The sequence below is a fragment of the Castanea sativa genome, chromosome 7 (genome assembly GCF_040712315.1).
Source record: "Castanea sativa cultivar Marrone di Chiusa Pesio chromosome 7, ASM4071231v1".
NCBI classification, from domain to species: domain Eukaryota; kingdom Viridiplantae; phylum Streptophyta; class Magnoliopsida; order Fagales; family Fagaceae; genus Castanea; species Castanea sativa.
Genome location: NC_134019.1, coordinates 21,246,083 through 21,318,171, shown reverse-complemented (window position 1 = coordinate 21,318,171; position 72,089 = coordinate 21,246,083). Strand labels below are relative to the sequence as shown.

Below are 72,089 nucleotides of genomic sequence, written 5' to 3'. Positions count from 1 at the left end.
TTGCACTGTCTTTGGTTGTGTGATCAAGCTTAGTTTGTATGGAAATCTGACCCGGCCTTTGCACCTCTCTACCAAAAACCGTATAGGACTTTATTTATTTATTTATTTGTTTAAGGAGGTGTTGCATCGGTGCTCTCAGTTTCAGGTGGCTTTGTTCTCTACCATAGCGTGGAGTTTGTGGCAATGACGAAATTGGCTTAGAGAGAAGCAACCATCTTGGGGTCTACACGAGCTGGGCAATTGGGCAAAGGATTATTTTATGGAGTATCTCGACGTAGATGCTCAGCAATCTTAAGCTGTTCCTAAACATACTCTAACTCGCTGGTCTCCACCATTTAAGCAGAATTACAAGGGCAATTTTGATATGGCTGTTTTTATGCTTCGGGTTCTGCTAGAATTGGAGTGGTGCTTCGTGACCATATGGGTCAAATTATTGCTGCTCTGAGTCAACATATTCCCCTTGTTTATTCTGCGGAGTTGGCTAAAGCCATGGCAGCTCGATGTGCTGTTTTATTTGCTAAGGAATTGAGCTTGTTTAATGTAGAGATAGAGGGGGATTGTTCAAGGGTCATCACTGTCTTGAATAAGATGGGGAGAAGCAGTACATTATTTGGCCATATCACTGATGAATCTAAGAGGTTAGGTGCTACCCTTCGGTTTTGCGAGTTCAGACGTACTCTCGGAAGGAAATCAGTTAGTTCACTCTTTAGCTAGGAGAGCAGTTTTATCTGTAGACACGAATGTATGGGTAGAATCTCTACCTAGTGATTTAGATGTTGTATTTCAATCGGATTTAGTTCAATAAAATTGAATTTCTTCTTTCTCAAAAAAGAAAAAGAAAAAGCTACTACGTATGTCAATATGATATCATATAAAAAACCATTGTTATTACTTTATTATATATTTTTTATTTAATTAGTTTGACTTTTCCCGTTTGTTATATCACTTTTCCCTTTTTCTTTTATTAGCCCACAGATATTTTCTTTTGGTTTAATATTAATATGGAAAATGTTAACCAATGCCCTTAGGATATTGATTTAAGAGCTATTTTTAGAAATATTTTACTGGGAGAATGATATAAAATAATAATATTTTTGACAACTTTTTAAATTTTTCATGAAAATATGATAGGCCAAAAACATAATGACCCCTTGTGATAAATTGATTGATTAATTAGCCAAGTTTATTAATTAATCAAATTAACATGCAAACGCGTGGTAGCACAAACAAGTCACTAATAAACTAAATGCAGCATAAAATAAATTTGACATGGTGATTTGTTTACGAATGGGAAAAACTTCTAAGGCAAAAATCTCATCGGGTGATTTTAAGCTCACTACTCTCGAGAATCTACTATTATCAAAACAAGCGGTTACAAGTAAAGGAATCTCAATACCTTATACCAACCTACAGTTGAACTCTTACCCCAATACCCAATTGGACTTGTTCTGTAGTGACAATCTCTCCCTTGTATTGTACGGTTCCCAGTACATGACTAACCAATTGCATGGATCCCAGTACGCGACTTCAATCACCAACTTGATGAAGATGTTGGCTGCAAAGTTCTTCTTCTTTTGAACAGATGAAGATCGTGAAGTTACTTGGTCACAAAATCCTACGGTGTATAAACATAGCAGCTTCTTCAAGAACTAGGGCAAAACTAGGTTTCTTGTCACCTTTGTGGAATTATGCTCTTGTGCAATTGTGCTCTTAGCTGTGTAACCTGAAACGGCCCTTAAAATAATCATTATATATGTTTAGGGTTGTGAGAAAAGAAAACCCAAACACATAATCATGGATTGGATGAAAAACAGTCTAGAAAAACTGAGTTTCATAAACCTCGACAGATACCCTAGCTGTCGAAATGCTGTTGAGCCACAGGCTAGAACAACTCTTTAAATCTCGATAGTTGCTAGCTATCGAGGTTTAATGAACAACACTTTTCACACTTGAATCTTAGACAGACTTGCATGGCTTCAATATTTGGACTTGAACTCTTGTTCCTTGAAGTATTAGACACATCTTAGATGTACCCAATTACAAGTAAAATGCGTTTTGTTAAAGGATTAGCCAATTACATAAAATGTTGACATATATTCCTATCAACTAATCACATATGTCCTAACAAAATTGTGTCAAAATTTTCCTATTATAGTTACTAATAATTACCCTAGGGACATCCGTTAACATAACCTTATTAATATGTTCTTTTTAAGTTGTTTATCTTTTAGATATGTTTTTATAAGTTTTTCTACTTTTATTGTATTAAATATTTCAATCAACATATAGATAAAGCAAATATAAGTATAATGTATGTCAAATGGTTAGAAGACCTAAGGTACAAGAACAATGTATCTAAGAAAGAAAGAAAAGAAAATAAAGATACATCAAAATCCTCACTACATTTCTCAATATCAACACTCTCCCTAACAAAAATCTCCTATACTAACTCTCTTCTTAACAATGACTACTCTCATGAACAAAACTACTTCCCCTTTTTGTCACGAATAATAAAGGGTAAGAGTGTTAAGTAGACATCTCGTCAGCACGGGAAGAGCTAGCATCATCCTTATCACCACCAGATGCATCAGCATTAGCATCATCATCCTCATCCTTAGAAGCCTCTAGAATAGGAAGAGGTGAAGAAACGAAGTCACCCATGACCGCCTGCTGTCGTGCAATACGACCAACATGGGTGTTCACCTGTCACAACTCATCACTGAGTGCGTCAAGGCGAGCATTCATGCACACAAGCTGTGCCATGATGTTCTCGAGAGTCATACCACTCATAGAAAAAGATGGAGCAGATGTAGATGGTGCAGTAGGTGTTGGAGAAGCCATCGATCCAGACTGTCTCGAACGTAGCTGCGCCTTTCTCCGTTTAACAGTAGCGGCGTCTATGGCACAAGAGACATGGAAGTGGTCCGAAACAGGAGAGGAAATGGAGAAGTGGTGTAAGATTCTCATGATAGTAGAAGGGAAAATGAGCTTATCACGGGTCACTGTGTCCTTATACACATCTATGATGGAAAGGATAAAATGAGAGGGAAAGTCAATAGTGAGATGCTCAATAAGGGACAACAAAAATTGAGTACGAGGCTCTGTAATAGAGTTATAGTGAGAAAGAGGATGCAAAATAAAAGTCATAACCATGTTAATAAATCGAGGACCTTTAACAAAATGAGAGCAGGAAGTGAACTGATGATCACCCCACTCGGAAGGTCGCTCACAAAAAGTAGAAATAAGCTCGTCTTTAGACACAGTCTTAAAACGCTCATAACTAGGGTAGTCAGGATGCGCTACCCTAGGGACATGGAGCACATCATCTACAAAAGCTGAAGTGACCACGATGCGCGTACCTTGAACATGAGTAGAAAACTGAGGTATTGAAGAATCTAATCCATGCATGTTAGAGTAGAATTCCTAGATCAGCACGGATAGACATGTGACTAGGTCGTCACATAGTGACTCCCAACCCATACGGTAGATGACAGTGGGCAGGTCAGTGTCAAAGAAGTCCGACAAAATGACTTAGCAGTCTGAATGAATGCCTCGTCTAGAAAAGTTCTCCGAAAAGTTCTTGCGGGCTTTATCATCACAGAACCGGACATGAGAAGGAGTAGGATCTAAAGAAGTAGATGCCCCGGAATGAAGAGGATTCCGGGACGGAATAGACTTACATTTAGGTGCCATAGAAACTAACTAACGTAAACAGAAGAGAGAGAGAGAGAGAGAGAGAGAGAGAGAGAGAGAAACAATTAGAAGAGCCCTAAGCAGGTCAAATATATCAAAATATATTGAAATGAAAGGACTTATGCATGGGAATGCATGAACATGTGACATGCAATAGAAAAAAAATCATCATGGACTCAGCCCAATCTAATCCTATCAGCACACAATCAGTTAACACAAATAACACACATCTAAAATGCATGATAATGTAGTTATAATGCAAATGAGATGCAATGCATGAAGTTTTAAGATCATAACTACAAAACTCATCCCAAAAATTTGCAAAAACCTCTTTGATTTTGAAAAACCCCCAAATTTTCAAAAATCCCAAAAACTTAGGTTAAAAAGAATGAAATGCATGAATACGAGGGATTAGGACACTTACCAAGTGTAGAAAAACTTGATTAAGGTTAAAAAAAAGCTTTGGGAAAGAGGTTTGAAGTGAGTAAGAGAGGTCTGGGAGGTGAAAAAGTTGAGACAGATCAAGAGACATCAAAAGAAGTGAGGTTTGAATTGCGATAGCCCCTTATATAGCCCTTCAGTAATTCTCGACAGATCGAGAGGTGTCGAGCTTTAAAGGATTCGATAGATGCAGCTATTGAGCAGGTGTCCACAGTAAAGATAAGCTTGATCGATTGAGGAGCTATTGAGAAGGTGTCGAGGAGGCAAGAACTTTCTCGATGGATTGAAGAGCTATTGAAAAGGTGTCAAGATTCTGATAAGAAAAAGATGAAGCTCGATAGATAAGCCAGATGTAAAGAGGTGTCAAGATTGCTTTAAAAACATTTTTTTCAAGAAGAGAAAAACACAGACATGAATGCAATCAAGAATGTAACTCAACCAAAGATCCAAACAACATTTTGATCTCTCAAAAACATCTCTCAACAAGAAAAATGTCATGCATTTTGATCCAAAACACACACACACACTAAATAAGTCTAACCAATTTTATATTTCAAAAACAAGTCATGACAGTTTACTAAGCATACATTAACGCATGAAACCTTGTAATGGCCAAATCACATTGTACCTACACATGTATCAAAAATAGCAAAGAATTTTGCGTGTTGTGTGTGAAAATATCGCAAGATTGCATAAGTGTCTCTATGTTATGACGATTTAAGATATGAGTAAATCAATATTAACTCACACATGATCATAACTGTTTGATGGGGACTATCACCTTTAAGATACATCTTATAACTCCCATATCTCCTAGAATATGCGCTTGCAATCATGTTTTAAAGCATTTTGTTCCTTTTGTTTTTATTTTACTTTTATTAAGAAAATCATGCTTGGGTATATAAAAGAGAGAAAAGAAATACCCAGTTATGTTAAGTTTTTTGACATTACACTTTTGTTATGCCGAAGTATACAATTGTCATTTCATGATTGGCGGGTAACAGTGGTGAGATGGTTATTTATGCCTTTCTCTTAGGATTTTCTAGTCCTTTTCGTCAAAAAGAGTGATACAAGTGTTAAGTACAAGAGATCACTTAACCTTACTCATCACAAACAAAGAGCCACAAAGCTCACTTGTTTAGTTGTGCATAGAGATGCTTATCTAAGCTACAAGAGATACAAAATTTCAAGAACTCTATTTCAATGGCCATTTTAAGGTTCACAAGAACCAATGTACACAAGTACACACTGTTTTTGTAATTTTTGATTTTTCAATTTGATTTTCGAAAGAAAAACAAAAGAAAGCAAAAACTGAAAAAAATAATCAAACAAAAACATGCTAAACAGAACAAAGCAATGCATAAAACTAGACTGTATCAAAACTTAAAAGCACAAAAAAAATGCACACAAAAGAAAAGTGATAGAATCACTTGGAGCCCTTTTCCTTCCACACTTTGGAAGAACCCTTCTTTTGAGCAAACCATTGAACCGGCGGTAAGAGGGAAGAATTGAAACCGCTCAAGTTCGAAAGGAACATGAGGGCTTTGATGAGATCTCCAAGAAGAGCAAAAGAGGATGGAAGTTGATTCAGGTTTCCCGATGCGACCATACCATTGCTTTGTTGAGTGGCTAGCCACTTATAGCAATTTGGTCGAGTATGACCAGCTGCTCCACAGTAATGACAGAGATGCTACTTCTTTTGTTTAGGCTTTTGAGATTTAACCTTCTTAGCCTTAGGATTTTTATCTTCTTTCTTATCCTGTCTAGGGGGTGCTCCTAAGATGGATTTATTCTTGTCTATGTTCTCACTAGCTAGATCAGTTTTGACATTAGTATTCTCAATTTCAACATTATTACTAGGAGGAACAAGAACAGTAGTACTAACAGAAGCAATATTAGAGGTAGAGAAATCATACCCTAAACCGATTTGATCTGAAGTAGATTTCTGAAGACTGAGTATCTCATCGAGCTTAGCGCTTGAAGTCCTTTCTAATTGAGCTCTAACTTGGAATAGTTCTGCCTCAAGCTTCTTGGTCTTCTCAGCCAGGAAGTTGTTTTCAAACCTCAGTGCTCTAATAGTCTGATTTGCTTCATCAAACTTTGTGGAAAGCTCTTCATGCTCAAGCTCTACATCACTTAGCTTCTTGGAGGTCAACCTATACAATTTCTTATGCTTTTCTGAGACCTTATACAACTTTGTATAGGCAATGTGGATGTCATCTTGCTCATCCATCTTCTCAAATGTGGACTCTACCAATTCATCTTCTTCATCCACATCTTCAACAATCCTTTCAGTAGGATTAACAGTAACAGTGAAAGCATTCAGAATTCCGTCATCCTCATTATAGGAATCATCATCGGGTTCGGTGTCACTCAAGGTAGCAGTAAGTGCCTTACTTTTCCAATTGACTTGAGATAAGTGGGGCATTCTTGTTTCATGTGACTGAAGCCTCGACACCCAAAGCGCTTTGGTCCTGAAGGAACAGTAAATTGACTGTCATCCTTAGCATCCTTCTTTGCTTTGTCTTGGCTTTTAGACTGTGAAGAATTTGATTACCTACGGTCCTTGTCGAAGCCCCTTGTATTGGCATTCTTCATGAACTTCTTGAACTACCGGGTGATATAGGACTTCATTTTTGAATCTTCATCATTGGAAGACTCATCAGTATCGCTGTTCTTGGCCTTCAGTGCCATGCTCTTACTCTTGCTTGACTTCCCAGTCTTGACAAACTCAACTCATAGGTCTGCAGATTTCCAACAAGCTCTGTCAAAAGAATTTTATCAATGTTCTTTGATTCCTCAATCGTTGTGATCTCAGCATGGAATATCTCAAGTAGAGATCTAAGCACTTTTCTCACAATCTTGGGTTTGGGAATGATTTCTCCAAGATTGAAAGCTGAGTTTACTATGTCCTTGAGTCTGGTATAAAACTCATCAAATGACTCATCCTCTTCCATCTTGATTTCTTCGAAGCTAGTAGTGAGCCTCTGAAGTTTCGAATCTTTGACAGCCTTGGTTCCTTCATAGGTTGCCTGGAGAATGGTTCATGCCTCCTTTACAGTTTCAGTAAAGGAAATCTTCTTGAACTCCTCATTTGTGACCACATTGAATAAGGCATTCAATGCTCTGCTGTTGAAGTTAGCTGCCTTGATCTTTGCATAATCCCAATTAGCTGGCGCTTCCTTTAGCTTGGTCCAACCTATCTCCATAGCTTGCCACACTTTTTCATCTAAGGACTGCAAAAAAGCTCTCATGTGTACTTTCCAGTATGCATAGTTAGTTCCATCAAATAAAGGAGGTACAATAAGAGATTGTCCTCTATCCATGACAAACAGGGGTCAATAGATCTCACAACAAAGATTAAACCCTAATCAGAGTGTGCATGCTCTGATACCACTTGATAGGCCAAAAACGTAATGACCTCTTGTGATAAATTGATTAATTAATTAGCTAAGTTTATTAATTAATCAAATTAACATGCAAACGCGTGGTAGTACAAACAAATCACCAATAAACTAAATGCAGTGAAAAATAAATTTGATATGGTGATTTGTTTACGAATGGGAAAAACCTCCAAGGCAAAAACCCCACCGTGTGATTTTAAGGTCACCACTCTTGAAAATCCACTATTATCAAAACAAGCGGTTACAAGTAAAGGAATCCCAGTACCTTATACCAACCTACGGTTGAACCCTTACCCCAATACCTAATTGGACTTATTCTGTAGTGACAATCTCTCCCTTGTATTGCACAGCTCTCAGTATGTGACTAACCAATTGGGCGGATCCTAGTACGCGACTTCAATGACCAACTTGAGGAAGATGTTGGCTAAAAAGTTCTTCTTCTTTTAAACAAATAAAGATCGTGAAATTGCTTGGTCACAAAACCCTACGGTGTACAAATACAACAGCTTCCTCAAAAACTAGGGCAAAACTAGGTTTCTGGTCACCCTTGTGGAATTATGCTCTTGTGTAATTGTGCTCTCAAATATGTAACCTGAAACGGCCCTTAAAATAATCCTTATATATGTTTAGGATTGTAAGAAAAGAAAGCTCAAACACATAATCATAGATTGGGTGAAAAACAGTCCAGAAAAACTGAGTTTCATAAACCTCGACAGATACCTTAGCTGTCAAGCCACGGGCTAGAACAACTCTTTAAATCTTGATAGATGCTAGCTGTCGAGTTTTAATGAATGACACTTTTCACACTTAAATCTTGGACAGGCTTGCATAGTTTCAATACTTGGACTTGAACTCTTGTTCCTTGAAGTAGTAGACATATCCTATATCTACCCAATTACGTGTAAAATGCGTTTTGTTAAAAGATTAGCTAATTACATAAAATGTTGACATATGTTCTTAACAACCAATCACATATGTCCCAAAAAAATAGTGTCGAAATTTTCCTATTATAGTTACTAACAATTATCCTAGGGACATCCGTTAACATAACCTTATTAATATGTTCTTTTTAAGTAGTTTATCTTTTAGATATGTTTTTATAAGTTATTCTACTTTTATAGTATTAAATATTTCAATCAAATCTAAATATTTGTGTATCACAGTAAAGGTTAAAATAATGAAAATATGAATCTAGGATTTACTTTGTATCAATATTAATTTATTGAGTTATGTGATAAATAAATTTTTTAGATATGTTCATTTAGTAAAGTTGCAATATTGCTTATGATAAGGCAAGTTCTATTTTTCAATAGTTTAAATTTTATATTAATTAAATTATAAAATTTTATTATAAATCATGTTTCATTTATTCATATATATATATATATAATTTTTTTAATTATAAATGCCTACTAGATAATATTTATCTAGATATAAAAAACCAAAATTAAAAAAAAAAAAATCTCAAAAAGGCTCTATGAATAAATTTGTTACTAGTATTGAGTAAAACACAATAAATAAATAAATGAGCAAGAAAAATGGAAGTTTTCTTTTTAAGATCCAAAATTTAGCTCATGTTTGGTACACTAAATAATTAAGGATTGTGATATGAATGATGATCTTTATTGTTGTGAATAAAATGTGTTGTAACAAAATAACTAAACATATTCATAAGTTTGGTTGTGGGTTGTAAGTTGTAACATTAAAATATATAAAACTTAAGATTTATTTTAGGAAATGTTACTCATATAATTATATTTCCTTAAAAATAAAATTCTTTAAATTTGAGAAGGAGATAAGTTATTTTTATGACTTTTTATTTTTATAATCGTTATGTGTATATGGAAAGTTTGTTTATTTAAAAATATATTAAGTTTAAAAATTATTACACTTACTAAGGAATAGCTATCTATTACAATTCTTTTACAGAGAAATAGTTATTTCTTATTTTAAAAATATCTATTTATAAAGAATGACTATTCCCTATAATAAAAATATAACCAAATTAAAGAATAGTTAAACCAAGGAATAACTTTTATACTACAACACTTATTATAGTCTACTAAACATATCCTTATTAAGCTAACCCTCATATTAAGCATGGAAACCCATAACCCAAAGAATTTTTTTTTAGAAGAACCTATGCATAGACTTAACTGATCAACGTGCACATGATGAAAAAAAGAGTAAAGTTGTAGACACAATACAATAACTTTCGTAATAGTTAAATTGGTAGGTTTTATTGGTTCTCATTTAAGTCAATTACTAACATTTTTAAGGCCTTTTGGATATATACCATTGTCAATTTTTTAAAATTCTTCTCCCATCTCCTCGTGTGTGTGTTAAAATACTTAGTATTTTTTAAAAAGATTTTACCATTTACTAAGAACAACTTACTACCTCAACAATTATAAATTATTTTGTGAAAAGTTTTGTGGTGGTGGACTTACTGGGTCAAAGTCATTACCCCAGCTACTATGCATTGTAGATAGTGCATTAAATATTGCCTTGTCGAGCATGATTCATGGGAAAATAGTATTCCACTTTGATTTCATTTTCTTCTTCCTGTTTTCTTTTCTTTTTTAATGATAAGATATAATTTGAATGAAAAACAATTCTAGCATTTTTCTTGAATCAATGACATTCATTTTATAATAATTACTTTTTAAAGTCAAAGTTATCTGTGAGGACCACAATTTAACTCCTTACAACCACTTTAAAAACAGACCTACAAAGTGTGATGTCAAATATCATAAAGGTGTGTTTAGTAGAAAGAAAACATTTTAGAGGGTGTTTGGTTGGGAGGGGGAAAGGAAAAGAAAGGGTGAGGCTTGTGTATTTTCTTCCCGGACCCACTAGAAAGTTTTCTCCCCAAAATAGGAAGAAAATTGTGGGGAGGGAGTTTGATATGTTTATTGACCAAAATGCCTATGTGCACTTGCACTTGGGCTTTTGTCCAATATGTTGGCTTTTTCCCCTTCTTCTTTCAGCTCCAATTTCAAGTATTTTTTTTTTGTGCTCATTTTTTTTTTCTTTTGCTTTCTTGGACCTAGACGTTGTCTCTTCCTTTTTTTATTTATTTTTTTGTCACCTTTTTTGTTTTAATTAGGCGTCATTTTTTAATAAGGGTATATAAGTAAATTTATATAAACTCATTTTTTCCATCCCGCCACTTTTTCACTCCCAACCAAACAAAAAGAAGGGAAATTAAAATATTTTCTATCCTTCCACTTTTCCATCCTCGCACCATTTTCTATCATTCCACTTTTCCACCTCTCCAACCAAACGGACCCTAAAAGATTTAAGTGTACTTCCCTCGTTACCAATTAGTTTTGAGGCAAAATGGCACACCTTATGGTCCAAAAAATGGTATCAAAGCTATTATCATGGGAATGAGTTGTGGGAGTTTCATTGTGAGAGAGAGATTGTTGGGAGAGTTACAATTCAATTTTCTATAACCACTCTAAAAACAGGCTCACAAAACATGATGTCAAATGACATATAAATTTGAGTGTGTCATCTCCATTACCAATTAATTTTTAGGTAGAGTGGCACAATTTACGATCCAACATTATTAAATGATTTTCTATTTATGTGTGATTTGAACGTATGCTTTTTATTTGATAACAATTTTTTCTATTAATTGAGCAAATTAAAACTTAAGTTGAATCCTTTCTCAAAAAAAAAAAAAAATAAATAAAGAAAAAAAAAACTTAAGTTGAATCACGTTGCTTAATTACGTATATCTCATTATCTCTTTCACATTTGATATATCACCTTTTTTTTTTTTTTTTGAGAGAATTTATAGTATCAAATGTAACGAGTCTTGTTTTACACAATATCACCCAAGTCTTAGCTTATTTATTTATTTATTTTTAAAAGAAGAACCTAAGTCCTAGCTTAAATTGAGATTTATAGTATAGATTATTAAGCCCATAGACCGATATCACCTAGGTTTTTTCAAAAACGTAAAAATATGATATCACTTGTGAATAAATTAGGACAAAAACCACTTCTTGCGCACTGTGTTTGAGGACCAGCCTACACATCCACGTCCGCGTCTTTTAATATAAAAGATTTAGTGCCATTTTTATGAACCCAGCTTTGTGATTGGCTAAACCCACGTGATCAAGATTCTCAATATCAAAGAAAACATGATGTTTCCATAAATACCAATAGAAACCAGTGTGGCTGATACCGTACCGGCCAGTGCACTGGTACCGGTACTCTTTTATATTGTACCGAAAAAAATACCGGCTGTACCGGTCGCGTACCGGCCATACCGGCCAATTTCGGTCAATATTGGCTGGTACCGGATGCATCGGTCGGTACAAAAAAAAGCTTTTTTTTTTTAGTTTTGTAATTTTTGAATTTTTGTAAAGGCATAATGGTAACTTATTTACATTAACTTCTTAGTATTATTTGTTTTTTTAGTGTGCAATGAACAACTAAACTTTCTATTTTTATATTGTGTTTTTTTTTATTTTATTTGATACTAAAGTCTAAAATTATAAATAATTTATTCTAAATTGAGGTAATGTTTTATAATAAACTTTTATATTTTCTATAATATAAATGAAATATTATATATTTATAAATATGGTTCTAGAGATTTTGGTGGGTGGGTGTATGTGTATATAAAATAGCGGTAAACCCGAAACAGTACACCGGTATTGACCGGTATTCGAAATATATCGTATCGGTGGTCAAACCGGTACAGCCTCCGGTACGATATTGACTTCCTTCATAGAAACCTAGGATTACCGAAACCTATGCACAAGGGATAACATATAAAATTACATCCTTTAAAAAAAAAACATATAAAATTGCATGCCTTCCGTGCTTCAAAAATCAAATTAAAATCTTGGCCAAGTGTCAATCATCAAGAAATCATAGACAGTACTTTTTTTTTTTTAGATACTTGCCTTTGACTAGTAATATGTGAAGGAAACACTCATTCTCGTGCCCAAATTTAGATCCTACTTGTTTGTCAACATTTGATTAGATTTCAACCTCTTCAAGTATATGTGGTGAATTTATGAAAAATTGCTAAAATCCAATAAAACAATTGACACATAAATAGAGTATAGATTTTGATGTGAGAAAGGGTGTATTCCAAGCATTACTATGTATAAACAATACATTTTTGTTTTTGTTTTTCGAGATACATGCCTTGACAGTACATTATACGAGTATAAAATTACTTTTAAAAAACAAAGAAACATGTATTTTTATTCTATCTCATTATTAATTCCAACATCATAGAAGCGAATTCAGATCTTCTAAATTTCCTAAGGTACTTTACCAAATAAATTTCCTTACATCTCAACTATTTTTTAATGATTTAATGGTCAGGATTTTTTCATGTTAGCATCCCATTAACAATAATCTTAATTATTTTGTTTGTAATATTATTTTATTATTTTAAGACTACTATTAGTGAAATGCTGAAATAGGAAAATCTAGACTCTTGAATCATAATAAAAATGGTTAGGATTTAAGGAAATCTATTGATAGAGTACCCTAAGAAATCTAGAAGCTCTGAATCTCACAGAAACCAGCTTGTAGTGTCATGCGTTTTTTATTATATGTTTTTTTTTTTCAAACCAAACAAAAATAAAGAAATAATAAAAATTTTATGTAAGAGAATATAATATTAAGTCCTCAAATAATTTTTTAGTGCATTGAAATTAAAAAAAAAAAGAAGAGAAAATACCAAATCTCAATACTTATATAATTTTAAAATATTGGATTAGAGGCATCTTCTACTCAATATGTATTGAGGCATAAGACGATAGATTTAAGTCAATTTTTTCATTTTTTTATAAACAATATTTTTATATTTGATTATTAAGTAAATAATACTTAACTTTTTATATTGGGTTTTTGGCCAAAATGAGCAAATGCCCTTTTCGCGCAAAAAAAAAAAAAAAAAAAAAAAGCATTATGCCCCATTTCCCAAACTAATTAGGAAAATGCCACACTTTTGAAACTCAATTTTCTCAAAATTGAGTTAAGTCTTATAACGGCGTTTTAAGGAGCCTATAACGGCGTTTTCGAACTTGAGTTTCATGAAATCGAGTTATAAGTAAAAAAGAAAAGATAGAAAAACTTGCATGAAACTCGAGTTCATGGAGCTTAAGTTACAAAACGCCGCTATAGGTCCTTAAAATGTCGCTATAGGCTCCTTAAAACGTCGCTATAGGGCTCCATTTTTTTTTAACTCGATTTTGAGAAAATCGAGTTTCAAAAGAGGGACATTTTTCTAATTAGTTTGAGAAAGGGGGCATCTGCCCTTTTTTTTTTTGCGCAAAATGAGCATTTGCCCATTTTTGCCTTCGGTTTTTAAACCATTATTCTTGTTTTTTGCACTGTCGCTCCCGTTTGGATTGAGGGATGAGGGAGAGGAAGTAGAGTAGAGTAAGTTGAAAATAGACTAATTTTGGGTTAATTAATTCTACTCTACTCTACTTGCCCTCTCTCCCCTTCAATCCAAATGGATAAAAAATGCCTAGTCTTAAGGCTCCCATTACGAATTCATAATTTATACTAGTCTCGTCACACGTGCTTTGCTTGTACAATAATGCTCTTTTTAAATTTTTTTTTTTGGTTTAGTGTCATAATTTTTTATTCAATTATAGCCACATCAAAATCCTATATACAATTCATCTACTTGATAGTTGACACCATACTTCTTTAGTTGTTTTGGTTTGTCAAAAATCCATAGCTTGGGATCTTAATAACTTGGAAAAAAAAATTAAGATTAGTACCTTAAAATGTATAAAAAGAAAAAGAAATAGAAAGAAATCAAAATATCGACCGTAAACATAACTGTCGGGTACTAGAATTCCAAGTAAGGTAATTATGTCACGTGTCATAGCATGGCCCAGAAGAGTAGTTACTGCGCCGAGAAGCCTACATTCTTGAATTCTATGATCACGTCATCAATACGTCATCAAAGAAGGCCTTACAATACAGAAAGAGCTTTGGGAAGGGAATCAGCACTGATATGATTGAAGAGCTGGTGGCACCACATTTAATGCATCCCACCAAACCTCCTGACCGCATTTATATGGAAAAGACCCTTGAACAATACTGCCTTGGTTGCTATATCTCACAGGGGTTCAGGAAAGGTGCCTGATGGGACTAGCATTTGAGGGGAGGCCTGCATGATCAACAGATGAAAGACCAGGATCATCTAAAAGGGTCTATATAAGATAGAAGGTCCCCGGAGAGAGGGGATCAGAAAAATAGCAGAGAAAAACACAGCAGCACAAAGAAAGGAAACTGTGAACAAATCTCATAGTAATATATTCAAGAACAAACCTCCTTAGACTGGATCAAGGAGAATTATCCTTCTCAATACTTTAGTGGCCTTCTATTTTTCCTTGTCTCCTTGCTATTTTTGACCCATAGTAAGCATTATCTCACCCATAAAAGCCTAGTCTTAGAGTCTACTCTCTAACAAATTCATTATTTGGGGGCTATTTGGGTCTGGGTCCTCCAATCGTTTGGGCTCAGGAGCCAAATCCAGTTCCTACAATAACCCAAAGTAAATTACTAATTAAATTTAACCGAGCAAAGGAAGAAAGGAACAATATAATAAAAAAAAACATTTATATTGGGTAATATTTATGTAAATGAGAAAAATTACCTCGTGACATTTGCTTTGAACGTAATACCTAAACAAAATGATTGTTGCAATTTCATTTCATCACCAGGTATATAAGGAAAAAAAAATTCATAAAGTGTTAAAGACAATGAGATTCATAGAAAAATTTATTTATTTTAATTATTTTTTTATGTTTACCTTAAGAGTTGAGTTGAGATGCAATTCTCTGATGGAAAGCAAGTGGCACTGGTGTACAAATGATAAGAAAAAAACTAATTGATCATTTTCTTATACAACTTCTCTTAGTAAGTTTTGAATTTGAGTAATTGTAATAGTGGATTTGGAGGTAGAGTTTTGAGTTTGATTAACTACTTGGTAATTATCCTTTAAATTGAGAAAAAGAGGGAGTGGAAAAAAAAAGAAAGAAAGAGAAGCCGTTTTATTTATATATATAAAAAAGATGACTAATGTGAGAGGGAGGAAAAAAAACTATTTGAAAAAAAAAAGCTTTTTTATCCCTTCACATTAGAAAAAAGAGGGAGTGAAAAAAAAAAAAAAAAGTAGAAGAATTTGCAAAGAGACTTGAGGGAGAAATGTGGTTATTTTCAAATTGTTTTTTTTTTTTTAAATTTTTAAATTTAGCAAAAATTTATGAGTTTTTTAATTAGCAATTTTATAAGTTTAAATGTTTAACCTTATTGTTTAAACTTTCTACACATGCAAATTTAATGGTATTTTAGATATCTAAAATGAGGATCCCAAACCAGCAAAGCCCCTTTTATATATAAATAGACACACACACAAAAGTTATATACAAACAAAATTATCTTCCTTCTCAAAAAAAAAAAAAAAAAAAAAATTATCTTATATGACAACTTTACATCTTTCTAACCCTCTATTGAGAATGCAAGAGTTTTTTTAATTTGTTATAGAGACATCTAACAAATATTCAAAAAATGATTTTAGCATTTTCCATTAAAGTTATGATTAACTACTGACTGAGCATCTTAAGACCATTCTTTTGAACAACCATGAGTCCATAACATTTATAGATATTAAATATAAGTATATAACAAGAAATTAATATAACAAAACCACTAAAAGCAACCATAATTAAATTGAATTTAAATTCAACCAAACTAGACAATTATGGACAAAAAATAAATTCAAGATCACTTTTGTATTTGAAAGTATTGTCAAACTTTGCAATGGTAACATGTGGGTGCACTCACTATCCTAATGAATTTTCATACGCTAGTTTCAAGATGTGCTCCAAAAAATGTCAAAGGCAATAGCAATTTTGTTAGTTTTGAAATGTGTACGAGGTTAAAGTTAGTGGTATCAATTGGTTTAATAAATTAAATGAAATAAGTAAAAGAAAATCATAAACCAATAGATAAATATAAATAAAAATTAAATTAAAATAAAATTGAAAACGAATAAGAAAAAAATTGGTATCTATCCAGAAATGACCTCTTGATGGTTGTGCTGTGCTTTTCATATGAACTTAATGACAAGTTTTGGGGGGAGGGGGGGGGGGGGGGGCAAATATTTTGTCCTTAATTGGTGGGCCAACTCTTGCAAAAGGGGATTGGGTGCTAATTGTTACATACTATAATACATTTTAAAAAATTTTGTCCTTGGTGGGCCAACTCTTGCAAAAGGGGATTGGGTGCTCATTTTTACATACTATAATACATTTTTTAAAATTTTGGGGGCCATGTTCCCTTAACACTGAAGGTGGTTCCGTCCATAAGTAAGTGGTTTGAAAAAAAATTAAAAAAAATGTTGTGCACTATTTTCTCAAACCATCGATAATTAATTTTCCTTAATGGTTAAAGGTTTTAATTTTTGTAAATTAATATTGTATGTAGTTAGTTGTCAACATTAGCCACCTAATATCCTACGTGGGTTGATGGAAACTCATCAAACAAGTTTTATCTCTTGCTTATTACCAAAATCAAAATTGACAATTAGATAAAAATTTTATAATCTATATATCTATATAAAACTGAAAATTTTGAAACTTTCACAATTTTTCACGTTAGCACAATATTTAAATAAATTATTATTTTATTTAAATAAAATTATTTTTGTTTAATTCAAACTTAATAAAGAGTGAAACTCTATCTTTATAACAAGTCCAACATAAATTCAAACCCGTTTTTTTTTTAAACAAAATTATTTGTGTTTAATCCAAACTTATCAAGGAGTAAAACTTTATCTTTTTAACAAGTCTAACTTAAACTCAAACTCAAATGTTAATATTATTATTATTATTATTATTATTATTATTATGCAAACTTATAGCCATGAATTATTCTTTTGAATGTAACCCAATATTTTTCTTATATTTTTCTATTTTTAATCATATATATTTTGTTTTATTTCAATAATTTCTAAGCAGTAAATCATTTGATTACTTGAAATTATTTGACAAATTTTTTGTAAGTCATTGCACGTTCAAGCAATGACTTTTTCATCAAATTGTAATACAAATTAAAGTCATATAAGAGCAAATCATATAATGATATAGTTTCTTAATCAATTTAAGATTTTATAAAATTATTTTAATCTATCTCACAAATAGGTAGGTTTCTGTGCATAACACGAGTTAGCGACTAGTTTTACTAAATAAAGTTAACATTTTTTTTAAAAATAATTTTTTTGGTTAAATCTAGGGTCAAACTATGTTATAGATATCCATTGCAGTCACCTCATCACTTTTACTGTTAAAAACAGAAAAATTATAACAAAATTAGAGAAATTAAGATCAAAAGTTTTAGGGTTTTGTAAAATCAATTTAAACACTTTCACCATGCACAGCCCCACAATTACCAATCCAAAATCCACATCCAAACACGCTCGAACCCATCAAATGACCACACTGTGAGACACCCATCACCGTTGGCCAGTCGCCTGTTTTTTACTAACCAAAAATTCCCTATTTCAAAGCCAAACAACAAACCCACAAAGGAATATATATATATATATTCCCAGCACATTGAAGAATGAACAGCAACGTGTTCCTCAATTCCTTCATCATCCCTACTATTCCCATCACGAATAAGAATATCTTCCAAAAATCAAACTCAAAACCACTTTTTTTCTTAATCGTGGAAACGTCTCAAACAATATTCATCGGAACTAGGAGATACTTCTTCCTCACCATATTCGGAAAACAATAGCAAACTGAAAATTGAGAGAAAGTACCCAATATACATAGGATTGAAGGAGAAAAAAAAAAATTATTTCGTAGGATATTTCATATACCACCACACTAGGCCAGACTAACAGAACGATACCACATTATTTTGGTTTACATGGCAGCCAACAGGCCTGGGTGAGTTAAAGCAGCTCTTTCTCCCTACACAAGAGAGAGAGAGAGAGAGAGAGAGAGAGAGAGAGAGAGATTTTCATTTCCACTACACACTTTGCTTTGCTCTAACTATACTCGTGTGTGTCCGTGTCCTTTCCATGAAGTTTATGGTCACCATGGCTTTTTGATCTTGATTACAGGAGGTGTTGAATATATATGTCAGATGGATTGCTGAACAAAGTCGCTCTTAATTATTACAAAACCCTAACTTTTGGATCTTGATTTCTATGATTTTATTTTGTTTTGTTTGTTTGTTTGTTTTTTTAACGGTTTAATCATGAGGTAGTTAACGGAGATTTAAGTTAAATGTGGGTAAAATGACATTTTTAAACCACATATGGCAAAGTGATTATGGGTTTGACCATAAGTGGATAAATTGTAACAAATCTTTAATTTTTGTATATTTAGGTTTTGTTATTTTCTCTTTATCAATTGAGCATATAGTCAATCAATGTAATCCAGTTTTCACAACAAAAAAAAAAAAAATTCAATTTAATCCTCTTATTACATAAGACTTTATCAATTTTAATTTACTAATAACATTAAATACTGCATGAAAGACTGATTTACAAAAATAAAAACTTTCTGTTGTTAGGAACAATAATTGTTAATGTTATTCAGTACACTCATAACATTTGTTTTTTAGGGTTTCCATTAGGCTGGACTTCTATTGTCTTAATATTTAAGCTTTCTTAAAGGTGGGGAAAAGAATGTGAAATCTACTTATATTTTTTATTTAAAAGAAAAAAAAAATTATGATCGTATAGGGATTTTTTAAACAATTTTGGTAGGAGCTTCCCTCCCCCCCCCAAACCCCCCTCTTATGGGGGCCTTATGTCCAGGTCCTGTTTGGAGGGATTTTTCTTTCTTAAACATCTATTATATGTAGCATTTACAATTACTTTAAATTAAAAAAATCTAAGCTATTATTAGGTACTTATTATCCAACTAATAAATATGAGGATTTTTTTTTTTTTGGATACAAGATAGAATTCTACTCTAACTTAATCTAAGTGTATATATGTGTGAAGCTCCCTCTTGGAGACTTGAACCCCGGCCTTTACCCCCCACACCTCATAAGCACTTTTACTTGTGGAGTGACTATCGCACCAAGGGTGTGCGGTGGTATATGAGGAAATTTTAATATAATCATAATAAGGCAACCTAATGAAAGAGTTTTTTTTTTTTTTTTTAAAAGAATGAAAGAGATAATTGGTACATTGGAAGAGCAAAGTATTACTTATTGGAAGAGCAAAGTATTACTTATTTAATAAAATGTTAATGATATTAATTAATAATATACTAATATAATAATTGTTAAAGATTGATTATAATATTAGTTTATTTTTTAGATTAAATTTAAAGAAAAAAAAAACGTAAAGAACATCAGTCAATAGCCTCACCTAATCTTAACATACAATTTTATTGTTTAACTTTATATTATAAGTGTCTTTATTTTGATGATAAAAACAATCATTAGGAGCGGATCAATGGTGGCTCTAGGAATTTTTGTTAGGGGGTCACTAAGAAACTTAAATTATACAAAATTTAAAAAAGAGACAACTTAAATATCAACATCATAAATAAAAAATAAAAAAAAACTCGCAAATATATGAAATATTACGATTTCTTTCTACTAACAAAGAGAAAAAAAATGATTGATAAGAAATATAGTGGGAATTGAAAGCATTGAGAGAGAGAGAGAGAGAGGGATGATATTTGATACAACTGTGAGCCGAGTTATTAAGAAGAACAAAATTATTGCAATTGCAAACTCAAATAGAGCAAAATTGTTGATATCGCCAATGAGAACTCATGACTATAATAACTCTCTTAGAACACGAAAAATCATATAAGCTTTTTTTTTAATAGTTAAAGATTATATTTGAGGGGACAAAATTATTTTTGAAGTAATGCTACATTTACAATATCTTCACAAAAAATCTTATCTGACAATCTATTATTGGTGAATTAAAAAGAAATATCAATAATGGGCTGCAATTAGATTTATTAAAAATTGCTTATTATGTAAGATTTGTAATAAAATTATTGTGAAAATATTGTGAATGTAACATTACTCTTATTTTTTGAACCTAAATTCATGTGATTATTAAGTTAGGGTAGTCAACATTTATACTAGGGTGGTTAGAATAGGATAGTTTAGTATAATCCTTTTTTGCAAGTTTGTGTGTGTGTGTGTGTGTGTCACACACACACACACACACACACACACACACACAGTTTTGCATGTCAGGGTGATCCTGTGACCACCCTAACTTACACATGCATGAAGTCACCCCTAGAATCGATGTCATAGGTTAAAAGTCTATAAAAAAAAATCTATTATGAGTTTTAACAACACGTGTGGTATTATTGGTTTATGAATATTCTTTTTTTTATATATATAATTTTATAATTGGAGGAGATGATATTTAAACCATAAACATCTCAATAGATAGTGTCACCAAGTTTTTTATTTATTTTTATATAAGTTATAAGGCTCTTGTAATGTGCATTAATAAAAATTAATAAAATACACCTGTCAATTACTTGATGTGTGTGCATAATAATTTCAATATCATTATATATATATATATATATATATATATATATATATATATATATATATTCTTTTCTTGGTATTTGTATATAGTTCCAACCTGTAGGTTTCAGTTAGCTCAGCTGGTAAAGTTTCTGATAGTTGTATAAGAGATTTGAGGTTCAATCCCTGTTTACACCAAAAACTGATTGGTGTCTTGGTCTGATAATAAAAAAGTTATTATCAGGAGCGAACGCTATTGGTTGAAATACTCTAAAAAAAAAAAAAAAACACAAAAGTTCAACCTTGTGTTTTAATTTTTGAAAAATATAAAAAATTAAACAGTAGAATGTTAAATACATCCCTTAACGCACTTTCTAAAAAATTATCCTTATTTCTTATATCTCCATCCTTAAGGCAGTGGAATATATCAAATTTGTGTTTTTTAAGGTATCGAGGTCCTCTTCTTTCTTTCTTTTTTTCTTTTTTTTTTTGAGAGAAAAGATGATGAGTATTTTATTAATGATAGATTGGAAAAAGACAATTACACTAGCTCTTTCCATAATCCTAGCATCCTAGTACTTTGCTCTCCTAGGCCACTTTTTGTCATGTTAATGGAGCTTTGTACACTTAAACCTAGGCCACTTAGAGTTTTCTAAACCTAGGCCACTTTTTGTCATGTTAATGGAGCTTTGTACACTTAAACCTAGGCCACTTAGAGCCATTCTTCTATTAACCATTTGGAGTTTGCTAAATCTAATGTGCTTTGGTTAGCCAATCATCTGCTTTCTTGTCACAATGGCATGATATCACCAGATCTTTTCGACTATGGTGCTTTCTTGGTAAGTAGTTATTATTTTGATGATCAATTCAACTGAAACTTTAACCTTATAGATTTATATAATAACTACTTACCAGTTACCAATGATCATCAAAATAGGGCATATATGGGATTCTGTTCACACTTCAGATTACAAAATTAAAATGTCAAAGGATTAATTTAATAGCTCAATGATACGAGGTACTTCAAAATTAAAAGTGATTAATTTAATAACATTTGCAAGCTGTAAAGGTATAAGGTTGTTTTCTTTTTAATTCTGAAGATGCCAAATTAGTTAGGATTCTGTTCACACTTCAAAGTACATGACTACAATGTACAATTAGTCATCCTTTGGACACCCTTGAGCGCCATTGAGAGAATTTGAAGTTAAAGAAAAGGGACAAATGTTGGGTTTGGTGCTTCAATGCATTGGACCCGACATGATATTGACATAAAACAAACTTTGAACAAATTTTCACATTGTATCGAATTCAATACATTGGATCACTGAACCTAAGCTGTCTAAGAAAAAAAAAAAAGACAAATAGCATACATGTGAATGAACGCCTGGAAACAGTATTCTTTAAAGTCTTTTCGATCAAGAAAAAAAAGCTGGCATACAACATACATGTGAATGCATGTCTGGAAACAGTATTCTTTAATGTTTTTTCTCAAGAAAAAAAGCTAGCATACAGCATACATGTGAATGCACGTCTGAAAACTGTATTCTCAATATTCACCCCCTCAAGCCCTAAACTTGTAGTCATTAGTAGCCCTAAACTTGTAATCATTAGTATGAGACTATGTATCCGTTTGGATACGGATTATTCAGCGTTGCGTTTTTTCTGTTGCGTTTTTCTCTTCTTCTTTTTTCTTTTTTCTGGGCACGTGTTTCGGGATGCAGAGGCTACTGTTCATACACTGCGCATGAACAGTAGCTGCAATAGTGGACCAATTTAACTGTGAACAGTGCATTGTGTACTGTTCATGGACCCACAAAATTCACTTTTCAGCAATTTTTTCATTAAAAATGGGTCTCACGGCACTATTCACATATTTAAAAATTATTTTATTACAGTTTTCAGTTTTCAGTTTCAGCAAAATAAGTTTTATCCAAATGAACCCTAAGAGTAGAGCGACCGCAAAACCTGCAACTTTAAGATGATAATAGAAAGTTTTGAGAGGATTCTGACCCCCAAAAAAAAAAATTTCAGCAAAAGGGAAAAAAAAGAAAAAGAAAAAGAAAAAGAAAAAAAGATTTGAGATTGAAAGCAAATCCGGAGGTTCTAGTTTCTAAGTATAATGCTTAATTTACCGCACATTATGGACAGCAAAAAAGTGATCACAACTACGACATTTTTGATAACCTCTTTTCTTTTATTTATTTATTTAGTTAAAAAAATAAATAAAGTGTGACTTTAGTAAATTCTAGTTTTGGTGGCTAATTAAGAATTAACAAGCATTACTTGGTCATGTTATCGGCTAACATGGGAGAATTCGAATCCCGTTAATTTTATTCGCAAGTTTAGTGGTCCAATCTCACCATCTTTGAAAATATTCCCAAAATTTTCAAAGTGGGTACGAACCTAAGATACAACAAAATAATGGCATGGAATCTTACTTTCCCAATTTTAAATTTTGTGTTTAGGTTTGAACCTTTTTGTAGAATTGTTTAGAGTTAATTAATTACGATAACTCTAGGTTATATCCTGAAATTATTTTCTTCTCTAATAAGCAATGGCTGTATTGGATCCCCCACAAATTAAAAATAAAAATAAAAACCTATAAAGAAAATGAGCTTAAGACAAAAAGAAATAGGCCCATGTTAATGAAGAACAGAACATATTACACACTAAAAACATTAAAGCCGACATATCGTTTAGAAAGTTTATGCGGCAAAGAAGCAAAACATAGGTTCCAGTAATTTAAAAATAAGACAAAAATTTTCAAGGAAAATATTGTAAGAAAAGAAAGAGAATAAATCTGAAAGGTTGTAATAAAATCTTATTAATTTTTCTTTTTCTGAGAAAATCTTATTAATTATAATTTTTTTTTTTAAAATTGAATGGATCCTAGGAATTAATTCAGCATGCTTATAGAATCATTGCGCATGCATATGCATGCGTATGTGTGTACGGAGGTAGAGAATATACCTTAATTTTTTTTTTTACTTAAAAACAATTAATGAAGGGTAGAAGGTGTACTTGATGAATTATTAAACCTAAGGAAAAATAAAAATGGGAATAATAAGTAGTATCAGATATATTAACATAACCTTCATAAAAAAAAAGAAGATATATTAACATAATTTGAGACCCTTTTATAGTGGTACTTTGAGACAAGTAATGTGTTTGAGCTTGGTGAGAGAGTGTAATTAAGTGTGTAGGTTTGTTTAAAAGTTAGTTTGTTTCTATTAAAAAAAAAAAAACACAACCCACCAAAAGACATAAGGTACGTTTACTGCTCACACTTATTTATATACATTTTAAATGGTGATTCACTTCATATCTCACCACAAACAAACCAAAGTTAGAGATGGAGATGGTATCTTCTGCACTAGCTGCTGCATTTAGCGATCTCACAAGATAATTATTGATAGAGATAGAGATAAAGATCCAGGCAATCAAAAATGGAACTGGGATTTGTATTTGAGAGGTCAAAGCATAAAAACATTTTTTTCCCACCAGTCAAGAATAAGAAATATACAACGATTCAGAAATAAATTAATACATAAAAATCCAAACTAGCATATATTCAATATTAAACATATATAAAATGATCCTTTGTATATTAAATAAAAATAAAGTCATAAAATCATAAATGATTTATTATATATTAAATAAAAATAAAGTCATAAAATGATTATAAGTTAGCTTTAAGGACCAAATTGGTCAGTTTTGAAAAGTTTTGGACATGATTGACATTAGCCCAAATCCTAGGTATGTCAATAGATTTTACCCAATTTTTTTATAATTATATGTGTGGTAGTCAAAGTAATCTAGGTAAGCAAAAAAAAAAAATTGTTGACCTCTATCTAGCGCAGCACTATAAAGTTGAAATAGTGTTTTTCACTCAATAACACCCTATAGGATTCTTCCTCAGTAGTTGTAGAACCATCTAGACTAGCCTAATAGCCTTGTTAAGTGAGATGCTAAATATATTACTACATAAGGCATTGATGAGCTTTGTGATTGTGGAACATAATGATAATTGAATTGGAAACCTCATTAGAGATTAGAAATCATCCAAAGAGGGCTTACAAAGGAAAACAGAGAGACAATGAGAGAAGTGAGAGAGAAAAAAAAAGATCAAGGAGAGAGAGAGAGAGAGAGAGAGAGAGAGAGAGAGATTGTTTTCCATTAAACAAAGGCAATTTTCCTTTGACCTATTTTTTTATACTACCAAACATCAGAAAATACGAAAAACTATATTTACATAAGATTTTCTATCAAAACAAACAAAGCATTCTTTTTTACAATTTCGCTTGATTGCACGTCCATTGAAGTTACTGCCTCAAATGATTTTTAAATGTTGTAACGTGCTATTTCTTCCAACACTCCTCTGATTTTGCTCAATCAAAATTGCTTCCTTGTACAATTCAAATTCTAGCACTTGGAACCTCAACCTAATTACAAAATAAACCCACAAATTACAAAATACAATATATTTACATGATAATTACAAGAAAATTTGGCATGAAATATGCCAACACAATAGAAACCTAACAATTAAATACAGTCATTTGAATTGAAAATTAAAAAACAAAAGGCTATTTTAGTAGCACTTAGGTGATTGTTATGTAAGTGGGAGGGTTTATTTATGTTTTGTTTTGTTTTGTTTTTTTGGTTTTTGTTTTTGTTTTTGTTTTTTTTTTTTTTTTTGTGGGAGGGTGTAAAGAATATTCATGAAATTCCTAGATTTGTGAGATGCAAAAATAGAGAAAAAATATGCGCCAAAGAAAACAATCATACAAGACTATATTTACTTTGTTTGGCAATTTGCTTACATCAATAGGGTAATAGTGATTTCACTATTCACAAGGAAAAAAAATACAAGAGGCGGCAATATAGTTTTCTCTCTCTCAAAAGAATACCACAAACCCTAATTTGAAACAATAGTATTTTCTATCTTTCATAGAGGATTCACAATGGGCTAAAAAATAGTACAATTTTTTCTATCTCAAAAGAACACCACATACGAGCGCTTTGGCTTGGGCCTATCGCCCCAAGCCTCCGCTCCATGGATTAAGCCTAGCTTAGAAAATCTTCCATTAAAAATTGTAACATTTTTATATCGGATTGGGTTAAAATCTGGACCAAACACAATTAGTTTCCAAATGGTAATAGAGGAGAGGTGGGGAGGGACCACTCCATTTTAAATTTTATATATTATACACACTACTTTAACAAAAAGTTAGGGGGCTATGGCCTTCGTTAATCGCTTCATTGGTCTAACTCTGTCTATGTAGCTAACAATCATGCTAAAAAAATTATATGTGTTTATAATAACCAAAAAGGAAGGGATATATATACACACACATGGGATATAGACTAACTATTAACTCATTTTGAGCTTTTACTTCCTAGAAATTAGAGCTATTATTTTCACCATCAATGTATAAATAGGAAAACAGGAGCGGAGTCAAGAATTTATTTGGGGATTGAATTGTTTTATTTTGTTAAGTTATGGTTTTTCACATAACTTTTATGTTGGTTTTATTCCATGACAAAAAGTGTTGTAATTGCATTAATTTATTTCCTTATAATTTGTGGGATTTATTTGTAATGGGTTTAGTCTTAAGTGATGAATATTTGATCAAGACAGCTAAAAGTCAAGTGAGGAGCACGTGTCGGAAGTTGAAAAGTTAGTGCATCACGCGAATATCTCGCAACTTGGCCAACCTCTAAGGTAATCTTTAACATCTTTCATTGATTTTAATCATTAGATTATGTTTTTGGGGGGTTTTATGTTCATAGTTGGGTTTTTTTCAAATGGGGGTTAGAAAGCTTAATTTTTGTCAATTTTTTTGTATGAGATTTGTTTTTTGTTGATTTCCTTTGGATGTTGGCCCCTTGTAGCATTTAGATCATATATTGAGGGTAGATTTCACCATGTTCATGCATTTCATCATATATAGGGTGTTAGTGTGCACGCTAGGTGTTTGATGAATTGCCTCTTAGGCATTTTCTTACTCGTTTGGACTTTGATGAGTTTAATACATTGGGGTTTTTCATGTTTTCTCATTAGGAACATGTTTGGTTTATTGGTTGTGTATTTTACACACCTTGCCCACATGTGAATTTCTCATGCCTTGTTCATGCATTGCACATAGTCACCTCATGCACACACTTTTACTACCCTTGTCATGCCTTAGTCTACATCTTGTTTCCTCATTCTTAGAATGTCATGTTTACCTTATACTTTTTAGCATTATGTTTTTAAGGTGTTTTATCTATTGTTTGAACTTCATTTCTCATTAATCTTGTACTCCTTATGCATCATTTTCTTTGTTCATATCTTCATAACTTTCCCTTATTCTTCTTGACCCCTTTGTCTATTCGTGTAAAAATGGACGAGAGTATACTAGAGAGTCTATTGGACTTGTGGAAATTCGTAGGAGGAGAAATTCCATAGAGGAGATGCATATACCAAGGGGGAGAAGACATCTTTTATGAGAAAACTTTTTTTCACTTTGTTTTACATTATGTTTGTTTTCTTATTTTTCTTTATGGTTCCTTGAGTTATTTTTAGTATCTATGCTTTGTTGTTCTCATCGCATTATGTTTATGTGTTGAATATGCATACATTCTTTATACCTTGTGCTTTATTGATTGCATGTTTAGATGATCATTGTGGCCATTTCGATATGACTGTCATGTGTTTGATCAAATTGCTCATATGTTTCACATCATGTTTACTTCATCACATTTTACTTGTTACATTATACTTGTCATTTTATTACTTGCATTACCTTGAGTGTTGTAGATGCTCATTTTTTGTAAGCCCAGTAGGAAGGAAGGCCCAAAGTCATGAGTAAAAGAGAGTAGTATGGAAATGTCATTAAGCTAAGTGGTAGGAATGATGGATAATGGGTCTATAAAGCAAATAAATGGACCCTTTGGAAGTAAGTGGGCCTAAAAGGGCCCAGAAGAAAGAATGACAACCCATGGGTTGTATGGATGTAGAAAAGTGAGAATGGGCCACGGCTATCACAGCAAGCCCAAGGCAATGTAAAGTAAATAAAGTAAGGGGTAATGGAGAACCCATGATCCCCAAGGAAAAAGTGAGAAGTACTTGGGCCAAGGAAGCCTAAAAAGTTAGTAGAAGCCCATGGGAAACACAGAATTGGAAAGGGCCAAGGATGCTCTAAGAAAGTAAGAGGGTCAATGATGTCCAAACAAAAGTAGGTGGGACAAGGGAGCCCGCGAGTGGCAAAGGGTCCAATGAGATTATTGGGCATTCTGAGAGAGAGTGAACAGAAAAGCCCAAAGAGGCCCAATAGGCCTGGGTTAAGCAAACCTCACAACAGGCATAATAGAATGATGCGGCAGGAAACAAGGGGCTGGAAACATAAGAACAGCCCACAATCCGGCAAGGCCTGCCCCCCTGAGAAAAGCAAACCATTAATACAAATTCAGGGAAAGCATCCCACGCCAAAACAAGCCAAAAACGAGCGGCAATGGTTTGACTTTCAGACTGCGGCAGACAGATGAGCAGCAGACATAATTTGAATAAGCATAGATGCAAAGCACGCGCAAGGCCCAAGCACCACCAGCCTGTACCCAGCCAATACAAGAAATGGTGAGGTCATGGGTCAGAGGTAAGGGGGTATGGTCTGGCGGTGGGGAGGGGGAAAAATCCATTTTCGTGTTTACTACTCAAGCTCTTTTGGAGGCAATGTCCTGTTAGGATGACATACTACCCAAAAGAGGCAAAGCTTAGTTGGAACCACCAAGTGCATGCCATGAGGGATAGAGAAAAGAGAGTATTTACACCATGGTAGGTAAGAGTGCCACGACGAGTAAGCAAACAAGAAAAAAAAAAAAAAAAAGCCTTCTTTGTCTGGTAAGACGGAGTGGCATTGGTTGGGTGACTGACCAGTCAGTGATGGTTGGCAAGGAAACCCACACTAGACAAAAACAGTTAAAAGCTAAAATGGTAAAAACCAAGCACGGCTGGCTCTATATAAGGAACCCTACTGTGCACGGCTAAAAGGGGGATGACAACCTCTGTGAGATAATCACTAGAATCGCTGAAACAGGGGAGTAAAAAAAAAAACAAGAAGAAAAAGAGAGAAAGAATAAAAGGAGAGTAAAAACAAAAAGAAAGAAAGGAAAGGATTAAAGGAACAGATAGGAGAAGTAAGAGAGAGCGGAGAGGACAGAATGATTGGCATGCACCAAATGAGTTAATCTCCCTCTCCCCCTCCAACTCATGCTCTCTGGTAATGAAAAATGACTTCACCCAACCCAAGTCACTTAGGCCCGCTCCTTTAAAGTAGCAAATTTCTCTCTCAAAGAGATTAGTAGCATTGAAGATGTGGTTCGCCTTCTTGATGTAGACTCTGCAGAACAGTTTAACTCGGTAGACTAACATTTATTTATTTAATATGCTTGTTGTTCTCCATTCAATACTTATTCTTTTGTTACTATTGTGTAAAAAGGGTACTCCTCATCAAGGCTCACTATTTATTTTATCTAAATTCCTATTATTGTCTTTATTATATCTGTCTGCTGTACTTAACGTAACAGTTCTGCCTACCATAAGCGTATGGTCAAGACCTGATTAACAGGGGCATTGTTTGCGCACAAACCGGACTAGGAAAGTTTGCTCTTGGACCGGTCCTAACTCCTCGATCCAAAAACCTTTGGGCCTAGTGTAGTGGCAGGCAGCCCAGCCCAACACTTGTAAAAAAAAAAAAAAGGCCCACACAAGTGTCTAATGTGTTTTGTGCAAGTGTTTCAAGAAATGGGCATTTGTGTTCCAAGTTCATCACATGTTTTAGATTTAGGGGTGAGGGAATTTTGCCATTATTCCCAAACTTAGATTTAAGTCTAGAGTCTATTATAGGGTGTTTTTGTCATGGAATAGCCAAATGGAGAGATTGTTAAGTTATGGTTTTTTACATAACATTAATGTTGGCTTTATTTTATGACAAAAGTGTTGTAAATGCATTAATTTATTTCCTTATATTTTGTAGGATTTATTTGTAATAGGTTTAGTCTTAAGTGGTGAATATTTGATCAAGGTAGCTAAAGATCACATGAGGAGATCATGCCGGAAGCTAAAGAGTTAGTGCATCTCACAAGTATTTCACGACTTGGCTAACCTGCAAGATGATTTGATAGCTGGGATTTTAAGTGTGATTTATATACCCTTCACCTATACTATATATACCCTTATTATCCTCAAAATTGTAAGGAGGCTATTTAGAAAAAAACCCTAGAAAAAGGTTTCTACAACACCCACCTTGTTAGAGAGAGCCACACATCCTCAAGAAAGAAATTCTTGTAGTCTCTTCTCCTCCCTTCTCCTATTGTTATACATTGAGAGGAGATTTGTATCTAAATACAACCCACACATATTCAGAGTACAGAGAGTGTTTTGGAGCTTGGAAGCATTAGGTATTTGCCAAAATAAATTGGTGAGACTTAGCGGATGTAATCGGACGGTATAGCGGGATCCGAGAAGTTAGTGAAGATAAGACTTCGAGTAACTAGAGCTTGGAGGGTTCAAGTACTTTGAGTAGATTAGAGTTGGAGGGTCTTTTTGTTATTCTTGTGGTCCAACTTATTCACTAGTAGATTATTTCAATTTGGAGGGTTGCAGAGAGGTTTTTTGCTAAGTTCTTCAGTTTCTTCTTCGATAACACATTACCGTGTTATCTTGGGTTTACTATTCTTTTACCCACTGCCCTTTCTATTTTAGCATTGCACTTATTTGTTGATCCATGCAATTGTTGAATGCTTCGATTGTTTAATTTGTTAATCACGTATATTTTGCATTAAGTGTGTTAAGCATAAAATTAATCAAGCTATAATTAAAATTGGGAGTCTAAACAAGCAATAATAGTTTTACACTATTTGAACTTTCATATTCATATATTTCTAGTCAAGAATAACTAAAACCACATATATTTGTGTAAAAAAAAAAAAAAAAATTCTAATACCAACGAAACTCATAATTTGTAAACATAAATTATTAACTCTAATATAGATATCTATACAAGATAATTTTTTTGATAGAACTAACCAACTTCCTAAACGCTAATGAGTATACTAAATTATCTAATTTTCTATAGACATATACAAAATAAATACATAAATTAAGAACTTAGCACATCTTCAATCAAAGTTTTTTATTTTTTTATTTTTATTTAGAGAGTTTAAAATTATGACGTTCACTCTTGATGATAGCTATTTATTATCAGACCAAGTCACCAATCATTTTTTAGTGTAGGCAGAGATTGAACCTCAGATCTTTTATTCAATTTTTAGAGACTTTACTAGTTGAGTTAACTGGAACTCACTTTTCAATCAAAGTTATGTTCAATGAATTATGTTCAATGATGATTTTTAATATAATAAGCTTTATCATATTATTTCCATGGTGAAACTCTTAACAAATTTCTTTTCAATATAAATTATCAAATTGCTAAAAAAAAAATTAAAAAAAAAAAAAAAAACTCTATATCTATGGGAGAGTGTCATTAATTTAGTCCATAATTAAGGTTGGAATATCTTTATTAAAAATGGATATTTTGTTAAGAAAGTCATATATAAATTTATTTGTCACAATTATATATAGAAACTTTAAGGAGGAAGTGTCATTTATAGTTTTATTCAAATTTTTGGAAGGAGTTTTATTTCAATAAATCTAGAGGTTAATATAATTTACAATTTAATCAAATATTGTTGCACTGTCTATAAATGAGTAAAGCTTAGTAGGTAGAAATTTTAATTAAATTTGGAGGAATGGAAGGTATAAATAAGGACTATTCAAACTCGTACCAAGTCCTTGTCTCCTTGATATTTAAAAAAGTTTAATGATGGCAATTGGAGTATGAATAAGACTACTATGAAATCAAAGTCTTTTTTTCTATTATTTAATATATTCAATGATGTTTTTGGAACATGCGAATTAAGACATGGACACACAAATCCTAATGTAAAGAATGACCATCTCATGGTCTTTATGTTTCTCCATATTTCATCGGAAATTGCAAGTGTCAACTTTCAACCCCATGAAAGAAAAAGAAAAAGAAAAAGGAAAAGGAAAGAAAGAAAGTGACTGAGAATAATATGATGTATATTTAATTTGTATTATTAGCAAGGGAGTCAATTTCGTACCGAAGATTGTATCAGTTTGACTAGTGGAACGACATATTTCAGTATCAGTCAATACAAGTGTACTGTTTTGGATTTACCGCTATTTTTTATATTTATAAATATATCTATTATAATAAAAATAAAAGTTTACCATAAAATATTACCTCAATTTAGAACAAATTATTCATAACTTTAGATTTTAGACTTTATATAGCATACTAAGAAAATAAATAATCCTAATAAGTTAATTAAATAAGTTACCATTCTGCCCTTACCAAAATTAAAAATTACAAAAAAAAAAAAAGCTTATATCTATACTAGTCGGTACACCTGGTACCGGCCAAAATGTCCGAATTCGGCCGGTATTTAAATTGGTAAGAAACGTTAATATTTTGGTATCAATGCACGTATTGGTATAATACATATTGACAGGTACGGTACTGTATCAACCACTTTGATTATCAGGACGGTAACATGGTAGTTGTTTCCCGCTTGTTTTTATTTTAATATATGTTTTATATTCTCTAAGAAGAAAAATTATATGTTCTATATATTAAAAAAAAAATTCAGCCTTTTTTTTTTAATCTTTTAATTTTTAATTTTTATGATAAGAGGTCATAATTTAAAGAAAGCGATTTGTTCATCCGGCAAGTTTCCACAACTTACTGAAATTAGAGTATTATATTAGACAACACCAATACATATGAAAAATTAAGAAAGCTTTTATTGATAAATTGTGAAAAATGGAAGCAAATAAGAGAAAGGATGATACAGATTTCTAATCTGATTGAAACCCTTTATCCTTAATTTTTTCAAAAGAAAATGCTAGAATTTTGAATTATTTTACAAATTGTTGATGTGATGAGTAATTATTGCAAGATAAAAAAGCGATGATAGTGGTAAGTCTAAATGAAAACTAATAAGAACTTGTCACATTAATGGTTTGTAAAATTGTTGTAAAAAAAAGCTTAGGTTAGATTGACCATGTAGTAAAGGTGAAGGGATAGTGTTTGTCAACAAGATCTCGAATGGCATATCTTAAGTTGATGCATTTATCAGTGTTGTGACCAGTCATCTAATCATACTGACATATTGATTAACATCATGGTTTCTTGGCAAAGGGTTTGGCGTGAGTCTTGATTCCAATAGGCTCAATAACCCTTTGACTTCGAGTTGTTTAAAAACCTTGTCCAAAGGCATATATAGCTTATCAAACTTCCTTTATGGCTTAGGACATCTATGCAGACAGACGTGATCGAATGAACCGTATTGGCTTTGTTGCTTTGTTGGATGCCATGGTTTTCTTCTTTCTCATTTAGGCCCACATGCTAATGCTGGGGCATTTCTTCAAATCTAGGTGAATCATGCAGTCTTTTAGAAGGTAGAGATCATTGTCTGATTAACCAGGTTGATTAGCAAAGCTATATGTTGGGCTTGATGATGAAGTCAAGGTTGAGCTTGTAGTATATTTGGTCTTAGTGAAAGGGTGACTGTTTAAGGGTATGGACAGTGGGCTTACGGAGTGGGTTATGGAATTAACATTTTGTGGGTTAGTTGAGGCTAGACTAAGCTAGGAGAGAGAGGGAATGGACTTAGATGTTGGGTTTGGAGAGTTTGGGCTAAGGTGTGGACTTTACTCTTGGGCAAATCCTCTGACTAGTGAATACGAGGTTTGAATTTTGAATTTTTGATGGGGTATGCGCACCTACGAACTATATGTAAAGTTGAAGGAAAAATGACAGTAAATATTTTGTGACTTTGACAAAGCGTGATCCTACACCATTTTGTCTCTTTCGAATTCTTTGATTACAAGGGCCTCAAGAGTTAGATTTAGGCTATTACCCTATTTGCTGGTTTCAGGTCTTAAGATATCTTTCAAGCATGCTCATAAGAATTGAACTTGGGCCTTCACCCTATTCAATTTTAGACTCTATAAACCAGTGTTCAAACATGTGCCGAGTGTTCGACTTTGGCCTTAAGCAAGCAAGGGTTAAAACAACCGCACACAACGGCCTAACACAAGTAAATATGAATGAGAAATGCTTTCACAACATGTTATTAGTTGTTATTGGGTATTACTAGTGGACAAAAAATAATTTTAATGGTGAATTCAAATTAAAATTTGTAACAATCTACTATTTATGATTTTTTTTTTATAAGTATTAAAAAAATATTGTAAATATAATACTTCTTAACGTGAATACATTGATAAGCTATGATTATGGAATGATCTAAATAAGCCATTATATAAAGGTGAAGAGTAGGCTAAACATTAATTCCAGCTACATAAAGACATAATATACCTCCCAAACCGTGTGTGATGGGCTGATGAGCACCTGTTGGTCAAATGGTACTGCTAGTCCCGTCATATACACACTCGAAGGACCAAGGGTATTGTCCATGAGTTGGTAGGCTCACTAAGGATACATTGGTTTAAGGGAGACCACGATATCAGGCTAGCTACTATTACGGTTTTCGAGCTAATCATGCAATAGCTAGTTGCAATTGACACGTAAGCCATAGATGCTCATGCAAATAACAGTTATCAAAGCAAACAAAGACTGAATCTATTTGCTGCTTTCTGATAATGTAGTACTTTTTCTAAACCGTATAGGATTGTATACTTGTATGATATTAGTTAGTTCAACAGCTACAAGGAAGCATATAAGAATCCATTTAAATATCGAAATCCACAAATATATTTATATCATTCAACAATGGAAAGCGTTGCATCATAGTAACATAAATAAGGTAAAAAAAAACAAAACAAAACAAAATTACATCCTTAAAATGAGACCGCGGACTAGCTTACCGGCCAATATTAATAGATGAAAAAGACACAAGGGGCGCAGCTATACTACTAGCTGGAGGGACAGCAGGTACATGAACATCATAGTTGGCAACTGGCATCTTCTTCGCAAGATTTGGCAATGGAGCTTCAAAATTGAGAACCTGTATGGCTTCCCTTATGGATGGCCTCATGCTTTGATCTGGATGAGCACACCACAGTCCAGTAATCAATAAACACTCCATCTGTTTCATGTCAAACTCCATACTTAATCTCCTGTTAGCCATATCATGAGGCCTTTCATTTCCGTATGACTCCCAAACCAAAGCAACCAATGGAACATGAGGACCCTCGAATTCGGGTTCTGTTGATCTTTTTCCACATGCTATTTCTAGTGCTACCACACCAAAGCTAAAGACATCTAACCCTTTTGTGGCCTTGCGCGAGCTTATGTATTCAGGTGCCATGTAACCAAAAGTTCCAGCTAACCCGGTTGTCTTGATGCCTAGCTTTTCATCCATAAGCCTCGCTAGACCAAAGTCCCCAAGCTTTGCATTGAAATCTGAATCCAACATTATGTTGCTTGATTTAATATCTCTATGCACCACATATTGTCCTGAGTCTTCATGTAGATAAAGCAATGCAGAGGCAAGATTAAGGGTTATTTTATACCTTGTTGCCCAGTCAAGCATTGTTCTATCTCCAAAAAGGTGAAAATCAAGGCTACCATGAGGCATGAACTCATAGACAAGAAGGAGATCACCAAATTCATGGCACCAACCAATTAATTGTACCAGATTTTTATGTGTCAGCCTACTTATGATTTTTACCTCTGATATGTATTCTTTTTTTCCTTGATTGGAGCGTTTAGAAACCTTTTTAACTGCAACAAATTCATGCAGATCACTCAAAAAGCCTTTATAAACCCCTCCAAACCCTCCTTCCCCAAGTTTGCCATCTTCAGCAAAGTTGTTTGTGGCCCGAACTAGTTCATCATAAGAAAACCTCTTAGGTCCCGTACCATGTTCGATTTCACGTTCCATGGAAGAGTCACCATTATTTACACCGTCCTTCGCTTTTTCTCTGCTCCTCCTCCAAACAAATACCAAAATTAAAACTATCCCACAAGCTGAAAAAATTCCACCAATTACACTACCAATTATTAATCCTCTTCGGGAACCTTCTGATGAAAAATTTGTTTCAAACTCCCATGAAAGAATGTCATGCATCTCAAAATAGAAAGCAGATCCAGCTGAAAAGCCAATGGATACCCATTCAGGCAGAAATGCTGTTAGATTAATAGTGTGTGAAAGATTAGCATTCCCACCAAGAAATGGGCTGTCAGGGAAAGTCCATGATACACTCAAATTGTTTTTTTTAGAATCATAACTGATCCTTACATCAATTCTAGATGCATTTTTCATACTTCGGCTCAAATCCGTGCTTACAGCTGACTTGATGGAGTTGATGTTGATACCAACATGTTCACTATCAGTTTCATCCCATGTATTATTATAGGTGTCAAACTCAACAGCAACTAATTGTTTCGTGTGTATAGTGAAATCATCACATTTGCTAACAAGTGCAAGGCATCCTCCTCCAGCATCATTTGGAAGATGAGAACCATTTGGTGCAAGGAAAAATGTAAGCCCATCTTGGCCTGGTGAAGTAATTGTTGATATTTTGAATGAAAAATGAGTAGTGAAGTCTGTGGATTTACCTGTAATCGGATCGAAAAGCTGCATATCTTCAAAATATGTAGCTCGGCCCGCTGCGGTATTGTTAGTGGAGTAACTTGTGAGTGCAAGAATTCCATTCTGGATGGAGGCAGTACCATTTAATTTTAACCTGCCATCTTGTTTAAAATCAGGGAACTTGAATGATAGAGCATGATTTAAAGGAAGATGGAATAGCAAGTAACAAACAAAGAGCCAGTGATAGAAAGAAAGAGTTCTAAGGTTGATGAGATCCATATTAGGTAGGAAATGCACTGGCAGTATTCGAAGTATAAAGGAAGTTAAAACAGTGTATAAAATATGAGACGCGAGACTATTTTTAAGTAGTTGCTAGCTTCATGTTATATAGGGAAAGTTATTGTCAGCTTCCTTTTTTCTTTTCAGCTTATAAATCGGTAAAAGGATTGTCCAGACTCTATGTGTTTTCTCAACTTTGAACTTGTCCAAGTTCAAGTTAGATGGTGCCCTGTTATGCTGGAAATTGATATTTGCTTAATGATAAACGGCTTTGCAGAATAGTCTGAGAAGACTTATTCATTAGTTCCATTCTTTGCATTATGGACATTGAAGTTGAGGGGATTAAAAGTAATTGAAAATAAATTTTAGTTAAAGCTTTGTCATAAATTTTAAGTAAAGCCTACGTAGAAATCAAACAAATAATCATGTATATTTAAGATAGAGATATAGCTGGGTACCATGCTATAGACTTTCCCAAATGCTGAAATGCATGCTAAATTTTTCCTAGTTTGACAATATGCACACTATAATTTGGACATAAGCTGCCTCTTGAGTCTTGAGTCTTGACTGGGTACTAGATATATAGAAGAATAGAAGTCTTTTCATAGTGTGAGATGGCCCATCCTTAATTGAGACTGTACGAACACGTTTTTTAAACCACCCCTTGACCATTTTATGGCTATTTATTTTTTGGGGTCAGTGTATCTGTTATGGCCTTGCTGCCCTGTCGTTTGATTTGGTTTATTTTGATGAAGTAGCCAAGAAAAAAAAAACACTAACATGAAAAATGAAAATCAGAGTTTTCAAAACGTTTAAATTTAAACGTTTTGTTCAATGTCAGAATGTGACTTTTCAAAACGTTTAAATTTAAATGTCAGAATGTGACTTTTCAACAATGGAGCAAGGCGAGAATGTAACTTTTGGATATTCAGGCAATTGATTATGAATCTTTGATTCTACAAAGAAAAATTCAAATGCTGCAATAAGTGAATTTCTGCAATATTAGTCTCCACGAATATTATACAAGAGAAGGAAAAAATAAAAAGACTTGTTCATTAGAAGTTTATAGACAGTGTTCTTTTAATTTCAAGGGCTGATTCTGTTGGCCTCATTAAACAGGAATAAAATGTACAGAAGTGAGCTGGAAGAGGAAGTGATTTTCTTTTATAAACGAGTGGAAGATGTTATGAGAGAGAGAGAGAGAGTGCGAGAATGTCAAGAATTTAATTAAAATGGACTGACATAACAAATAATAATTTGAGATATATAATTATAATTTTCTCTCTTGAAATTTGAAAAAATGATACTTTCATCATTTTTATATTCGGTTGACTTAACTTTGTTAAATTAATATTAAAAAAGTTTATAAAAAAAAAATTAAAATGTTATGTACTATTTCGTCCTTTGCTTAATAGTGGGCTTCAAAAATTATCCTCCATTTCGTAATTAAAATTCATTATTTTAAATTTTTAATTAAAGTGTATTTTAAAATTTGAAGTATGAATTTTACTTATTATTATTATTTATTACTTTTTTTTTCAATTGGTTATGGAAACATTTACTATTGTAAGTGTTTTGGTGCTTGATAAATTTTACATTTTTATTTTAAATTTATTCGTTTTATTTTTACTAACCATGGTTAAACTTATGTAAGGAAATTCACGTAAAAATTAAAAATATTTCGTTACTTTGAAAATAATCTAAAGGCCATGTCATTAATGTGTGCAAATATTATAAATTTTTTAGAAATTGATGGATTCTTCAGCATCAATAAACGAGCCTCTCCTTTCTATATATGCCAATAGGCTCATGAATAATATTATGAACAGTATTTTTAGTTTAGTGAGTTGCCTTTTTTTTTTTTAATTTATTTTTAAGGATCTTTATATGTTTACTTTGTACTTGTCATGTGAGCTTACATTGTATACAAAAAAAAAGTGGTAAATATTATAAACATTTGCAAAAAAAAAAAAAAAAAAAAAAAAAAAAATTTTAAAAATTTTGAAAATGTGTACAACATTTGCCAATTTTTATGTGTTTACAATATAAATTTACATTGTAAGTATACTGTATATTTCTATATATAAAAAGAGTGAATAAGAAAAACTACAGTAGTTTTAGTTTGTTCAATTTTCACTGTTTTGCTGGCTTTTTTTTTTTTTTTTTTTTTTGTGAATGTAGTAGATTTGCTATATTATTTTTAGTTTGTCCAATTTACGTTGTTTCACATTATAGTAAAATATTAACACCACAAATTGGCACAATATATTCACAATTGTTGAGATGTTAATTCATTATAGGTCAAAATAAAATAATAAAATATCATATTAGAATCAACCACAACTAAAAATAAAAGTATTGTTAAAAAGAACTGCTACATCTACAATTATTTTCACAACATTTTCATAACAAATCAAATGTGGTAAATTGTTATTGGTTCTAATTTAAACTTATCAATGAAACTACTTTTTTGTCCACCAATAACAACCTGTAGTAACCTACTATTTATGATTTATTGCGAAAATGTCATGGACATAACATTTTTTTTGTTTGAAAAATGTTAAGACATCTTGATATCGTCACAATATTTTCAAAACTGCTAAACTGTCAATTCTTTACAAGTTAAAATAAAATATAACAAAATTATAAAGATATTATAAAAATGTTGCGTCATTCTGTTGTGTTTTTAGAGATTTTTTATTGGTTTAATTAACTTTGTTGAGCCAAAATTCACTATTCCATAGAAGAGTGGTTCGAGCGATAGTCCCAACAAGGCTTATGTGCTTAGGCTTAGCTTCGGATGAGGTTTGGACTTGTTTTCCTTTGTCCTTTGCCATTGGTGGAGGAGCATTTAACTCGGTATCCTTGCTTAGGTGCTTCTTGGCTTCATCACCTTGCTCCTTCTCTTTATCGGAACCAGCAGGTTCTTTAGGAGTTGGAGTAGGTTCTTGAATGGTGGATGGCTGTGTTGAAGGCACTATCTCGGGGGTAGTTGAGACAGGAGGAAGTTCTTCAAACACTTGGATGTCCTGCGGAATCCAAACATTCTCAGGTTTCCTCAATTCAGAAGTTGTGGGGATTCCTGCCACGTTTAGGGCTTCTGCCCAAACTTGTTGGCAATACTCCCTACACAACTCTACCAACTCCTCTGTCAGTCGGGTTTCTGTCGCCTCTACCCCTTCATTGTAAGAAGCCTTCTTGATAGCCTCTATGGTCTCCCTGAGGGTACGGACCTCTTCTTTTGCTCGAGCAAGCTCTTCCCTTAACTCTGAATTTTCTTGTTGAGCTTTGGATAGGTCTTTGTCCTTTTGGCGCAGCAATTTACGTTGCCCCTCCACTTGAGTCTTGGTCGTTTTGAGGCTGACCTCGGCACCATTTCTTTCTCTCTTCTCATCTGCCAACTTCTTGGTCAGATCCTCGTTGTTCGCTATGGCACGGCCTAAAGCATTCTCGGTCTCAACCCTAATTTGGAGCTCGGTCACGGCCTGTTTCCGAGAATCCTCCACCCATTTCATAGCAACAAAAACTTCTTGGATGACCTACGTTGAAATGTCGAACAAGCGCATTATCACTGAAACAAGTTAGAGATATATGAAAGACGTTATACAGGAAGATAATAAAACAGTGAGATAGAAGTAATTGGAGGATACATACCAAACCTAAGTCTCTTTTTAAAGAGAGGAAAATGTGGGGTTGGGTCAACTTCCCCAAAGCCTCCATGTCTTTTGGTAAAAGAAGGGGTTGTTCCAGAGCCTCGACGAGGTGGTGAGCGTGTCCTTACTGGAACGCACTGATGCTGGAGTGGCTGGGAATTGGAGCCTCATCTAGTTGCAACGCAGGAGACCAATTGGCATGCGCACGGCGCACCTCGGCCTGGTCATGGCTTTCCCCACTTTCTACAGAAGGAGCGCGTGTTCTTCCTTTCACAACTTCTTGTTGTTGTTGTTGTTGCTTCAGCTTTTTCTGTCGTGCCATTTCTGCCTCCTCGGCCTCGTTTTTCCTTTTCTTTTTGGGGTCGGAGGTTGGAATCTTGGGATCGGAAGGAGGAGGAGGTGGTGGAAGTTGGGGAGGTGGTTGAGATTCAACTACGCCCTTTTTGGGAGCTTGTGAACCCCTCTTGGACATCAGTGCTCTCAAACTGGACATCTCTTCTTCCTCATCACTAGTATCAGCTCGCGCTGTTACTAAGCCTTTTATACCAGAACCCTCCGAAGGTTCATTTTCTTCGTCCGAGATGGTGACGATGTGGCTCTCTACGGGTCTCTTAGCTTCCTCAAGTCGAAACCGATCTATTTCCTCTTCGAGAGACCGTTGCGAGGATGTTGACTCTTCTCGGATGGCTGTTGATTGGGAGTGTGCCGAAAGAGGAACTGCTGCGATTGGGCGCGCGTAGAGGATAACTGAGGGATCGTCCAATAGTTCGTGTGTATCGAGAAATCCTAATCTCGCAATGTTTATCCTCCTGCGTCTCTTGTCACCCACAATGATCGCGTTGCCGATGTCTTGAAAGTCCTCTGACAGAGGATCGTAGCCCAGTATGAGGTGGGCTGCCCTCACTTGTAGGTCTGCGCTCACAAACACCTTGGATCGTAGAACACGATTGAGGTCCGCGACGCTGCAATGACTTAGACGAGGTCGTATGTGTTGTTTGTCTATAAAAATATCTGAGAATATAAGCATGGTTAGATCAACGAAGAATACCAAATAAAGAAGTAATAACAGGCTATGTAAGTAGAAATGATAAAGTTAATGGAATCAAAGTCACAGGTTAGGGAATCTAACTCCTATGGAGTCACACCTGGGTCTCCCCATTCGATTGGGCAATGAGGACCGTCGTACCACATTCCAGAAGCAATAAGGTAGTCGTCCTTCATGCCTTTATTGGATTTGGGAAGGCAAGATATGAGCCTCACAAAGCTAGACCTAGATTTGAGGTAATATCCTACATCTTTAAGTTTATGACACTCGTACATATAGACGACGTCGTACCATGTGAGATTCAGACCCATTTGCCCATTTAGAGTATCGACACAGCCTAAAACTCTAAATACGTTGGGTGTGCATTGATCTGGGCATAGTCTATGGTTACGAAGGTATTCACTGGTTACGTTTTTCATGGGAAGTGTCATCCCACTCTCCAAAAAGGCGATGATGGGAATGACAAGTTCTCTTTCTTTCCTATCGTTGGCTATGGCTTCAGGGGAAGAATATCTCAAACCTACATCTTGGGGAATACGATATTTGGCCCTAAAACCCTCCATATCGGCATCAGTATCTACCAGACACTTGAATCTACCCATTTGGTGAAGGAAAAAGTGAAAATTTGGTGAGGGGAAGGATATAATTAGTGGCCGAGGACAACAGCCGAGGAGAAATGAATTAAAACAATTGAGAACTTACGGTAGAGAGGCAGATACTTCTTCACGAGCTTTTTGAGAGGAAAGAGATTAGTAAATTTTGAGATTTGATTGATTTCTGAAGTGAGAGGTTGAATTTCGGTTTCCTAGGTGTTTTAGCGTGTGGGAGGCGGCATTGAATGGGAGTTATCCCGCCCAAATTTGAGAAAGAATCTGGATCGTTAGATGCGCATCTCACCGTTGAATGTGGAGGACAAAGTGTGACTTACGGCCATAAATGCGGGTGTTATGGATTTCAAAGCGTCAGGAGCGGTTTAAAAGAAATGAAGTGACCCTTTCACGCGTGAGGATTCACAAAGCATGTGGAGATTGGCGTTGATTCAAAACTCCAATTTTCTCTTCGGATGGGGAGAAAAATGGAGTTTTAAGGGGCTATTGTGGGAGTAGAATGGTTAAAACACGCACTTGGGTTTTGGGCTTGACTTGGTGGTGTGAGCTAGTCTGAGCAGAACCTTTGAGGCCTATAAGCCAGCTTTTACTAGAAAAGTTGATGAGTTTGTCCGAGGAGGGGCACCTCCTCGGCTAAATCAGGTGAGGCTTCTAGGACACGTCATGGTGTTGGGAGAGGGAATCCTAAAAGATCTGTTGGGTAAAGATATGTTTCACAGTTATGAAAAGGAGGAGCGTATGAGAAATATCAAGGGAAAAGGCTGCTACCACCGCATTAAGGACCCTGCACCTACCTCTCTGGCCGCATTAATGGAAAAATGACCTCTGAACAGTAATGTTCAGCCTTCCAGCTATTGTTTGAAGATATCAAGAAGGTGATGGATGTGACACTAATAGGGTAATTTGTGCTACACGTGGAGGATAAAGGGAAGAAGAAGAATGATATAAAAGGGAAAGAAAGGGCATCGGAATAAGAGAAAAAAAGAAGAAAGAAAGGAGAGAAAGAGAGTACTGTATACTTGACCTTCAATTTTAGCTTATTATTCAAAGAAAGAATAGCAATATAAGACTTCCTCGGCTTACGTCCGAGGAGGATTTCTCACTATTTTCATCCTTTGATTGTGTGTGAAGTGGTAATCTAGCCTTCCATCGGTAGTCCAATATCCATAAGACCTAGATTTCAAGCCCACACTCTACAAATTTGATTGTATAAGGCCATTTCGGCCTGAGCCCATCAAGCGTTAGGGTCTGGATATAAATTGTGCGCTTACAATATTTATCTAGATATAAAAAACCAAAATTAAAAAAAAGTCTCAAAAAGGCTCTATGGATAAATTTGTTACTAGTATTGAGTAAAATACAATAAATAAATAAATAAGCAAGAAAAATAGAAGTTTTCTTTTTAAGATCCAAAATTTAGGTCATGTTTGGTACACTAAATAATTAAGGATTGTGATATGAATGATGATCTTTATTGTTGTGAAAAAAATGTGTTGTAATGGAATAACTAAACATATTCATAAGTTTGGTTGTGGGTTGTAAGTTGTAACATTAAAATATATAAAACTTAAGATTTATTTTAGGAAATGTCACTCATATAATTATATTTCCTTAAAAATAAAATTCTTTAAATTTGAGAAGGAGATAAGTTATTTTTATGACTTTTTATTTTTATAATTGTTATGTGTATATGGAAAGTTTGTTTATTTGAAAATATATTAAGTTTAGAAATTATTACACTTACTAAGGAATAGTTATCTATTACAATTCTTTTACAGAGAAATAGTTATTTCTTATTTTAAAAATATCTATATATAAATAATGACTATTCCCTATAATAAAAATATAACCAAATTAAAGAATAGTTAAACTATAGGAATAACTATTATACTACATCACTTATTATAGTGTACTAAACATATCCTTATTTAGCTAACCTCATATTAAGCATGGAAACCCGTAACCCAAAGAATTTTTTTTTAGAAGAACCTATGCATAGACTTAACTGATCAATGTGCACATGATGAAAAAAGAGTAAAGTTGTAGGCACGATACAATAACTTTCATAGTAGTTAAATTGGTAGGTTTTATTGGTTCTCATTTATGTCAATTACTAACATTTTTAAGACCTTTTGGATATATACCACTGTTAGTTTCTTTAAGTTCTTCTCCCATTTTCCCGTGTGTGTGTTAAAATACGTAGTATTTTTTTAAAAGATTTTACTATTTACTAAGAACAACTTACTACCTCAACAATTATAAATTATTTTGTGAAAAGTTTTGTGGTGGTGGACTTATTGGGTCAAAGTCATTACCCCAGCTACTATGTATTGTAGATAGTGCATTAAATATTGCATTGTTGAGCATGATTCATGGAAAAATAGTATTCCACTTTGATTTCATTTTCTTCTTCCTGTTTTCTTTTCTCTTTTAATGATAAGATATAATTTGAATGAAAAACAATTCTAGCATTTTTCTTGAATCAATGACATTCATTTTATAATAATTACTTTTTAAAGTCAAAGTTATTTGTGGGGACCACAATTCTACTCCTTACAACCATTTTAAAAATAGACCTACAAAGTGTGATGTCAAATATCATAACGGTGTGTTTGGTAGAAAGAAAATATTTTAGAGGGTGTTTGGTTGGGAGGGGAAAGGAAAAGAAAGGGTGGGGCTCACGTATTTTCTTCCAGGATCCACTAGAAAGTTTTCTTCCCAAAATAGAGAGAAAACTGCGGGGAGGGAGTTTGATTTGTTTATTGACCAAAATGCCTATGTGCACTTGCACATGGGCTTTTGTCCAATATGTTGGCTTTTTTTCCCTTCTTCTTTCGGCTCCAATTTCAAGTTTTTTTTTTTTTTTTCTTGGACTTGGACGTTGTCTCTTCCTTCTTCATTTTTTATCATTTTTTTTTTTTAATTAGGAATCATTTTTTAACAAAGGGTAATAAGTAAATTTATATACACTCATTTTTTTCATCCCACCACTTTTTCACTCCCAACCAAACAAAAATGAGGGAAATTAAAATATTTTCTATTCTCCCACTTTTCCATCCTCGCACTATTTTCTATCATCCCACTTTTCCACCCCTCCAACCAAACAGACTCTAAAAGATTTTAGTATACTTCTCTCGTTACCAATTGGTTTTGAGGTAAAATGACACACCTTACAGTCTGAAAAATGGTATCAAAGCTATTGTCATGGGAATGAGTTGTGGGAGTTTCATTGTGAGAGAGGGATTGTTGGGGGAACTACAATTCGACTTTCTATAACCACTCTAAAAACAAGCTTACAAAGTATGATGTCAAATAACATATAGATTTGAGTGTGTCATCATCATTACCAATTAATTTTTAGGTGGAGTGGCACAACTTACAATCCAACATTTTTAAATGATTTTCTATTTATGTGTGATTTGGACGTATGTTTTTTATTTGATAAATTTTTTTTTTTACTAATTGAGCCAATTAAAATTTAAGTTGATTTCTTTCTAAAAAAAAAAAAAAAAAACTTAAGTTGAATCACGTTGCTTAATCACGTATATCTCATTATCTCTTTCAGATTTGATATATCACCTTCTTCTACTTTTTTTTTTTTTTTTTTTTTTGGGGGGGGGGGGGGGGAATTTATAGTATCAAATGTAACGAGTCTTATTTTACACAATATCACCCGAGTCTTAGCTTTTTTATTTATTTATTTTTTTTAAAGAAGAACCTAAGTCCTAGCTTAAATTGAGATTTATAGTATAGATTAGGCCCCTAGACCGATATCACCTAGGTTTTTTCAAAAACGTAAAAATATGATATCACTTGTGAATAAATTAGGACAAAAACCACTTCTTGCGCACTGTGTTTGAGGACCAGCTCTGTGATTGGCTAAACCCACGTGATCAAGATTCTCAATATCAAAGAAAACATGATGTTTCCATAAATACCAATAGAAACCTAGGATTACCGAAACCTATGCACAAGGGATAACATATAAAATTACATCCTTAAAAAAAAAAAAAAAAAATTGCACGCATTCCGTGCTTCAAAAATCAAATTAAAATCTTGGCCAAGTGTCAATCATCAAGAAATCATGACAGTACTTTTTTTTTTAAAGATACTTGCCTTTGACTGGTAATATGTGAAGGAAACACTCATTCTCGTGCACAAAATTAGATCCTACTTGTTTGTCAACATTTGATTAGATTTCAACCTCTTCAAGTATATGTGGTGAATTTATGTAAAATTGCTAAAATCCAATAAAACAATTGACACATAAATAGAGTATAGATTTTGACGTGAGAAAGGGTGTATTCCAAGCATTACTATGCATAAACAATACATTTTTGTTTTTGTTTTTGGAGATACATGCCTCGACAGTACATTATACGAGTATAAAATTACTTTTAAAAAACAAAGAAATATGTATTTTTATTCTATCTCATTATTAATTCCAACATCATAGAAGCGAATTCAAATCCTCTAAATTTTTTAAGGTACTCTATCAAATAGATTTTTTTACATCTCAACTATTTTTTAATGATTTAACGGTCAAAATTTTTTCATGTTAGCATTCCATTAACAATAATCTTAATTATTTTATTTGTAATATTATTTTATTATTTTAAGACTACTGTTAGTGGAATGCTATTATGAAAAAATCTAGATTCTTAAATCATAAAAAAATGGTTAAAATTTTAAAAAATTTATTGATAGAATACCTTAAAAAATCTAAAAGCTCAGAATCTCACATAAACTAACTTGTAGGGTCATGCGTTTTTATTATATGTTTTTTCTTTTGTCCTGAATTGATGGGCCAACTCTTGCAAAAGGGTGATTGGGTGCTAATTGTTACATACTATAATATATTTTAAATTTTTTTGTCCTTGGTGGGCCAACTCTTGCAAAACTGTATTGGGTGCTCATTTTTACATACTTTAATACATTTTTTAAAATTTTGGGGGCCATGTTCCCTTAACACTGAAGGTGGTTCCGTCCGTGAGTAAGTGGTTTGAAAAAAAATTAAAAAAATGTTGTGCACTATTTTCTCGAACCATGGATAATTAATTTTCCTTAATGGTTAAAGGTTTTAATTTTTGTAAATTAATATTGTATACAGTTTGTTGTCAACATTAGCCACCTAATATCTTACGTGGCTTGATGGAAACTCATCAAACAAGTTTTATCTCTTGCTTATTACCAAAATCAAAATTGACAATTAGATAGCAATTTTATAATCTATATATCTATATAAAATCGAAACTTTTGAGACTTTCACAATTTTTCACGTCAGCACAATATTTAAATAGAATTATTTTTGTTTAGTTCAAACTTAATAAGGAGTGAAACTCTATCTCTATAACAAGTCCAACATAAACTCAAACTCATCTTTTTTTTTTAAACAAAATTATTATTTTTTAATCCAAACTTATCAAGGAGTAAAACTTTATCTCTCTAACAAGTCCAACTTCAACTCAAGCTCAAACGTTGATATTATTATTATTATTATTATTATTATTATTATGCAAACTTATAGCCATGAATTATTCTTTTGAATGTAGCCCAATCTTTTTCTTATATTTTTCTATTTTTAGTCATATATATTTTGTTTTATTTCAATAATTTCTAAGTAGTGAATCATTTGATTATTTGAAATTATTTGACAAATTTTTTGTAAGTCATTGCACGTTCAAGCAATGACTTTTTCATCAAATTGTAATACAAATTGAAGTCATATAAGAGCAAATCATGTAATGGTGTAGTTTCTTAATCAATTTAAGATTTTATAAAATTATTTTAGTTTACCTCACAAATAGGTAGGTTCTCATGCATAACATGGGTTAGTGACTAATTTTACTTAATAAAGTTAACATATTTTTTAAAATAATTTTTTTGGTTAAATCTAGGGTCAAGCTATGTTATAGATATCCATTGCAGTCACCTCATCACTTTTACTGTTAAAAACAGAAAAATTATAACAAAATTAGAGAAATTAAGATCAAAAGTTTTAGGGTTTTGTAAAATCAAACACTTTCACCATGCACAGCCCCACAACCATCCATCCAAAATCCACATCCAAACACGCTCGAACCCATCAAATGACCACACTGTGAGACACCCATCACCGTTGGCCAGTCGCCTGTTTTCTACTCACCAAAAATTCCAAATTTCAAAGCCAAACAACAAATCCACAAAAGAATATATATATTCCCAGCATATTGAAGAATGAACAGCAACGTGTTCCTCAATTCCTTCATCATCCCTAACATTCCCATCACGAATAAGAATATCTTCCAAAAATCAAACTCAAAACCACTTTTTTTCTTAATCGTGGAAACGTCTCAAACAATATTCATCGGAACTAGGAGATACTTCTTCCTCACCATATTCGGAAAACAATAGCAAACTGAAAATTGAGAAAGTACCCAATATACATAGGATTGAAGGAGAAAAAAAATTGTTTCGTAGGATATTTCACATACCACCACACTAGGCCAGACTAACAGAACGATACCACATTATTTTGGTTTACATGGCAGCCAACAGGGCTGGGTGAGTTAAAGCAGCTCTTTCTCCCTACAGAGAGAGAGAGAGAGAGAGAGAGAGAGAGAGAGAGATTTCCATTTCCACTACACACTTTGCTTTGCTCTAACTATACTCGTGTGTGTCCGTGTCCTTTCCATGAAGTTTATGGTCACCATGGCTTTTTGATCTTGATTACAGGAGGTGTTGAATATATATGTCAGATGGATTGTTGAACAAAGTCGTTCTTAATTATTACAAAACCCTAACTTTTGGATCTTGATTTCTATGATTTTGTTTTGTTTTGTTTGCTTGCTTGTTTGTTCTTTTAACGGTTTAGTCATGAGGTAGTTAACGGAGATTTATGGCATGTTTGGGAGTTTAGAGAGGGAGGAGAGTAGAGGGGAGTAGAGGGGAGGGAAGTAGTGGGGAGGAGAGTAGAGGAGAATGATTACCCTCTACCTTGTTTGGATGTTTTTATAATTAGTAAGGGGGAAGGGAGTAATTAGCCCTTCCCCTTGTTTTTAATATTGTAATTTTATAAATATAATAAGGGTAAATTAGGTAATTTACTTTATCAATAATTTTATGTGCTCTACTCTCCCTCCAAATCTCTCCAATTTGGGGGAATTAAAAATGAGGGGGTTGGAGGTAGTTGAAACCCCTTCAAACCCCTCCAAACCCCTCCCCCTCCTTCCTTAAAAAACTCCCAAACAAGGTAATTGAATTACTCCCCTTCCCTCTACTCTACTCTCCCTCCTTTTTTAAACATCCAAACAGGCCATTAAGTTAAATGTAGGTAGAACGACATTTTTAAACCATATATGGCAAAGTGATTATGGGTTTGACCATAAGTGGATAAATTGTAACAAAACTTTAATTTTTGTATATTTACGTTTTGTTATTTTCTCTTTATCAATTGAGCATATAGTCAATCAATGTAATCCAGTTTTCACACAAAAAAAAAAATCAATTTAATCCTCTTATTACATAAGACTTTATCAATTTTAATTTACTAATAACATTATTGAAATATCACTTAATAATATATAATCTACTGCATGAAAGACTGATTTACAAAAATAAAAACTTTCTGTTGTTAGGAACAATAATTGTTAATGTTATTCAGTACACTCATAACATTTGTTTTTTAGGGTTTCAATTAGGTTGGACTTCTATTGTCTTAATATTTAATTTGGGAGCTTTCTTAAAGGTGGGGAAAAGAATGTGAAATCTACTTATGTTTTTTATTTAAAAGAAAAAAAAAATCAATTATGATCGTATAGGGATTTTTTTAACAATTTTGGGAGGAGCTTCCCTCTTCCCCCCCCCCCCCCCCAAAAACTCCCCTGTCCTATTTTTGGAGGGATTTTTCTTTCTCTCTTAAACATTTTTTGGAGGGATTTTTCTTTTTTTCTTAAACATTTATTATATGTAGCACTTACAATTACTTTAAATTAAAAAAAATCTAAGCTATCATTAATAAATATGAGGAAATTTTAATATAACCGTAATAAGGCAACCTAATGAAAGAGATAATTTTTTTTAAAAAAAAGAATGAAAGAGATAATTGGTACATTGGAAGAGCAAAGTATTACTCATTGGAAGAGCAAAGTATTACTTATGAGAAGATTTAATAAAATGTTAATGATATATTAATAATATACTAATATAATAATTGTTAAAGATTGATTATAATATTAGTTTATTTTTTAGATTAAATTTAAAGAAAAAAAAAACGTGAAGAACATCAGTCAATGGCCTCACCTAATCTTCTTTTTTTTTGTGAAAAAACACACACGCGCGCGCGCACACACACACACACATATAGGGGAGGAGAGATAAGATAAAGGAATACACTCACGCGCTAACACCAAAACTGCATGTGGCAGTTAGTGTCGCGGAAGTCTCACCTAATCTTAACATACAATTTTATTGTTTAACTTTATATTATAAGTGTCTTTAATTTGATGATAAAAACAATCATTAGGAGCGGATCAATGGTGGCTCTAGGAATTTTTGTTAGGGGGTTACTAAGAAACTTAAATTATATAAAATTTAAAAAAGAGATAACTTAAATATCAACATCACAAAAAAAAAAAAAAAAAAACTCGCAAATATGTGAAATATTATGATTTCTTTCTACTAATAAAGAGAAAAAAAAATGATTGATAAGAAATATAGTGGGAATTGAAAACGTTGAGATTAGAGTAATAAAGAGAGAGAGAGAGAGAGAGAGAGAGAGAGAGAGAGAAAATATTTGCTACAACTGTGAGCCGAGTTATTAAAAACAACAAAATTATTGCAATTGCAAACTCAAATAGAGTAAAATTGTCGATATCGCCAATGAGAACTCGTGACTATCAGTGACGGAACTATTCAAGGGCTGAGGGGGGCCATGCCCCCCCCCCCCCTTCCTCCCTTCTCAACCTTTGAAAAAATATATATTAGTATGTATATTAATGAAATTTATATACTTGGCCCCCTTTCCCAAAAAATTTAAAGAAAACTTTTTGGACAAATCATAAATATGGATTAAGCAAAAACAATAACAACAACAAATCAATTACAAATCCTAACAAAAAAAAAATCACAAAAACCCAATAGCCTTTACTCAATTTTTCCCTCTCACTTGAGAACTCTATGCCCCTCTCAAATGACTCCATCCTCATAGCCATAGAGACAACTTCTATGCCACATATTGATTGCTTCATCTACACATTAGTTTAACCTTGAAAATATTAAGACGTGTCAATTGACTTACAAAACTCTTAATTATAAAATCCTATTATTGATTTTAAAAAATACTAATACAAATAATAATTAATAGATTAATGCTAATAATGCAACGTTGTCAACCTCTAGTAATGATATTCGATTTTTAAAAAAAGTTTTGAATAAAGAATTTCGGCCCCCCCTAAGTTTGAATCCTAGTTCCGCCCTTAGTGACTATAATAACTCTCTTAATACACGAAAAATCATATAAGCTTTTTTTTTAATAGTTAAAGATTATATTTGAGGGGACAAAATTATTTTTAAAGCAATGCTACGTTTACAATATCTTCACAAAAAATCTTATCTGACAATCTATTATTGGTGAATTAAAAAGTAATATCAATAATGGGCCGAAATTAGATTTATTAAAAATTGTTTATTATGTAGGATTTGTAATAAAATTATTGTAAAAAATGTTGTGAATGTAACATTACTCTTATTTTTTGAACCTAAATTCTTGTGATTATTAAGTTAGGGCAGTCAACATTTATACTAGGCTGGTTAGAATAGGATAGTTTAGTATAATTTTTTTTTCCAAGTGTGTGTGTGTGTGTGTGCGCGTGCTGCACACACACACACACACACACACACACACACATACATACATATTTTTGCATGTTAGGATGATCCTGTGACCACCCTAACTTACACATGCATAAAGCCGCCCCTAGAACTGATGTCATAGGTTAAAAGTCTATTAAAAAAAAAAATCTATTATGAGTTTTAACAACACGTGTGGTATTATTGGTTTATGAATATTCTTTTTGTTTTATATATAATTTTATAATTGGAAGAGATGATATTTAAACCATAAAAATCTCAATAGATAGTGTCACCAAGTTTTTTATTTATTTTTATATAAGGCTCTTGTAATGTGCATTAATAAAAATTAATAAAATACATCTGTCAATTACTTGACGTGTGTGCATAATAATTTCAATATCATTATATATATATATATATATATATATATATATATATATATATATATATATATATATATATTCTTTTCTTGGTATTTGTATATAGTTCAAACCTGTGAGTTTTAGTTAGCTCAGCTGGTAAAGTCTCTAATGGTTGTATAAGAGATTTGGGGTTCAATCCCGGCCTACATCAAAAACTGATTAGTGTCTTGGTCTGATAATAAAGAACTATTATCAGGAGGGAACGCTATAGGTTGAAACTCTTTAAAAAAAAAAAAAAGTTCAACCTTGTGTTTTAATTTTTGAAAAATATAAAAAATTAAATAGTAGAATGTTAAATACATCCCTTAACGCACTTTCTAAAAAATTATCCTTATTTCTTATATCTCCATCCTTAAGGCAGTGAAATATATCAAATTTGTGTTTTTTAAGGTATCGAGGTCCTCTTCTTTTTTCTTTTTTTTTTGAGAGAAAGATGATGAGTATTTTATTAATGATAGATTGGAAAAAGACAATTACACTAGCTCTTTCCATAATCCTAGCATCCAAGTACTTTTGCTCTCCTAGGCCACTTTTTGTCGTCTTAAAATGGAGCTTGTACACCTAAACCTAGGCCACTTAGAGTTTTCTAAACCTAGGCCACTTTTTGTCATGTTAATGGAGCTTTGTACACTTAAACCTAGGCCACTTAGAGCCATTCTTCTATTAACCATTTGGAGTTTGCTAAATCTAATGTGCTTTGGTTAGCCAATCATCTTCTTTCTTGTCACAATGGCATGATATCACCAGATCTTTTCGACTATGGTGCACTAGTAATCCGAGAATGATCAATTCAACTGAAACTTTAACCTTATAGATTTATATAATAATAACTACTTACCAGTTACCAATGATCATCAAAATAGGGCATATATGGGATTCTGTTCACACTTCAGATTACAAAATTAAAATGTCAAAGGATTAATTAATAGCTCAATGATACGAGGTACTTCAAAATTAAAAGTGATTAATTTAATAACATTTGCAAGCTGTAAAGGTATAAGGTTGTTTTCTTTTTAATTCTGAAGATGCCAAATTAGTTAGGATTCTGTTCACACTTCAAAGTACATGACTACAATGTACAATTAGTCATCCTTTGGACACCCTTGAGCGCCATTGAGAGAATTTGAAGTTAAAGAAAAGGGACAAATGTTGGGTTTGGTGCTTCAATGCATTGGACCCGACATGATATTGACATAAAACAAACTTTGAACAAGTTTTCACATTGTATCGAATTCAATACATTGGATCACTGAACCTAAGCTGTCTAAGAAAAAAAAATGACAAATAGCATACATGTGAATGAACGCCTGGAAATAGTGAATGCATATTTGAAAACTGTATTCTCAATAATCACCCCCTCAAGCCCTAAACTTGTAGTCATTAGTAGCCCTAAACTTGTAATCATTAGTATGAGACTATGGGTAGAGCGACCGCAAAACCTGCAACTTTAAGATGATAATAGAAAGTTTTGAGAGGATTCTGACCCAAAAAAAGAATCAGCAAAAGGGAAAAAAAAAGAAAAAAGAAAAGATTTGAGAGTGAAAGCAAATCCGGAGGTTCTAGTTTCTAACTATAATGCTTAATTTACCGCACATTATGGACAGCAAAAAAGTGATCACAACTACGACATTTTTGATAACCTCTTTTCTTTTATTTATTTATTTAGTTAAAAAAAAAGTGTGACTTTAGTAAATTCTAGTTTTGGTGGCTAATTAAGAATTAACAAGCATTACTTGGTCATGTTATTGGCTAACATGGGAGAATTCGAATCCCGTTAATTTTATACGCAAGTTTAGTGGTCCAATCTCACCATCTTTGAAAATATTCCCAAAATTTTCAAAGTGGGTACGAACCTAAGATACAACAAAATAATGGCATGGAATCTTACTTTCCCAATTTTAAATTTTGTGTTTAGGTTTGAACCTTTTTGTAGAATTGTTTAGAGTTAATTAATTACGATAACTCTAGGTTATATCCTGAAATTATTTTCTTCTCTAATAAGCAATGGCTGTATTGGATCCCCCACAAATTAAAAATAAAAATAAAAATAAAAACCTATAAAGAAAATGAGCTTAAGACAAAAAGAAATAGGTCCATGTTAATGAAGAACAGAACATATTACACACTAAAAACATTAAAGCCGACATATCTTTTAGAAAGTTTATGAGGCAAAGAAGCAAAACATAGGTTCCAGTAATGTAAAAATAAAACAAAAATTTTCAAGGAAAATATTGTAAGAAAAGAAAGAGAATAAATCTGAAAGGTTGTAATAAAATCTTATTATTTTTTTTCCTGAGAAAATATTATTAATTATAATTTTTTTTTAAAATTGAATGGATCCCAGGAATTAATTCAGCATGCTTATAAAATCATTGCGCATGCATATGCATGCGTATGTGTACGGAGGTAGAGAATATACCTTAATTTTTTTTTATTTACTTAAAAACAATTAATGAAGGGTAGAAGGTGTACTTGATGAATTATTAAACCTAAGGAAAAATAAAAATGGGAATAATAAGTTGTATCAGATATATTAACATAACCGTCATAAAAAAAAAAAAAAAAAAGAAGATTTATTAACACAACTTTAGACCCTTTTGTAATGGTACTTTGAGACAAGTAATGTGTTTGAGCTTGGTGAGAGAGTGTAATTAAGTGTGTATGTTTGTTTAACGATTAGTTTGTTTCAATTAAAAAAAAAAAAAACACAACCCACCAAAAGACATAAGATACGTTTACTGCTCACACTTATTTATATACATTTTAAATGGTGATTCACTTCATATCTCACCACAAACAAACCAAAGTTAGAGATGGAGATGGCATCTTCTACGGTAGCTGCTGCATTTAGCGATCTCACAAGATAATTATTGATAGAGATAGAGATAAAGATCCAGGCAATCAAAAATGGAATTGGGATTTGTATTTGAGAGGTCAAAGCATAAAAACATTTTTTTCCCACCAGTCAAGAATAAGAAATATACAACGATTCAGAAATAAATTATTACATAAAAATCCAAACTAGTATATATTCAATATTAAACATATATAAAATGATCCTTTGTATATTAAATAAAAATAAAGTCATAAAATCATAAATGATTTATTATATATTAAATAAAAATAAAGTCATAAAATGATTATAAGTTGGCTTTAAGGACCAAATTGGTTAATTTTGAAAAATTTTGGACATAATTGACATTAGCCAAAACCCTACGTATGTCAATAGATTTTACCCAATTTTTTATAATTATATGTGCGGTAGTCAAAGGTAATCTTGGTAGGCAAAAAAAAAAAAACAAAAAATTGTTGACCTCTATCTAGCGTAGTACTATAAAGTTGAAATAGTTTTTTCACTCAATAACACCCTATAGGATTCTTCCTCAGTAGTTGTAGAACCATCTAGACTAGCCTAATAGCCTTGCAAAGTGAGATGCTAAATCTATTACTACATAAGGCATTGATGAGCTTTGTGATAGTGGAACATAATGATAATTGAATTGGAAACCTCATTAGAGATTAGACATCATCCAAAGAGGGCTTACAAAGGAAGACAGAGAGACAATGAGAGAAGTGAGAGAGAAAAAAAAAGATCAATGAGAGAGAGAGAGAGAGAGAGAGATTGTTTTCCATTAAACAAAGGCAATTTTCCTTTGATCTATTTTTTTATGCTACCAAACATTAGAAAATACGGAAAATTATATTTACATAAAATTTTCCATCAAAACAAACAAAGCATTCTTTTTTACAATTTTGCTTGATTGCACGTCCATCGAAGTTGCTGCCTCAAATGATTTTTAAATGTTGTAACGTGCTATTTCTTCCGACACTCCTCTGATTTTGCTCAATCAAAATTGCTTCCTTGTACACTTCAAATTCTAGCACATGGAACCTCAACCTAATTACAAAATAAACCCAAAAATTACAAAATACAATATATTTACATGATAGTTACAAGAAAATTTGGCATGAAATATGCCAACACAATAGAGACCTAACAATTAAATAAGTCATTTGAATTGAAAATTAAAAAACAAAAGGCTATTTTAGTAGCACTTTGTTCAGCAATTTGCTTACATTAATAGGGTAATAGTGATTTCATTATTCACAAGGAAAAAAAATACAAAAGGCGGCAGTATAGTTTTCTCTCTCAAAAGAATACCACAAACCCTAATTTGAAACAACAATATTTTCTATCTTTCACAGAAGATTCACAATGGGCTAAAAAATAGTACAATTTTTTCTATCTCAAAAGAACACCACATTCAAGCGCTCCGGCTTGGGCCTATAGCCCCAAGCCTCCACTCCATGGACTAAGCCTAGCTTAGAAAATCTTCCATTAAAAATTGTAACATTTTTATATTGGATTGGGTTATAATCTGGATCAAGCACAATTAGTTTCCACATGGTAATAGAGGAGAGGTGGGGAGGGACCACTCCATTTTAAATTATATATATATATATACACACACTACTTTAACAAAAAAGTTAGGGGGCTATGGCATTCGTTAATCGCTTCATTGGTCTAACTCTGTCCATGTAGCTAATGATCACGATAAAAAAATTATGTCTTTATAATAACCAAAAAGGAAGGGATATATATATATATATATACACGCACATGGGATATAGACTGACTTTCAACTCATTTTGAGCATTTACTTCCTAGAAATTAGAGCTATTATTTTCACCATCAATGTATAAATAGGAGCGGAGTCAAGAATTTATTTGGGGATTGAATTGTTTTATTCTGTTGAGTTATGGTTTTTCACATAACTTTTATGTTGGTTTTATTCCATGACAAAAAGTGTTATAATTGCATTAATTTATTTCCTTGTAATTTGTGGAATTTATTTGTAATGGGTTTAGTCTTAAGTAATGAATATTTGATCAAGACAGTTGAAAGTCAAGTGAGGAGCACATGTCGGAAGTTGAAGAGTCAGTACATCACGCGAGTATCTCGCAACTTGGCCAATCTCTAAGGCAATCTTTAACATCTTTCATTGATTTTAATCATTAGATTATGTTTATGGGAGGTTTTATGTTCATAGTTGGGTTTTTCTCAAATGGGGGTTGGAAAACTTAATTTTTGTCAAATTTTTTGTATGAGATTTGTTTTTTTGTTTTGTTTTTGTTTGTTTGTTTTTTGGTTGATTTGCTTTGGATGTTGGCCCCTTGTGGCATTTAGATCATGTATTGAGGGTAGATTTGACCATGTTCATGCATTTCATCATATATAGGGTGTTAGTGTGCACGCTAGGTGTTTGATGAATTGCCTCTTAGGCATTTTCTTACTCGTTTGGACTTTGATGAGTTTAATACATTGGGGTTTTTCATGTTTTCTCATTAGGAACATGTTTGGTTTATTGGTTATGTATTTTACACACCTTGCCCCACATGTGAATTTCTCATGCCTTGTTCATGCATTGCACATAGTCACTCCATGCACACACCTTTGCTACCCTTGTCATGCCTTAGTCTACATCTTGTTTCCTTATTCTTAGAATGTCATGTTTACCTTATGCTTTTTAGCATTATGTTTTTAAGGTGATTTGTCTATTGTTTGAACTTCATTTCTCATTAATCTTGTACCTCTTATGCATCATTATCTTTTTTCATATCTTCATATCTTTCCCTTATTCTTCTTGACCCCTTTGTCTATTCGTGTAAAAAAGGGGGAGAGTATACTAGAGAGTCTATTGGACTTGTGGACATTGGTAGGAGGAGAAATTCCATAGAGGAGATGCATATACAAAAGGGGAGAAGACATCTTTTATGAGAAAACTTTGTTTCACTTTGTTTTACATTATGTTTGTTTTCTTATTTTTCTTTATGGTTTCTTGAGTTACTTTTAGAATCTATGCTTTGTTGTTCTCATCGCATTATGTTTATTTGTTGAACATGTATACATTTTTTATACCTTGTACAATATTGATTGCATGTTTAGATGATCATTGTGGCCATTTCCATATGACTGTCATATGTTTGACCACGTTGCTCATATGTTTCATATCATGTTTACTTCATCGCATTTTACTTGTTACGTTATACTTGTCCTTTTATTACTTGCATTACCTTAAGGGTCTAATGTGTTTTGTGCAAGTGTTTCAAGAAATGGGCATCTGTGTTCCAAGTTCATCACATGTTTTAGATTTAGGGGTAAGGGGGTCTTACCATTATTCCCAAACTCAGATTTAAGTCTATAGTCTGTTATAGGATGTTTTTGTCACGGAATAGCCAAATAGAGAGATTGTTAAGTTATGGTTTTTCACATAACATTTATGTTGGCTTTATTTAATGATAAAAGTGTTGTAAGTGCATTAATTTATTTCCTTATATTTTGTTGGATTTATTTGTCATAGGTTTAGTCTTAAGTGGTGAATATTTGATCAAGGTAGCTAAAGATCACATGAGGAGATCATGCCAGAAGCTAAACAGTTAGTGCATCTCACAAGTATCTCACGACTTGGCCAACCTGCGAGATGATCTGATAGCTGGGGTTTTAAGTGTGACTCTTATACCCTTCACCCATACTATATATACCCTTATTATCCACAAAATGGTAAGGAGACTGTTTAGAAGAAAACCCTAGAAAAAGGTTTCTACAACACCCACCTTGTTAGAGAGAGCCACACATCCTTAAGAAAGAAATTCTTGTAGTCTCTTCTCCTCCCCTCTCCTATTGTTATACATTGAGACGAGAGTTGAACTCAAACACAACCCACACCTATTTTGAGTGTAAAGAGTGTTTTGGAGCTTGGAAGCATTAGGTATTTGCCAAAATAAATCGGTGAGACTTGGCGGATGCAATCGGGTGGTATAGCGAGATTCAAGAAGTTAGTGAAGATAAGACTCCGAGTAACTGGAGCTTAGAGGGTTAAGTACTTTGAGTAGATTCGACTTGGAGAGTCTTTTTGTTATTCTCGTGGTCCAACTTATTCACTAGTAGATTATTTCGATTTAGAGGGTTGCAGAGAGGTTTTTCGCTAAGTTCTTCAGTTTCTTTTTCGATAACACATCACCATGTTATCTTGGGTTTACTATTCTTTTACCCACTGCCCTTTCCATTTTAGCATTGCACTTCGTTGTTGATCCATGCAAATGTTGAATGCTTCAATTGATTAATTTGCTAATCATGTATATTTCGCATCAAGTGTGTTAAGCATAAAATTAATCAAGCTGTAATTAAAGTTGGGAGTCTAAACAAGCAATAAGTTTTACACTATTTGAACTTTCATATTCATATATTTCTAGTCAAGAATAACTAAAACCACATATATTTGTGTGTAAAAAAAAATTTAATTTCTAATACTAACGAAACTCATAATTTGTAAACATAAATTATTAACTCTAATATAGATATCTATACAAGATAATTTTTTTGATAGAACTAACCAACTTCCTAAACGCTAATGAGTATACTAAATTATCTAATTTTCTATAGACATATATAAAATAAATACATAAATTAAGAACTTAGCACATCTTCAATCAAAGTTTTTTATTTTTATTTTTTATTTTTATATAGAGAGTTTAAAACTATGACGTCCACTTTTAATAATAGCTCTTTATTATCAGATCAAGTCACTAATCAATTTTTAGTGTAGGCAGAGATTGAACCTCAGATATTTTATTCAAATTTCAGAGATTTTACTAGTTGAGTTAACTAGAACTCACTTTTCAATCAAAGGTATGTTCAATGAATTATGTTCAATGATGATTTTTAATATAATAAGCTTTATCATATTATTTCCATGGTGAAACTCTTAACAAATTTCTTTTCAATATAAATTATCAAATTGCTACAAAAAAAAAAAAAAAAAACCCTCTATATCTATGGGAGAGTGTCATTAATTTAGTCCATAATTAAGGTTGGAATATCTTTATTAAAAATGGATATTTTTTTAAGAAAGTCATATATAAATTTTTTTGTCACAATTATATATAGAAACTTTAAGGAGGAAGTGTCATTTATAGTTTTATTCAAATTTTTGGAAGGAGTTTTATTTCAATAAATCTAGAGGTTAATATAATTTACAATTTAATCAAATATTGTTGCACTGTCTATAAATGAGTAAAGCTTAGTAGGTAGAAATTGTAATTAAATTTGGAGGAATGGTATGGAAGGTATAAATAAAGACTTAATTCAAACTCGTACCAAGTCCTTGTCTCCTTGATATTTAAAAAAGTTTTATGATGGTAATTGGAGTATGAATAAGACTAATATGAAATCAAAGTCCTTTTATTATTATTTAATGTATTCAATGATGTTTTCGGAACATGCGAATTAAGACATGGACACACAAATCCTAGTTAACAACACGTGTGGTATTATTGGTTTATGAATATTCTTTTTGTTTTATATATAATTTTATAATTGGAAGAGATGATTTTATATTGGGTTGACTTAACTTTGTTAAATTAATATTAAAAATGTTTACAAAAAAAAAAAAATTAAAATGTTATGTACTAATTTGTCCTTTGCTTAATAGCGGGTTTCAAAAATTAGCCTCCATTTCGTAATTAAAATTCATTATTTTAAATTTTTAATTAAAGTGTATTTTAAAATTTGAAGTAGGAATTTTACTTATTATTATTTATTACTTTTTTTTTTCAATTCGTTATGAAAATATTTACTATTGTAAGTGTTTTGGTGCTTGATAAATTTTGTATTTTTATTTTAAATTTATCTGTTTTATTTTTACTAACCATGGTTAAACTTATGTAAGGAAATTCACGTAAAAATTAAAAATATTTCATTACTTTGAAAATAATCTAAAGGCCATGTCATTAATGTGTGCAAATATTGTAAATTTTTTTAGAAATTGATGGATTCTTCGGCATCAATAAACGAGCCTCTCCTTTCTATATATGCCAATAGGCTCATGAATAATATTATGAACAGTATTTTTGGTTTAGTGAGTTGCCTTTTTTTTTTTTAATTTATTTTTAAGAATCTTTATATGTTTACTTTGTACTTGTCATGTGAGCTTACATTGTATACAAAAAAAAAAAAAAATGCCAAATATTATATACATTTGCAAAAAAATAAATAAAAAAATTGTACAAATTTTGCAAATGTGTACAACATTTACCAATTTTTGTATGTTTACAATATAAATTTACATTGTAAGTACACTGTATATTTCTATATATAAAAAGAGTAAATGAGAAAAACTACAGTAGTTTTAGATTATTCAATTTTCACTGTTTTGCTGGTTTTTTTTTTTTTTTTTTTTTTTTGTGAATGTAGTAGATTTGCTATATTATTTTTAGTTTGTCCAATTTGCGTTGTTTCACATTATAGTAAAATATTAACACCACAAATTGGCACAATTTATTCACAATTGTTGAGATGTTAATTCATTATAGGTCAAAATAAAATAATAAAATATCATATTAGAATCAACCACAACTAAAAATAAATGTATTGTTAAAAAGAACTGCTACATCTACAATTATTTTCACAACACTTTCATAACAAATCAAATGTGGTAAATTGTTATTGGTTCTAATTTAAACTTATCAATGAAACTACTTTTTTGTCCACCAATAACAACCTGTAGTAACCTACTATTTATGATTTATTGCGAAAATGTCATGGACATAACATTTTTTTTGTTTGAAAAATGTTAAGACATCTTGATATCGTCACAATATTTTCAAAACTGCTAAACTGTCAATTCTTTACAAGTTAAAATAAAATATAACAAAATTATAAAGATATTATAAAAATGTTGCGTTATTCTATTGTGTTTTTAGAAATTTTTTATTGGTTTAATTAACTTTGTTGAGCCAAAATTCACTATTCCACGTACAATTTTCTTGGGTTGACTTTTTGTATATATATTTTTTCTTTACACACCATTTAAGTAAAAACACATAGTTTTACACACAAAAACAAAAACAAAAACTTAGGAAACACACACTTTTCATCCTTTATGTTTGGGGTAGTTTACAATTGCTCCTTAAACTCAAATTTTCCCTTAATATTTTGGAAAAGAGTAAATATGTCATATTGTTATTCTTTCGGTTAAACCCTAATGAAAGCTTATGATTCTTAAAATATTTTATTGTGTAATGTCTAAATTACTCCCACTAAATTTTAACATCCTAAAAATTTTCTTTACGTATTTTGAGTTTTAAATGGTAGAAATTCTTAGAAAGTTGGAATAATGATATAAGGTGTTTTAGTTGTTATCTAAAGAACGTTGATTTTCTAGGTTTAAATTTTCAAAACTTATAATTTATCTAATGAAAAATTCGCTGGCACATGCCTTTTGTTATCTTTTTATTATTATCATTATTTTTTTTTAAATTTTCTTAGCAAAACTTAGTTGTCTATTGTTGGAAGATGATGATATTCGTTATCATTCTTAGAAGTTTTTAAAGAGTGGATATGTTGTCTTTAGCAAGTAGGTACTAAAAAACTATTATAGTAAAATAAATAAATATATATATATATATATGTTAAATAGCTATCCTAACTTTGTGGTTGATCAAAATTCTTATACAAATGAGATTAACTTTTTACGACATAATAATCAAATCTTAAAATTAATGTCTCTTTTGATTAATGAAAATCTCTATATACTTTAAAAATCAAATAATTTATATTTTTGTTTTGTGATACAAATAAAATCTAGAATTGACCTTAATCACTACTTTTTTTCCACGGCAAGCATACTAAGAAATTATTCATAGTTTTAGACTTTAGACTTTATATAGCATACTAAGAAAACAAATAATACTAATAAGTTAATGAAATAAGTTACCATTCTGCCCTTACCAAAATTTAAAAATTACAAAAAAAAAAAGTTTATATCTATACTGGCCGGTACACCCGGTACTGGCCGAAATGCCTGAAATCGGCCGGTATTTAAACCGTTAAGAAACGTTGATATTTTGGTATCTATGCACGTATTGGTATGATACATATTGGCTGGTATGGTGCTGTATCAACCACTTTGATTATCAGGACGGTAACATGGTAGTTGTTTCCCACTTGTTTTTATTTTAATATATGTTTTATATTCTCTATGAAAAAAAATTATATGTTCTATATATTAAAAAAAAATTCAACCTTATTTTTTTTAATCTTTTAATTTTTAATTTTTATGATAAGAGGTCATATTTTAAAGAAAGCGATTTGTTCATCCGGCAAGTTTCCAAAATTACTGAAATTAGAGTATTATATTAGACAACACCAATACATATGAAAAATTAAGAAAGCTTTTATTGATCAATTGTGAAAAATGGAAGCAAATAAGAGAAAGGAAGATATAGATTTCTAATCTGATTCAAACCCTTTATCCTTAATTTTTTAAAAAGAAAATGCTAGAATTTTGAATTATTTTACAAACTGTTGATGTGATGAATGTTTATTGCAAGATAAAAAAGTGGTGACAGTGGTAAGCCTAAATGAAAACTAATAAGAACTTGTCACATTAATGGTTTGTAAAATTGTTGTAAAAAAAAGCTTAGGTTAGATTGATGCATTTATCAGTGTTGTGACCAGTCATCTAATCATACTGACATATTGATTAACATCATGGTTTCTTGGCAAAGGGTTTGGCGTGAGTCTTGATTCCAATAGGCTCAATAACCCTTTGACTTCGAGTTGTTTAAAAACCTTGTCCAAAGGCATATATAGCTTATCAAACTTCCTTTATGGCTTAGGACATCTATGCAGACAGACGTGATCGAATGAACCGTATTGGCTTTGTTGCTTTGTTGGATGCCATGGTTTTCTTCTTTCTCATTTAGGCCCACATGCTAATGCTGGGGCATTTCTTCAAATCTAGGTGAATCATGCAGAGTCTTTTAGAAGGTAGAGATCATTGTCTGATTAACCAGGTTGATTAGCAAAGCTATATGTTGGGCTTGATGATGAAGTCAAGGTTGAGCTTGTAGTATATTTGGTCTTGGTGAAAGGGTGACTGTTTAATTGTATGGACAGTGGGCTTACGGAGTGGGTTATGGAATTAACATTTTGTAGGTTAGTTGAGGTTAGACTAAGCTAGGAGAGAGAGGGAATGGACTTAGATGTTGGGTTTGGAGAGTTTGGGCTAAGGTGTGGACCTTACTCTTGGGCAAATCCTCTTACTAGTGACTACGAGGTTTGAATTTTGAATTTTTGATGGGGTATGCGCACCTACGAACTATATGTAAAGTTGAAGGAAAATTGACAGTAAATATATATTTTGTGACTTTGACAAAGCGTGATCCTACACCATTTTGTCTCTTTCGAATTCTTTGATTACAAGGGCCTCAAGAGTTAGATTTAGGCTATTATCCTATTTGCTGGTTTCAAGTCTTAAGATATCTTTCAAGCATGCTCATAAGAATTGAACTTGGGCCTTCACCCTATTCAATTTTAGACTCTATAAACCAGTGTTCAAACATGTGCCAAGTGTTGGACTTTGGCCTTAAGCAAGCAAGGGTTAAAACAACCGTACACAACAGCCTAACACAAGTAAATATGAATGAGAAATGCTTTCACAACATGTTATTAGTTGTTATTTGATATTATTAGTGGACAAAAAATAATTTCAATAGTGGGTTAATATTAAAATCAGTAATAATCTACTATTTATAATTTTTTTTTTAAAGTGTTAAAAAAATATTGTAGATATAATATTTCTTAACGTGAATACATTGATAAGGTTTAGTTGTAAAAGGATGTAAATAAGCCTATATGAAGGTGAAGAGTAGGCTAAACATTAATTCCAGCTACATAAAGACATAACATACCTCCCAAAACGTGTATGATGGGCTGATGGGCACCTGTTGCTCAAATGGTACTGCTAGTCCCGTCATATACACACTCGAAGGACCAAGGGTATTGTCCATGAGTTGGTAGGCTCACTAAGGATACATTGGTTTAAGGGAGACCACGATATGAGGCTAGCTACTATTACGGTTTTCGAGCTAATCATGCTGTAAGAGGCAAAATTTTAAGCCAATTATAAAATGTTACATTAAAATTTAGTGGCAAATTCTAAATTAATGTCATTAAATTAATTAAATTAGATAATGACATGTGTCATCCAAATTGACATCACACTGGCATATCAAAATTTGTCACATGTCATTTGGCCCACAAGATAAAGATAAACTTCCTATTCAAAATTTATGGATAATTATCTTTATTAAAATAAACTAAACAGAGATAATGATTTATCTTTGTTAATTATTATCTTTATCAAAATATGATATAGATAAATAGAGATAATTATCTCTAAGAAGAATTTGGGCCAATCAAAAGTCTACTACATACTTTCAAGCATATCAACTCAAAGTGGAGCTTATTCTCTAAAATCACTATAAATAGAGGACATCCCCTCTCATTTTAAAGGAGGAAGTTTTCAAGAAACCCAAGCTCTGGAGAAATTCTGTCTCAAGAATCTTTGAAGAACTTGAAGAACATTTGAAGAACTTGAAGAACATTCGAAGGGCTTGAAGAACTTGAAGGACAACAAATCTCTAACAAGCTTAAAGCCAGAGATTTGTTGTGAAGACCATTTGATCTATCTTTCAACCAAATTGAAGAAGATTTCGCGTTGGAGTCAAGACCATAAAGAAGATAGAATCAGAGGAGCATTTGTCAAAACTGAGATTGAACTCATTACTTGATTAATACAAAATATATATTCGTAGAACTCATTTTTTTTCAATTTGTTTGATTTTTCTTCAATTGAGAAATTTGTGTTTACACATGCAATAGCTAGTTGCAATTGACACGTAAGCCATAGATGCTCATGCAAATAACAGTTATCAAAGCAAACAAAGACTGAATCTATTTGCTGCTTTCTGATAATGTAGTACTTTTTCTAAACCGTATAGGATTGTATACTTGTATGATATTAGTTAGTTCAACAGCTACAAGGAAGCATATAAGAATCCATTTAAATATCGAAATCCACAAATATATTTATATCATTCAACAATGGAAAGCGTTGCATCATAGTAACATAAATACGGTAAAAAAAAAAAAAAACAAAACAAAATTACATCCTTAAAATGAGACTGCGGACTAGCTTACCGGCCAATATTAATAGATGAAAAAGACACAAGGGGCGCAGCTATACTACTAGCTGGAGGGACAGCAGGTACATGAACATCATAGTTGGCAACTGGCATCTTCTTCGCAAGATTTGGCAATGGAGCTTCAAAATTGAGAACCTGTATGGCTTCCCTTATGGATGGCCTCATGCTTTGATCTGGATGAGCACACCACAGTCCAGTAATCAATAAACACTCCATCTGTTTCATGTCAAACTCCATACTTAATCTCCTGTTAGCCATATCATGAGGCCTTTCATTTCCGTATGACTCCCAAACCAAAGCAACCAATGGAACATGAGGACCCTCGAATTCGGGTTCTGTTGATCTTTTTCCACATGCTATTTCTAGTGCTACCACACCAAAGCTAAAGACATCTGACCCTTTTGTGGCCTTGCGCGTGCTTATGTATTCAGGTGCCATGTAACCAAAAGTTCCAGCTAACCCGGTTGTCTTGATGCCTAGCTTTTCATCCATAAGCCTCGCTAGACCAAAGTCCCCAAGCTTTGCATTGAAATCTGAATCCAACATTATGTTGCTTGATTTAATATCTCTATGCACCACATATTGTCCTGAGTCTTCATGTAGATAAAGCAATGCAGAGGCAAGATTAAGGGTTATTTTATACCTTGTTGCCCAGTCAAGCATTGTTCTATCTCCAAAAAGGTGAAAATCAAGGCTACCATGAGGCATGAACTCATAGACAAGAAGGAGATCACCAAATTCATGGCACCAACCAATTAATTGTACCAGATTTTTATGTGTCAGCCTACTTATGATTTTTACCTCTGATATGTATTCTTTTTTTCCTTGATTGGAGCGTTTAGAAACCTTTTTAACTGCAACAAATTCATGCAGATCACTCAAAAAGCATTTATAAACCCCTCCAAACCCTCCTTCCCCAAGTTTGCCATCTTCAGCAAAGTTGCTTGTGGCCCGAACTAGTTCATCATAAGAAAACCTCTTAGGTCCCGTACCATGTTCGATTTCACGTTCCATGGAAGAGTCACCATTATTTACACCGTCCTTCGCTTTTTCTCTGCTCCTCCTCCAAACAAATACCAAAATTAAAACTATCCCACAAGCTGAAAAAAATCCACCAATTACACTACCAATTATTAATCCTCTTCGGGAACCTTCTGATGAAAAATTTGTTTCAAACTCCCATGAAAGAATGTCATGCATCTCAAAATAGAAAGCAGATCCAGCTGAAAAGCCAATGGATACCCATTCAGGCAGAAATGCCGTTAGATTAATAGTGTGTGAAAGATTAGCATTCCCACCAAGAAATGGGCTGTCAGGGAAAGTCCATGATACACTCAAATTGTTTTTTTTAGAATCATAACTGATCCTTACATCAATTCTAGATGCATTTTTCATACTTCGGCTCAAATCCGTGCTTACAGCTGACTTGATGGAGTTAATGTTGATACCAACATGTTCACTATCAGTTTCATCCCATGTATTATTATAGGTGTCAAACTCAACAGCAACTAATTCTTTTCTGTGTATAGTGAAATCATTACATTTGCTAATTGCAAGGCATCCTCCTTCAGCATCATTTGGAAGATGAGAACCATTTGGTGCAAGGAAAAATGTAAGCCCATCTTGGCCTGGTGAAGTAATTGTTGATATTTCGAATGAAAAATGAGTAGTGAAGTCTGTGGATTTACCTGTAATCGGATCGAAAAGCTGCATATCTTCAAAATATGTAGCTCGGCCCGCTGCGGTATTGTTAGTGGAGTAACTTGTGAGTGCAAGAATTCCATTCTGGATGGAGGCAGTACCATTTAATTTTAACCTGCCATCTTGTTTAAAATCAGGGAACTTGAATGATAGAGCATGATTTAAAGGAAGATGGAATAGCAAGTAACAAACAAAGAGCCAGTGATAGAAAGAAAGAGTTCTAAGGTTGATGAGATCCATACTAGGTAGGAAATGCACTGGCAGTTTTCGAAGTATAAAGGAAGTTAAAACAGTGTATAAAATATGAGACGCGAGACTATTTTTAAGTAGTTGCTAGCTTCATGTTATATAGGGAAAGTTACTGTCAGCTTCCTTATTTACTTTTCAGGTTATAAATTGGTAAAAGGATTGTCCAAACTCAATGTGTTTCCTCAACTTTGAACTTGTCCAAGTTCAAGTTAGATTGTGCACTGTTATGCTGGATATTGATATTTGCTTAATGAAAAACGGCTTTGCAGAATAGTCTGAGAAGACTTATTCATTAGTTCCATTCTTTGCCTATGATGCACAGACATGGACACTGATACGGCAATATGGTAATTTTTAAAAAACAAAGACACGACACGGCGTGGACACGACAATTAAATAATTAATTAAATTTTATATTTAAGCATATTTTTAAATATTTTTAGACATAAAATACGTTTATGTCTAGAATTTAAATTATGTAAAAATTACAAATAAGTAAACTAACACTCAAAGTAGTACAATAATACACATAAAATGTTTAGAGTACAAACTAAAAGTTTAAATAGGCTACATTCAAAAGCTACAATATTCATTTTCAATTTATACTTTCAGTATTCATTTTAGTAAAATCATCTACAATATTTAAGTTTAACTTTAATAAATTAATAAAACTATAGAAATAACAATATTATATTATATGGCAGTAACGATTAACAACATTATATTTGGCACATAATGACAGTAACAACATAAACGTTACATTATATCCCACTCTCACACAATGACAGTGAGAGTGGGATTTAAAAAAAAAAAAAAAGCACTTTGTTAAGTATTTATAAGTAACCCATTCACCCAATGACCCAAACGTTACCAAATGGCCAAATATCTATAAAATAAAAAAAAAAAAAAAAAACAAACAAACAGAGAGAAGCTTAAAGAAAAGAGGTCGGACTTGACGTCCATGCTGAGAGAGAGAGAGAGAGATCCGAAGGGACAGGGCATGGCGGTGACATTTATGGAGCTCGTCGATCGGCCTGATCTAGCTCCGGTGATGGACAGAGGGCAACGGCAGCGAGCAGAGGTCAGAGGGAGGGTGGGTGGGTTGAGAAGTGAAAAATTGAGAATCTGAGATGTGGGTTTCGGTCTAACTTGTTATTTCGGTCTGACTTGAGAATCTGTGATTTTCTTCTCTTTTTTTCTTTTTTTTTTTCACTGCTTGCTTGTCGGCGCCGCGTCGGAGCCGTGTCGGCGTCGTGTCAGAGAAGCGGGAAAAAAAAAAAAAAAGAGACTACTTGGACACCGGAGTCCAGCGAATCGTACCGGTTTCGGTGTTCGATACATGTCGAACACCGACACGATGCCAAAAATGGCATGTCGGTGCAACCCAGTTCTTTGCATTATGGACATTGAAGTTGAGGGGCTTAAAAGTAATTGAAAATAAATTTTAGTTAAAGCTTTGTCATAAATTTTAAGTAAACCCTACTTAGAAATCAAACAAATAATTATGTATATTTAAGATAGGGATATAGCTGGGTACCATGCTATAGACTTTTCCAAACGCTGAAATGCATGCTAAATTTTTCTTAGCTTGACAACATGCACACTATTAATTTGGACATAAGCCGCCTCTTGAGTGTTGACTGGTAAAAGGATTGTCCAAACTCAATGTGCTTCCTCAACTTTGAACTTGTCCAAGTTCAAGTTAGATTGTGCACTGTTATGCTGGATGCTGCAATTTGCGTAATGATAAACGGCTTTGCAGAATAGTCTGAGAAGACTTATTCATTAGTTCCATTCTTTGCATTATGGACATTGAAGTTGAGGGGCTTAAAAGTAATTGGAAATAAATCTTAGTTAAAGCTTTGTCATAAATTTTAAGTAAGGCCTATATAGAAATCAAACAATAATTATGTATATTTAAGATAGAGATATAGCTGGGTACCATGCTATATAGACTTTTCCGAACGCTGAAATGCATGCTAAATTTTTCTTAGTTTGACAATATGCACACTATTAATTAGGACCTAAGCCGCCTCTTGACTCTTGAGTCTTGACTGGGTACTAGCTAGAAGAATAGAAGTCTTTTCATAGTGTGAAATGGCCTAACCTTAATTGAGACTGTATGAACACGTTTTATAAAACACCCCTTGACCATTTTATGGCTATTTATTTTTTGGGATCAGTGTATCTGTTATGGCTTTGCTGCCCTGTAGTTTGATTTGGTTTATTTTGACGAAGTAGCCAAGAAAAAAAACACTAACATGAAAAATGAAAATCAGAGTTTTCAAAACGTTTAAAATGTCAGAATGTGACTTTTCAACAATGGAGCAAGGTGAGGATGTAACTTTTGAATAATCAGGCAATTGATTATGAGTCTTTGATTCTACAAAGAAAAATTCAAATGCTGCAATAAGTGAATTTCTGCAATTTTAGTCTCCACGAATATTATACAAGAGAAGGAAAAAATAAAAAGACTTGTTCATTAGAAGTTTATAGACCATTCTTTTAATTTCACGGGCTGATTCTGTTGGCCTCATTAAACAGGAATAAAAACTATAGAAGTGAGCTGGAAGAGGAAGTGATTTTCTTTTATAAACGAGTGGAAGATGTTGAGAGAGAGAGAATTTAATTAAAATGGGCTGACATAACAAATAATAATTTGAGATATATAATTATAATTTTCTCTCTTGAAATTTGAGAAAATAACACTTTACCCAAAATTTGAAGGAAAAAATTCACCCTAAATCTCTAATCTTGAAGGAAAAAAAAACACTCTCATCCTTTGGACATTCGATTGACTTAACTTTGTTAAATTAATATTAAAAATGTTTATAAAAAAAATTAAAAATGTTATGTACTAATCTGCCCTTTGCTTAATAGCGGGCATCAAAAATTATCCTCTATTTCGTAATTAAAATTCATTATTTTAAGTTTTTAATTAAAGTATATTTTAAAATTTTAAGTATGAATTTTACTTATTATTATTTATTAATTTTTTTCAATTGGTTATGGAAATATTTACTATTGTAAGTGTTTTGGTGCTTGATAAATTTTTCATTTTTATTTTAAATTTGATAGACCAAGAATGTATTAATCCCTTGTGATAAATTAATCAATTGATTAGCCAAGTTAATTAATTAATTCAATTAAAATGGAATACGCGTGGTAGCACAAACAAATTACCAACTAAGTTAATATACAGCGGAAAATAAAGTTAACACGGTGATTTGTTTACGAATGGAAAAAACCTCCAAGGCAAAAACCCCACTGGGTGAATTTAAAGTCACTACTCTCGAGAATCCACTATTATCACAACAAGCGGTTACAAGTAAAAGAAATCCCAATACCTAATACCAACGTACAGTTGAACCTCAATACACAATTGGACCTGTTCTGTAGTGACAATCTCTACTTTCAATGCACTGCTCCTAGTATATGACTAACCAATTGATGCACAGATCCAAGTCCGTGACTAGCCACCAACTTAAGAAGGATTTTGGCATCACAATCTCCCCCACTTAATTGTGAGATGTGTGTGGGTGTGTGATGAGTCC

At 32.6% G+C, this 72,089-nt stretch overlaps 2 protein-coding genes across 3 annotated transcripts; both read right to left on the bottom strand.

Moving 5' to 3' along the window:
* Positions 1-34,932: 34,932 nt before the first annotated feature.
* On the bottom strand, positions 34,933-40,697 carry LOC142644132 (L-type lectin-domain containing receptor kinase IX.1-like). Its single transcript, XM_075818810.1, has 4 exons — positions 40,632-40,697; positions 39,712-40,516; positions 36,185-36,994; positions 34,933-36,121 (listed from the first exon to the last, which is right to left on the bottom strand). Exons 1-4 carry the CDS (start codon positions 40,695-40,697, stop codon positions 35,025-35,027), a joined length of 2,778 nt encoding a protein of 925 aa, XP_075674925.1. The 3' UTR covers positions 34,933-35,024.
* A 25,767-nt stretch (positions 40,698-66,464) lies between these two features.
* On the bottom strand, positions 66,465-68,583 carry LOC142644755 (L-type lectin-domain containing receptor kinase IX.1-like). 2 transcript variants are annotated; one of them, XM_075819330.1, is made up of 2 exons: positions 68,274-68,583; positions 66,465-68,150 (listed from the first exon to the last, which is right to left on the bottom strand). In XM_075819330.1, exons 1-2 carry the CDS (start codon positions 68,524-68,526, stop codon positions 66,577-66,579), a joined length of 1,827 nt encoding a protein of 608 aa, XP_075675445.1. In that variant the 5' UTR covers positions 68,527-68,583; the 3' UTR covers positions 66,465-66,576. The 2 variants fall into 2 exon arrangements, with proteins under 2 accessions (XP_075675445.1, XP_075675444.1); XM_075819329.1 differs by having other exon boundaries at positions 66,465-68,583.
* Positions 68,584-72,089: the final 3,506 nt, after the last annotated feature.

Excerpts from the sequence above, each read along its gene's own strand:
- LOC142644755 (XM_075819329.1), bottom strand. The coding sequence starts at position 68,526 with ATGGATCTCATCAACCTTAGAACTCTTTCTTTCTATCACTGGCTCTTT.
- LOC142644132 (XM_075818810.1), bottom strand. The coding sequence starts at position 40,697 with ATGGAGGCTTTGGGGAAGTTGACCCAACCCCACATTTTCCTCTCTTTA. Across the intron at positions 40,517-40,631 it reads TAAAAAGAGACTTAGGTTTG|GTCATCCAAGAAGTTTTTGT; the intron begins GTATGTATCCTC and ends ATTTCAACGTAG. Across the intron at positions 36,122-36,184 it reads AACAAATTTTTCATCAGAAG|TTTTAATTTTGGTATTTGTT; the intron begins GTTCCCGAAGAG and ends CTTGTGGGATAG.